The sequence below is a fragment of the Galleria mellonella genome, unplaced genomic scaffold (assembly GCF_026898425.1).
Source record: "Galleria mellonella isolate WM207_F2 unplaced genomic scaffold, CSIRO_AGI_GalMel_v1 utg905, whole genome shotgun sequence".
Lineage (NCBI taxonomy): Eukaryota > Metazoa > Arthropoda > Insecta > Lepidoptera > Pyralidae > Galleria > Galleria mellonella.
In genome coordinates, this window is record NW_026442174.1 from 3,841,667 (window position 1) to 3,913,755 (window position 72,089).

Genomic DNA, 72,089 nt, shown 5'->3' on the forward strand with positions numbered 1-72,089 from the left:
ATTGTAAGACAATGCGATCCGAGTCATAAACGTTTGACGGTGTACTGCGAAGGGTGTAATGAGGTCACTTGTGTGTTCATTATGAGCTCCGGATCTCTGTATATGGAAATGTACTTGTACAATTCATAGTTTGAAACGGTATAGAGTAGAAGAATAATAAACAGAATTAAGAAAAAAATATTTCTTTCAATAATTCAATTGTGGCTCACTGAAACCTCCACCCACGAAATCCTGATCCAAATATATAATTTATAAAGACTTTTTAAATTTTTTTTCTTGTAATTTTTTTCTTGTAATTTGTTTCTCTTCGTTCCCAAAAATACATCATAATTATTGTCATTCCGATTCGAGAGCATTATATTTAGTCAAGTAAAAATGTACAAGCACGCAAGTACTCGAAAGTAATAATTTCAAATAACAAATATAATTCAGCATCGGCAAAACAGGAAGCGAAGAATCCAAAAATGTTTGTACAAGCACTCGTTTCAAGTATCAATTGTAAGGATATTATCGAGACGAAAAATCCAACAATTTCCCAAACAGCCCTCGGAGAAAAAAGTTCAACACAAAAAGCTGGGCTACTCAAACTGAGCGTGAAATATGGAAAAAAAAATACACTGCGCAAGTGAACAACGGGGGCTATTGAATGCGTCATAAAAATATGATTGACATGTTGTTTAATATGACATCTTTTGGACCGGTGATATTTTTTTGTCGCCTGCTCGTGCAGGATACCAAAAATGGTCCTAATAGAAGCTTAAAAACCCATGAATGTGCACAGAAATTAATACTTTAACGCTCGCTTCTTTAAGTCGAAATCTCTTCGCAATTCGAGTCCGTTAAAAGCCCAAATATTTTGCAAAAGCATTAGAAAGGAGATATTAACTGCTCTGTAATCCAATTACATACTCTTTGTGGAACTTGGGATGTGGATTATGTTTCTATTGAACGACCATGTTTGTCCCGATTATGTGCCTACCAAAATAGGGTATCTATTCAATTTTGTCCCTTTGTCGCTCTATATGTACCATCCTACATAACTATAGCGTAATGACATGGTTAAAAGATACCGCTTTTAAAGTAGTCTTTATTAGTTTTTTGAACGGCGGGTCTTACTAATTGTGAAAGTGTGAATAGTTATTAGTAACTAGAAATAAATCAACCTATTTAGATAAAATTTTTACACAAACAAAAATATGTAAAGATTTAATTTATTGGATAGAATTCTTTTCTTTCTGGTAGAGTAATGTCGTGGGATATGGAAAGCCCACTAAAACAAAATCGTAAGCACAGTATCTACCTTTATCTCTACAAAGTACATAAATATCATAAACAATCTTAACAATTCAATAATTGACAATCGATTAAAGATCTAGTTGCAGAAAGCGGTCAAATTATATTAATTACGTCTTGTTACATTGTCTCCAGATTCCTAGAAATCAGTGTTTCTCGACCGATAAACAATCGGAATATGTCAATTTGACAAGAGTCTCATTGTGTCTCTGGGTCGAGCATGACATAGATAAAGGAATATAAGTGCATACAGAAGAAGCTTAGAAAACTGGCTGACTCGGCTAACTAATTCCAATTTTTTTTTTCTTAGGAACGTTAATCCAAACTATCCTATTATTATTATAAATGCAAAACATTGTCTTCCTTTCATTTAAGAGTTTCCTCTTGTCGGTGCAACTAAATCATGCATCTTCCTCCAGCCAGCTCTATCCCAAGCCATATCCTTTATCTCCCTATACGACATGACGCCTAATGTTTCCTTTATCTGTCCCATGTAGTTAATCCTCGGTCTTCCTCTTCCTCTTTTGCCCTCTATCTTTCCTTCTATTATGCTCTTAAAAAAATCGTCATGTCGTATAAGGTGGCCCAGCATTTTGCCTCTTCTACTCTTTATTATTTCAATCAACGCTCTCCTCTCCTTTCCTTTTTTCAGGACTTCCTCGTTCGGCAGGGGCAAAACATTGTAACGATAGATAAATTGTTACTCTTTTATGCATGAACTACGAACTGATTTGAATAAAATTTGGTCTTGAGTACCAATTTTTTTTTTAACAGGTCAGAATGAAATCATAATCCCTCCTGCGCTATCCATTTAAATTTCAACCTCCTACTCGTCTGCTACAACGTCAACTACCTCGTCTGCGTATACCATTTAAATTTCATACTATTAAATACCGCTTTCTGTAGGAAACCTTTCAAACTACCATCTGTAAAGCTGCTCAGTTGCCAATTCCCTAAACTTTTTTTCGACGAACATTCAAAACGAAAATCCAAATTAAATATTGCTAGAGTCAATTAGACGATATCGAATCTAATAAGGCCAAAACTTGACACGTAAAATACATGTAGTCGCGGCATCTATTTAAAATGATATCTATGGGTCGCCGCTCGACAGTTTGGGGGCAGTGCAAGTCAGTATGATGGGGTTATCGCTAATAGTGTCATGTTGTATGAGACATTTGCGATCTGGACACTATTTAGGGCTCTCATTATCTAGTATTTTGTGACGTCATCATTATTATTATTGCTTTAAAACTTGTATAGAAAAGATGAAGGTTCTGAAACGGTATTTAATTTTTAAGTATTTATCACACGATATCTCCATAAACTCCGACTCTTCGATTTGAATATTTATTTTTTACAATTGGTAAAGTTTAGTTCAGTGTTCATCACATATTAATCATTTTACGACTAAAACATAATTTATCTTTTCTTTGAGGTATCTAGTTACTATTAAAAAAATACTTATCATTTTAATTTTTACAGATTAAAAACAATGATATGCCATAGAAATCCAATTCATAATCATATTTCCATTGTTTTTATTCTAAAAATAACTTGTTTAATTCTTTTTTTTTTTTTTACAACACAGGGGGCAAACGAGCATGCGGCTCACCTGATGGTAAGTGACTACCGCCGCCCATGATCACCCACAGCACCAGCGGCATTGCAGGTGTGCTGCCGGCCTTTTAAAAAGGAATATACTCTTTTCTTGAAGGTTATGTTGTCGTATCGGTTCGGAAATACTGCTGCTGGAAGTTGATTCCAAAGAATGGTTGTGCGTGGAAGAAAGTGCCTTGAAAAACGCACGGTGGAAGACCGCCACTCGTCCAGATGATTGGGATGAAACTTTAGTTTGTGGCGGGTTGTACGGTGGTGAAAATCAGCAGCAGGTATCAATCCGAACAATTCCTCAGAACACTCCCCATGATAAATTCGGTAGAAGATGCACAGAGATGCAACATCTCTGCGCAGTTTCAGTGGGTCGAGTCGGACAGTAAGGCGTTGACTATCGATAATTCGAGCCGCCCGACTTTGAATGCGGTCTAATGGAAGGAGTTGGTACTGTGGCGCTCCTGCCCACAGGTGAGAACAGTATTCCATATGCGGCCTGACTTGGGCTTTATATAATTTCAGGCGGTGTTCTGGTATGAAATATCGTCTCACCCTATTGAGCACTCCTAACTTTTTGGAAGCTATCTTAGCCTTCTCCTCCAGATGACCGCAAAACTGGACGTCGCAAGATATATCAACGCCCAGAATTCCTAGACTCGACTTTTTATCAAGGGAAGTGCCCTGAAAGTGAGGAGATACGACAAACGGCGTCTTTTTTGCTGCAAACGCGCAGACTTGTGTCTTTTTGGGGTTAAATTGGACAAGATTTTGTTCACCCCAGATTGAAACTTGATGGAGTGAAGTTTCAATTTCAGACACAAGTCTATTCCGGCACTCATCGGTATGTGCCCGCGAGATCTTTGCATGACCGGTATATAATGTATCTCCTGTACTGTTGTCTGCATAGCAATGAATATTACTTATCTGTAACATATCATTGATATGCAGAAGAAACAGAGTCGGAGATAGTACACAGCCTTGCGGGACACCAGCATTCAAAGGTTTTAAATCAGAGCATGCTACGTTGACTACGACCTTAATGCTACGTTCCTTGAGAAAACTGGCGACCCAAATGCACAGTCTCGCAGGCAACCCAAATGAAGGTAGCTTTGAAAGCAGCGCTCTATGCCACACCCGATCAAAGGCCTTCGCGATATCCAGACTAACTGCTAAGGCCTCTCCCTTACTCTCGATTGCCACTGCCCATCGGTGTGTTAAGTAAGCTAAAAGATCACCGGCCGAACGTCCCTGTCGAAAGCCGTACTGGCGATCACAGATCAGCCGGTGCTCTTCTAGGTACCGGAGCAGTTGACGGTTAATGATGGATTCCATAACCTTCGAGAATAAGGAAGTGATAGCTATGGGCCTATAGTTAGCTGGATCTGAGCGATCTCCCTTTTTAGGGATCGGATGCACCAGAGCAGTCTTCCAAAACTTTGTTGGTAGCTCAACATATATATCATGAAATTTAATAAACCTACATTATACTTGGCACAAGAGCTAATTTTATTATTAACTTTAGACAAAGTCGCTAGCATTGCTGGTATATCTATAAAAAAAATAGCATAAAACAAAGCCGGTGTTTACATCTGTTTGTTTCTCCGCTTACTTCTTTCAAACCACAAAACGCATTTGCACTAACGCATTAAACTAATGTTATAAAGAGGAAACATTTGATTTATTTATTGGACACAAAAAATTATCACCATATCAACCATTAACTGTCCACTGCTGAACATAAGCCTCTCCCATAAGAAGGGTTTTTCACTAATTGCCACGCTTGGCAGGCGAATTGACAAGTAAGCGACATTGACGCAGTTATGTTAAGCGTTTAGTGATGTTTTAATACGCTGCTGCCCATCCATCGGCTATTAAGTTCCCTTAGTTGCCTCTTATAACACCTACAAGAAATAAAGGGGTAGCATGTGGTCCCTGCGTAGAATGGGCCACCACAAATACTTAACCGATTTTAAATAAATATAGATATTAAATAAATAAAAATTCTTTCACCTATCGAAAACTACATTTTCTGAGAGTAAAATGGACTATATTTTATTTAAAGAAAAAAACGTGATAAGCCTAGGCGTATCGCTAGTGACATAATTAATTTAAATTCAAAATATACTAATAGAATTATTGCAACATAATTTATTTAAGCATTCGTGAAATTAATATCAAATATCACTTTACGATAAGTGAACGCGTCGAGATAATTTTTCGCGTGTACCGCCCGAGGGATAATTATACGTTAACACCCCATATTATATAAAATGGTGGACAGGAATAACAAATAAAATTTAAATTAACGATGCACAGGATATGCCAGCGTCGAGGTGTCGCAGTAAGTTTTAATTTATGATTAAATATCACTTTTAACTTTTTTATATTAAAAAGTAGTATATGCCTTTCTTGGTTTCAAATTCTACATTATCAGAATTCCAATCCACTGCTAGATATAGGCTTGCCTCAATGCCTACCAACCAATGCGGTTTACTACCTTTTACATTCACTTTCTTTCCATTGTCTGGTGGAGAATGTCAATCCATCTGGAGTGATGTTGAACCATGGAGCTTTTTCCTGTATTATTTTTAGTATTATAAAATTCTAAAAATAAAAAAAATAAAAACATTTAATTATTACCAACCATATTTGTAAAATAATATTCCAAATTTTAAACAGGACTTCAAGAGGACAATCGTATACAGTTTGATGTCAAAATCATTAGAAATCTTTTAAGGGAGTATTCTAACAGTAAAAATCAGAAAAACTGTTTGAATGTCCCATACTATGCTGATACTGAGCATACTGTATTAGTATGAGAAGTCGAAAAATGAAATAAAAATTTGAAAAAAGAATACTAATTGACTTTTTTTTGTCTTCGAATCACGATTTTTTAAGAAAAATATTTAGTACCAGTATCACAGTACTATCTTAAAAAGATGCTAATGATTTCATCATGATTAAAAGATATCTATATTGAAGGCAGCTAAAAAAATTATCACAATTACAGTGATTATTAAGAACAAAATAAAATGTCATCAATTTCATTGTAACATTAACTTAATAATTAGCTAATTGGTCACAGAGTAGTTTACGACTGCGAATGACTAAAACAAAATTGTAATTAGCCATAAATCGGTCCGCGGCGACCGTCGATCGATTCTCGATTCTCCCGCACGATTATGAGTATCGATTATGTTCCGTGTGTGTTTATGTACGGACGGGGCGTGTACACATGTGTGCACGTATAGGAACAACAGATTTATTGTTAATGGTGTCCCGAACATAATTAAAATGGTTGATGTTATGCCCTGCCCGCTGCGGCCGGCGTCCTTCGCTCGAAATGTAGATTGTTTTTAAAGAGAGACAACACACTAATATTCTATAATTCGAATACAATTAAAATCATGTACCAACAATAACTTCGATATATTATAAACGTAATAACCTCAAAATAATTATAGATTGTGCCCTACAAAAAAACCGAATTCAATTGTGACAAAACCCCTTTTCTTTTATCTAAAAACTCAACTGCTGAACCGATTTTGATAAAATTTCTATGGGACTAATCTGTAAATATGTCTTTTCGATTAAAACAAGAATTTTCAAATTAGTTTGGAATCAATCTATTATCAATCATAAAAAAAAAGAAGAAAATACAACTGAAGTATTTTTTTTTCACAAAAGACTTTACTGTCATGTTCTTTACTAATATTATAAATGTATAAGAAAGTTATTTGTTTGTTTGTAAACGCCTACATGTCTTAACCAATTGCTATAAAATTTGGTATACAAGTACTATTTGGAATGGTGAAGGATGTACGAGTATATTACGATTAATCCCAATCAAAGAGCGTATTTCGGTCTCGCAGATGAAGTTGTAAGTAAAAACTAGTTAATCGTATGTTACCAGACCAAACACTGTTGGAAAGATAAAGTTTATATGTATTTTTCTATTAAAAACTAACGACCCGCCCCGGCTTCGCGCGGATACACATTATATCACGTCACATTAGAAACCTCTAAATTTATCAATGTTTCTCTACAATATTATGCATGTATTATACATATAAACCTACCTCTTGAATCACTTTATCTATTAAAAAAACCGCATCAAAATCCGTTGCGCAGTTTTAAAGATTTAAGCATACATAGGGACGGACAGACAGCGACAGCGACTTTGTTTTATACTATGTAGTGATAATTTATGTCGACATTCCATAAACACATCACATAACATACATATCGACAAAAGTACAGTCAAATTTAGTAACCTCCCTTTTTTGAAGTCGGTAAAAATTGCTCGTCGCCTCTGTGCTACAACACTACTCTACCACTATGGTGTTATAGATGATGGCGAGCGATAGCCACGGCGGAACGATGGGATCTCACCTCGTGCGATACCGTGGCGCCATCTGCCGAGGTGGCGGACAATATCGAAGCTATTGTTGTGTGTCCACCTGCCTTGTATGATGAGGTGGTTGTTTTAGTATTCATACATATAACATTTATGTATGGTCGGTCTATTAAAAAATATATATATTTGTATTACTCCCCGCACTTTATGTATTATTGTTATTATTCAAAGATGGGCTTTTTCAGACAAGAGAACCTGTGACACTGCGACCTTTCCATATTTTTTTGCGCTCACCATTTTTTACAGTTCACACCTAATTCCTGCTAGTGATAGGAATTTTTAGATGTTTTTTGTAGCGATGTTTGTTATCTCCTCAGGATATAGAGTGTGTTTTCCAAAGAAGATATATCGTTTATGTATGAGTGGGCTAGAACCACACATTAAGTGCTGCGGCGTTTCTTCCTCATTGCGACAAAATCTACACAACACTTTTTGGGCTTATGCCCAATCTTACACAATACATGCCGATCTTACAACAAGAAAAAGTTATTTAGTTAAAAAAAATATGGAAAAATCTTACCTATATAGGCATCTAAAAAATATTCCTTACTTTTGACTTTGCCATAATCGAAGAAAAAAATATTTTTCCTCATTAACTGGATGTATATTCCTCTAATAGGTATTTTTCAAATATTGGTAATAATAAAAATTATAATAACTGCTTCACAATTACACCAGTAGTCCGGTCCTCGAGCTAGGATAATCTATATTATGAGGTATCAGACGAACATCTAAAGGCACAACTCAGGACATCCAAGTCCGAGCCAATTCAGAAAAGTTCTTTTCCTAAATTAGCTCTACCGAGAAGCAAACCTCATCTATGCAAAGCAACGTACCCATCACTACACCGCAAAAATCTACATTAAAATTAAACATTTTTAGTGAAAAAATGATTATACGACTCGCTTTATGATAATTTTATCAGTAGAATATGTTACCATACAATTACCAAGTGATTATAAACTTGAAATCTCACAAATTTTTGAAAGAACTACGTTGTAAGACTTGGCATTTTTTTCATCTTATATTTTTGATAAGATTTTCTCTCTCTTTAACATTTATAAATATTAAATCAGAATGCGAATTGTCATCTCCAACGAACATATCATTAGATCATTCGTCGACGCACCCGTACCTATCAACATTAATCAAACCGCGTCCTTCTTAATTATTAGACTCGATTTTAATTTATTTCATAAACGTTACCGTCCGAATGGCGTCCCGTCCCAGAATATATGGTGCCACGCCCTGCCATTACCAACTGGGACGGATCGGTCAGATGGGACGGGTGGGACAAGACTTAGCCCATATATCATGCGGAGGAAATTACTAAAGACTTATTACACGTTTAACGAAACCAAAGGTTAACGTTCACGCTTACCAAGATTTTGGAATGTTAGTAAAGCTAATTTATTTATTTTATATTAAGTATATGTACATTAAGAATTTCTTTTTTTTAGACAGTACTATCCAGGTACATTATAGGTATATTCGTGAAGACGTTAGATTGAAAATACTTATTTTCATTTAGAATATCTGCAAGAGAGTAGTTTTGCTTGGCAGCAAGCAGAATTTTGCTTCAGACAAAAAACAGCTGCTTCAATCATTAGAAAATTAATTAAACAGATAGGTAATTTATTTACAACAACGTACAAAAGGGGGAAAATATATAAAAAAAGGAAAATACATAAAAGAAATAACATACTTTAATATAGTATGGAAATAACATGGGACTAAATTCTCGTTAATTGCATAAAGATTTATCAAAATTAGTTCAGAATCGGCGACGTAAACACATAAATAGCGATAAAAAATAGAGAAAAAATTAAATAGTCCTTCCAGTTGGTATTTGCTTAAAATAAAAAAAAATATCATCACGGTCTCTAATAAGTAGACCCTTAGAATATGAACAACTGTCAAACCAACCCCCAAACATTTAGCGGCTACCATCTCATAAAGGAACTTAACAAATCGTGTAGCGATCGACATTTTTCAATCGGTTTTTATCAAGCCACAATTAATAATACGTAAAATCATTAAAGAGAGAGACAAGAGAACAAAAGTCGCCTTCCTTTGTGGCATGTCGAGAGATGTATAAAAAGGTAGGAGCAAAAAAATAAAGAGCGAGTGAGTACCCCGCGGGGCAGGCTTATATCAAATGCATGGTGAATCGACGCACGCAGTAGTCTCGCTTCATCGCAAAACGCGCCGGCCAGACGACAACAGATATATTATTATTAAAGGTTTCATAAGTACATATATCCCTTTTCTTGTACTCGTATACAAAAATTTGTTTCGTGCGAAAAAAAAAAATTGCCTTATGGGTAAAAACCTTGTACGTTCTCAGGTTGAACTCTACGTGACCCTCCAGGAAATCTTCGTAATTACTGACCAACTGATCTAGCTGCCTTCATACTCACCTCATCATCCTTAACTGGTGCCAAGACAACTTAAAAGGGATTGCCATTCCGTTATTATCTACTATTTTTCTAAGTTTCTCACAGCTTTGCCAGAGTGCATCACTATATAAAATATCCCGTATGTTAAATAAGTTTAGTGCCTACAGTATTCTTTTGCAGAACACAATAAAAAGTATCTATGTATTCATATCTAAGAATATAACCTAACCCCGTAGGGGTGAAAGGTTAGTATATAATAGTTAGTAATGAGTAACTATCTTGGTTAATTTTTGATGAATTCATCACGATGGACCAACTGACATGTTTCATCCTCATCTATCATCTCTCACTAGTGCCTCGCTAGTATATACCAATAGCGTAGGCACGGTTACCATTTCAAGTTCATCCATTGTAACAAAAACCTAACCACGTATCAAATTTCACTGGAATCTGTTTAACCTTTTATACGTAATGGAGTAACAAACGTCCAAATAACAAAGCTGATCAATAATGTTAGTACGAAAAAAATATGGCACTACGTATGTCGTTATCTTTACCACGTCATTACTGTATTGGTTCACAAAACCAACACGGTATGTGTCGACACGGCGTCTCTGTATGGAGTGCCGCTGCGAACATCTCCGTCCCGTGTATACCAATATCACTGTACACATCCTGCAATGGAAGCCAGCCATATCTGTATCCTTACCAATATAATATGTGAAATTAAGTATGTTGATTTGTTCGTTACCTCTTAGCGTTTTAACGGCTCAACGAATCAGTATAAAATTTGGCTTATAAGAAGGTATATTTTTCATCCCATTTTTTGGCATATTTAATAAAAGTAATACTTACAGAGAATCGTCGTGTGGTCCCAGCATAGAATAGGCTACCCTTTCCTTTCCCGTAGGTGTCGTAAGAGACGACTAAGGAAGAGCGAGGGATGGGCAGTAGCGTCCCTTTTAAAACATCTCTAAAAACCTAACTGCGGTTGCCAATCCGCCTGCCAAGCGCGGCAATTACTTGCAAAACTCCTTTTATGGGGAAGGCTTATGTTCAGAAATGCAGAAGATAATGGATGAAATAATAATAAAAAACAAAACTACAGAGAATAAATTAATATACCTATATATTAATATACAAATATACCTACCTGATGAAATCGAAGTAGTTTGTCGCGTTTAAAACTTAGAATCTACCCACACTAAAGGATATACCTATTTATATACATATTAGAATAATTTGGTCAATTTGTAAAAGATACAATTGTAACATATTTACTTCAAATTCAAGATTACATCACTGGTACAGGGTGTTGTACGTCACAATCACTAATATCTACAATTTATCGCTTATCTTGATAAAAACTGAGCAAGATGTGAATAAGTTCTGGTCACATGACAGAAGTCACAAGTACTGCTAATTAATAACAAATGTTTTGGTACAATTTGTAACAGATACAATTCATTACTAATACATCATTAGTACGGAAGGCTATAGACTGTAGAGTTATTACAAGTTTTTATTTACTTCTTATTTACTGGACGCAATCACGAGTTTATATTTTTTTATTTACTTATCTCGACAATATTTTAAAACTTAAAGCGAGATATTTAGAGACCTAAGACTACTTTTGCTCTCTAATAATTAATATTATATGTCCCTTCCACGTTCAATAATTTAAGGGTAGTACTAGTTTTATAAAAAGAACATTGGTATAATTTGTAAAAGATACAATTGTAAAAATACAATTCGAATTCTAATCACATCACTAGCACAGAAGGCCGTACATCACAATCACGAGTTAATATTTTTTTATTTACTTATCTCAGCAATACTTTAAAAGCTTTTAAGTAATTAACGGTTATTAACGAAAGCGTTATTTAATTGTTGTGACGCAACCAATTCAATTGTGGTTTTATCTCGTTCATTGTTGACTATTTGGACTTATCACAATAGGAATTGACGAATTATCTTTTACCAATGACGGTCGTTTCCTTTAATTTGTATTAAAGTTTGCGCAGACGAAGAGTTACTTCAGCTTTAAATTACTTAGTGGGCTATAGAGCGATATGCTCGGAGTACTTTTTTTTTTAATGGATGATAATAGAATGGTAACCCCGCCTGCACTATCGGTATACACTGGCGGGGCACCAGTGAAGGATAATAAGTAAAAATGAAAGAGCAGGTCAGTTAGCCCATCGTGATAAATACATCTGGAATTCAGCACGATGATTTCCAGGGGAGACCACGTGGAGGTCGACCTGACGGAGTATATTGCTAGCAATGGAAATGGTAATCTATATTACTAACAATCTCTCCCCCTCCTTATGCTTGAAGTTTCTTTGCGAAATTGATAGAATACGTAATAAGGATATCCACAACAGTGTAGGACTGTCTGCCACTAGATGGAATGACGACCAAATCAAGTGCACGACAAATATATTGCAAGGAGTTCATGGATGCAGGTTCATGGAGGCCTATGTTAAAAAATAATACATCTTCAGACTTTCAGCTACTTTGAATTTACGATGTTACACTTCGCGTCTCAGCTGGTGAACAAACTCCGACTAGTACCAGATTATCCGTCTCAAGAAATAAACAATGAATTTACTACTTACCTATCTAATAATATACTCGTACATTTACAAGCACTTTTATTACAGTCCAGATATTGCGCTGCCATTCCTAAAGAACTTTTACAAATATAGCACCTTTATAAGAAATGGCTTCTATTTTCATGATATAGACGTATAATACTAACAACAATTAGTTAATTAGTTAATATTTTGTTGTGCCTACTGATGAAATTGGAGTGTTTTACTGTATTAGGTGTTATCTTGAGGAAGTCCATATCACTGGTTATTTGATTACAATTATTTTGTTTAATTCTACTAACATAACCATGATTGACCACCACTATTACTATACTATACAACCGAATTGAAAAACCTCATTATTAAATCCGTTTTAAAAAAAAATACAGTGAGTGTAGAAAGTATTCGTACACCTAGGGTTGTAATAAAAAAATACGAATTTGATAGACTTTCTTTTATTTATCTAATTTAAATCAATACTATTAAATAGTTTAACATTCCCGCACTTTGTTTATAATAATTTTTGTTTTTTAATAAAAAAAATTATACATCATAAAAATATTTTTACATTAACTATGCAAATAATGACAAACAAAAAGTATTCGTACACTTATAAAATTTGTAAGTAAATGAATATTAAAAAAATATTAATACTTTGTTGGACCACCGTTAGCATTGATGATAGCTTGGAGTCTCTGCGGCATCGAATCAACTAGTTTGAAAATTACCTATTCCTTATTTAAAAAGATATTCTTTATTATCTATTCGTTGAATAACACCTTATGTCTAAAATACAATTTCTAATTGTCATACCTTTTTCTATAGTAAAAATTATAGATATTTTATTTTTCAATAAAATGTAAACAATCATTAGTTATACGACATAACAATTTGTATTTATAGAAAACTAAACAATATGCAAATAAGTGTGTCCAACAAGTATTATAAAACATAATCGTTCTACAATAAAAATGTAATTCAATTAACGATATAACATAAACCCGGTCGAAACAAAAGGTGAACGTAAACATTGTCACAGCACGCTCCTACGTTTAGGGATGTACTATATTGATCGATATATCGATACTGCTCCTCCCTTCCTACGTAAATATCAAATGGCTCCATCGATAGTTGTATTGATGAGAAAGAACAACACTAGATGATGTTATTTCTTTCTACTTGGACTCGATAATATTAACCATTTTATCGATGGATTCATTTGTCACTTATCTATGCTAGTATCATGAAAAAACCTTAAATTAGGAAAAATATCGACATATCGATATCCTAGAACAAGGACATTAGTATTCGAAGCGTAATATTTAGTGAACTGGTAACCTTTATATGCAATTTGTGCTAGTTATAATGTGATGCAAAATTATTGTAAATGTATAATACATTTTTTATGAAGACTTATTTGTTGTCAAAAAATATTTAGTGTAACAAATATCAATATTCCGCTTACAATAATGTTGAATAATCGACGTTAAGCTAAGAATCGTAAGCATGAGTGTCGTAAGAGGCGACTAAGACAATTTAATGTTCGAGGGATGGGCAGCAGCGTCCCTTCTAAAACGTCACTAAAGACTATCTGTGATTACCAAACCCGCCTGCCAAGGGCAGCAACTACTGGCAAACACCGGCTTATAGGGGAGGCCTATGTTCAGCAGTAGACAGTTAATAGCTGATATGACGATGATGATGATGATGAAGCTAACGATACCGATATCGATATTTGTACCGATATCGACACTGGTGTTTTGGTAATGTCGCTCATCCCTAGCTCGAATGGATTATTAAAAGGCTGTACATCACCGTGCCCTTATATTAATGTCGTCAGGTTCAGTAAATTATCGGGACATCCAATTGGTCGGTGTCGTGACAAAGGGGCATAAATAAAAGCCTGCATTATGGGTAATGGCACACGCATAGGCTCTAGAAGAGATACTTGCGGGACACCGCGAATCTATCCTTTGTTTCGAGCATTCGCGTATGATTAATTTACTTAAATATTTCAGCAAGTAGTAAATTAAACAACGTGTACTAATCTAGGAACTTACATATTTTGTAAAAACAAATTAAGACAAACTTAATATGCCTATTTCAGATATGATGCATATAAGCAGGTAGGCACGTTTTTTTTTTACTAATTTGTCTCTAGTTTGATTCTCTCTTCTAAATTATCCCAGATTTTATATGCGATTGAAATGACTGTCAACTATTTATTTTATATATCTATATAGGCATGTAATACTAACAATCTGCCCCGACTATGCACGGGTAGATACGATTAGATAGAAAGATAAATTAGTGTTTTATATTTTATATCTTTAATTTTTTGTACTTCGGGTTACATTGTTGTAATTTTCATAGGGTTTTCAATTTTTTTTTTAATAGTATACTAGTATACAATAGTACCTACAGTATATAGGTACATACTGTAGGTACCTATACAGTAGAAGTATAGCCTGTATTACACGCTGATAATGTAATTTTCTACAGGTGAAAGAATTTTTAAAATCAATTGTGTAATTTTTAAGTTTATCTTTTACAAACAAATTAACATAGAAATCTTTCCTCCTTATAATACCAGTACAGATATACAAAAACGTTCTTGTATTTATTTCTTTATTTATAATCTATACTTTTAAACACATTAAAATATGTCTACAGACTTAATATCTGATGGCATACTCTATCAATCAGTTAATCTTTTTATTTTAATTATGGACTTTAATTTCATTAAAATACATTCCAATATTACTTACTAATTGTGGCATGTTTATAACAGATACTTAAAATTGATCAAAATATTTTTTTTGCCCGGCACAATTACACTATTGTATGAACCGTCCCTCCCTGTGGGGATGCTTCTCGGGTCGTTTGTAGCGTGCGCGGTGATGCTGTCACCACGGACGGTGGCCAGCGGGTGGTAACGACCGTCAAGTCTAGTGCGCGACGCCTTTGATGTGGCGCCGTGGTATGCACTTGATTTGTTTCTTGTTGGTTGGATTAATTGAGACTATCGTCACAATTTAAACTATACTCAGAAATGGCAATAACGAAGGGGTATCATGGGGGTCACGGTGTGCTTTATAATATCTGCTTTATGATCTGTCTGTTTGTCAGCTTGTTCAATCAGCCAATTCGACAGATGTAAATGGTAACCCAACCAGCACTGTTGGTATTGACTGGCGGGTAGCAATGAGGAATAACATGATAAAAGATGAAAGCAGAACAGCTCATCCCATTGATGGATTTATCAATAACTAGCGACCCGCCCCGGCTTCCTACGGGTGCACATCACGATAGAAACCTTTAAAATTATCAGTGTTTCTCTACTATATTATGCATGTATTATACATTATACACCTTCCTCGTGAATCACTCTATCTATTTAAAAAAACCGCATCAAAATCCGTTGCGTAGTTTTAAAGATTTAAGCATACATAGGGACGGACAGATAATGACAGCGACTTGGTTTTATACTATGTAGTGATTAACCACGATGGTTTCCTTGAACCACGTGAAGGTATACTTGACTATTGCTAGTACTGGGACCTTTAATCCTAATTGCTACAATACCCTCCCTACCAGCCTACATTAGGGGGAGAAGAGAATTGTTAATAATGGGGATTACTAGCCCCATTGCTAGCAATATATCCTCTCAGGTCCACCTCCTCGCGGTTCCCCCTGGAAATTATCGTGGTAACTTTTTTTATAAATTCATCACGATGGGCCAACTGACCTACTTCATCTTCACCTATCATACCTCACTGGTGCCCCGCCAGCATATTCCGTTAGTGCAGACAGGGTTACCATTCCATTTTCATCCATAAAAAAAACAGCCTACATTAAAAAATACTATTCCATATAGCAGTGCAATGCCCAAAATAATATTTTTTTAAGTATACCAAGGTGGTACACAAGTGTAGATAGGTGATGGTGAACAGTTAATACAGCTAAAGCAAACGCTCACCTGTATCATTACCAGTATCATCACATGTGCATTTCCGACTCTTAAAAAATTTCTTAAATAAGTGTTTTTTATAGACCCTATACTTTAGTCTATATATAAATAAGAAAAACCTCGGCAGAGAATTCATTCCACATCCTGAGCATTGGTGAGAAGAAACTCCTCGAAACCGTAGGTACTGTACGCGACCATTTACATTCCAAATATTGTTCGCATTCGAATTCGTCAGCGATCTATAAAATAAGTTAAAAGATTTTGAAAATTAAAATATAGTGAGTACTTTACATACCTACCGAATAGCTGTAACAGACTAACACATTTTTTCTCTCACTTCTATTCTATTTTTTAGATATCAATTTTCTAAACTCGGAAGGTATCATCAAGAATACAATGGGACATTCTCAAAACCCTATATTATCATACAACAATGCAATGCCATTGTTTAAAAAAAAACACAACTAATGAAGTCGGACCACGGTTTTATTTCGCTAGTAAAGTTTCACATCGTAAATTCTCGTCAGTCAAAACGATTAATGGAAAAAATTGTCCCTTGTAAAGTAAAAACAATAATTTTAATTGCAAACGAGAATATGCTTACCGTTTATAGGAAATAAGAGTCATTTTTCTTTAAACAGTTGCGTTACGTCGCAACGACAAATTGTCATAAGTCCAGTTTTCGGCGATTCGATTTTTTCTAAACTTTGTGTTTTCTTGAAGTTTTTGTTTCTTTTTTTCCTTTGGCGGTATGTTTATTGGAACCAAATGACACGACAGGTGACGGTTTTTTTTTTCCGTTTTTATTATGCGTCGGGTCGGTAGAAAAGAATCGTTATATAGTTTATTGCGTGTCCGTCCGCGTCGTGCGATCTTGAAAACGATAGTCGAGCTAATTTGCTGCGTTTTAATTCGGATCACAGATGTTGTGATAAAGATGTCTTTGTTGTTATTTTTTTTATAACAGACAACTATTTAATTTAAAATAATAAGCCTAACATTATAGTAAATATATTATTCAATTTCAGTAAGTAAATATAGGTACAATTTAAAAAATGCCTAAGTATTTTTTTGCACTTAAGCGTCTATTTTTATGATTTCATTATTATTGATTTTATATTTTGTTTGAGATGTCGTAGTTACAAAAATTAATAAATACATCATTAAGTAATTAATCATTTTTAATATCCCAATAGAGATATAACTTAACCCTTCTTTACATGATTTTTTTATTGGTGAAATCAAAGTCATATAAACAAAGTGATATAATTCATGTTTAAAATTAAAGAAAAAATGGTTAAAACAATAAATTTGACAGCTATGTTTTTTTTTCTGCAATGGACATTAAAAAATTATCCAGACACAATCAACTTAAAGTGAACTTGGTCTTTTATATAAGTTTTAGGCGTGTTATGATGGAATTTTCCACCAGTATGCAAAGAAGGGTTAATAAATATAGGTATAGACTATTTAAAATTACATAATATTTATTATACAATATTTCTTTACAATACATTTTACACTGTGTAAATATAAAATTTATACAAAATATAACCTCAAACGCAATAATAAAAACAACTGTAGATACAAAACAAAAGTCCTAATTTTATAAACACATAATCTTTTTGAACAACCTAAATTATATTGTGATCAAAAGCTATAATCAGAGAGCACACTTAAGCAAATGGCACCCGATAAACTGAAGACATTAGCGTGCATCAGTCAAAATATGAAAACAATAGTAATTGTGTAACAAATGACATGTTCCCAATGTGTGGGCACTTGTGGGCGCGCGCTACTATTATAATCACATTACAGACTTCAAGGTACGGACCGTCCCGTGTGTCTGCCTTGAAGTTGAATGATTCTCGTACATTATCTTGCTAATATAATAAAATTATAACCAGACGACATCTGTACATGAGAGATATTTAAGAAAAAATAATGTACTTAAAATGTTTTAATATGACATATGTCTTAATATGTCTATTTGTGAGTTTGTTAGCCGTGTAGATCTAACATAGAGTAGGCCATTCCTTCCTTTCCTGTATGTGTTGTAAGAAGCAACTAAGGAAGAGCGAGGAATGGGCAGCAGCGTCACTCTTCAAATATCTCTAAAGCCTAACTGCCTAACGCACCTACCAAGCGTGGCAACTACTGGCAAAATCTCCCAAGGGGGAGACTTATGTTCAACAGTGGACAGTTAAAAACTAATAGGATAATGACGTTTGTTCCAGTATCAAGCGAAAACTGCTACACCAAATTGGATACGGTTTTCATAGTTGCTTTCTTGAAGGTCCTATTACCTAAATTTTATCTTAATTGGCCATTCCAAAGTGGACTATTTAATGGGTTTTTCTACTTCTGAAATCTACGCATAGTGTTAGTAGCGGGTAAGAAGCTAGTTTGAAATATATTTAATCACTGACTACTATGTAGGTATTGATAAAACTATTGTCAGGGGTGTCCTTTGATGTCAAGAGTTTTTAGGCCGCCTTCGTTATACATAAAGGCTCCTTACACTATATTCGTATCTATATTTAATTAACTGTTATTTGGGGAAGCCCATGCCACTTGTTAGTGGATTATTAGAATTTTATTCAATTCTACGCGCAGTCCTTTTCCTATTTGAAGTCGGTTCAAAAGAACATAACACTACGTAACCTACGTACCTGTTTTAAAAGGTGCTCAAGTAATGTGTATTTATTTTTCTGCTCACGTTAATACACTCAACAATGTAATTACTGTTGCTATTTCGAAGAGTAATTCTTTAATTGCATTTTTCCCCCTCATTAACAAGAGGAAACACAAACTTCTGACATGAGCTTGTGTGTACTTATTACATAATAACATCCACTTACTGTAAGTAAATATCAATGACTACAACTTTAATTATTTTTAATGGACTTCAAAATGTAGGAGGTTCTCAATTCGGTTGTATTTTTTTTATTACCTTAGTTGTAAACCGATATGGATTTTTTTTATATGAAAGGTTATACTTACAGATTAGTTCGATAGGAATTTTATCAAATCTTTAATATTGCTTCTTAAAATAATTTATTTTTACTAGTAATGAGACTTTTAAACCTCATTACTAATACTCCTTTTCCCCTGTAAATAGTACAATATATTTTGTTATAACAAATAAACACAAACGTATACACTGGCGGGGCACCAGTGAGGGATGATAGGTGAGAACGAAGCAGGCCAGTTAGCCCACCGTGACGAATCTTACAATAAATCAAACACGATGGTTTCCAGGGGGAACCACGAGGAGGTCGATCTGACAGAGTACATTGCTAGCGGTGGGGCTACTAATCCCCATTACTACATATTTACCCCATCACCCCCTACCTATAAGGTAGGTATATGTAGGTAACATACCAAACCAATTATTATTACTTATTCAAAAATAAAATATTTGTAATTACCTATTACGAAGTGTGCCAGTAAAAACGGCATATCTCAAAAAACAAAATAACTGTGTGCATTCATGCAGCAAAACGAAATAAGCAATAATCGGATATCAGTCGCTAATCCTGTAGCTCATTTCACGCACATCTCTATGTGGGTGGCCAGTGACATCGCAAAATAAAAATAAAAAAATAACAAAAAGGATTTTCGGTTTGCGATCAGCCGACAAAGCGCGCCCTGTGGGCTCGGCAGTGACAAATCCGTTGTTACGGTGACATTATTGTAATTGTATGGTGGCGCTACTGCATTGTACCAAAATGGACTAACTCCACTTGTGCACGAAAGTCATTTTTTATATAAAGGGTCTCATTGATGTGATGACAAGTGACAAAGTCGAAATGATTTTCAAATGGATTTTTGAAGGACGCAATAATGGGTTTGCGTTTTTGTGACATTTTTTTGTGTTTTAGATTTACATCTTTCTAGGTCATAACTTGTTGATTGGAAAAAATTTATTTCATATTATTTATTACTTACCTCTTAAATATGATAAGTGTATGTGTAGATATATATGTAAGCATATTAGTATCAGAACTATCTATTTAAAACCTAAATAAATCTACAAGTTTTAATATGTTATATTAAAACTTCTATTATAAAGTTAAAGAGTTAACCTCACAGTTCCCAAAGATAAAAATAAGTTTTTAAAATTAATATTATTAATAGTGTGTTTTGAATATAAATTATATGTAATCAGTATATCTGTATTTCCTAGTATGCCTATAATAAATTAGTAAAACATATATTGCAGTGCCTTCGTTGTAAATCAAATGCCTGTAATATTGTATTTATATTACTACAGAATGTATACAATGGACAGGTATATAAATTATCTACACAATATACCTGTAGACAAATATTTTGCATAAGTGACTTATTTAGTAACGCGCACAGATAACTAGCGCATCACTAAAAAAGCCACATTTGCGCAAATCGCGTCACAAAATTCGCAGCGCCGCGCTGCTGTTTGTGCTTATCCGGCTTAGGACCCTAAAAAGCGCCGTGGTGACACCTCCCTGTCTTCCTCCCACCCCACAACCCACATGCACCCGTCTCGCTCGCACGCCCGCGGCACCGCTCTGCTAGCGACACAATGCGACAAACACTTTTGCCCCCAGACGACCCAAGCGACAAGCCCAACGCGCGCAATACTAGGCCCTATTTAGCGCAGTTTTAAAGCTACCGCTCCAAATTGCGCGACACATTAGAGGACATTTGCTCGCAGCATAAATAATGGCGTAAGTTACAAATACTAGAAACGAATATCAACTCTGAAACAACAACGCCAAGAAATATGTTTCCGTGTCTACTGCAAAGGTGCTGTAAAGACACAGTTTTCAAATGTCACGCAGTGTAGTCGTCTCTTTTCTCCGGAGTCCTGTCGCATCTGCCCGATTCCTTTGGCATCCTTCAACATGCATGTGTCCCCCCGCGTATCTTTCATCCCGCTCTACGGCGCCTGAAGCCCAGTGTCCGGTCTCACAGACTGTTAGGCGGTCGTGTTAACGTTACTCTTTGTGTGTACGCGATATTATCACGAATATATTTATGTGTCGAACGTACAAACTTACATGTATAGAGTGAAGGATTAGATGTGATATGCACTGTGAAGTGACGCTCAGCTAAGTGCCGTTTGATGGTTATTTGTGAGGCAGATAGAGAGAAGCATTCATGATTCAGGTTAGTTACAATTATAAGTTTTATTCGATATTCTGCTTGGTAAATGCAATAAAAGTGTCAAGAGTCAACATTTTTAAGATTTATTATTACCCCATTGTAAATATAAATAATTATGCTTTGTTTGTGAAATATTAGGTATGTTATTAATAAGTGTTTCTGAATTGTAAGAACTTTTTGTTTACTTTCACAAAACGTATCAATTTTTACTTTGTTCTTAAAAAAAAGGTATCCACTGACTTAATTATTTTGTTTAAATTTTATAAGTTATTTAACTGATAGTATAATTATTTCGAATGATTCAAACCTCCTCAGTTAAATTTTGATATAACTGGTAGAATATTCACGTTGTAACAACGTAATCCTACTGTTCATATCATTTCTATGTTTTTATAACGCAAACTATTAAAACCTAATTACCTACTCATACAAACAACATACCTAAACCTAGTAGGTGTAGTTACCCACCTAAATAAATTGTGAAACTTCATTCATTAGATGTAACCATATTAATTGTCCAAATGGTGGGCGTCGATGTGGACAATTGAAATATAAAATAGGCAATCGCGCACAAACGTATTCATTAGCTATTGCGAAGACACAGCTGTAATTATTTTTTACAATCGCAGTTATGTTACTATTAAAGATTGTAATTTTAATTAAGGCGAAGATTTTATAACGATTCGCCAATGCCAAACACTAAATTAAAATATAACGATAAATATGAAGATAACACCCAATTAATCACGAAAAGTATGAAAAATGGAATCTTAATGGATCATTATTTGTAGTTCAGTGTGCTATAGAAATTTAAATTAATTAAAATTTATGTAAATTTAATATATGTAACATTATAATGATATGCCATTATAATGTAGAAACATAATTTATTTGTTATACATACATTCATAATTCAAGGCATTTGAACATTTGTTTTGATGTTTTTATTCAGATTGTTTTATTTATTGTTAATACTTTTTTTAATATTCCACGGATGTAAATAATTAAATTAGCTTCCTAGTATATTTTGTTTATGTTATTTACCTACATGTTTTTTAAAAGTATACTTAAATAAAAAACTAAAATAAATTGGTTACATTGCTTTCATTTGAACGATGCGGCGACGCGGACAGTACGTGATGTAGGGTGTCTATTGTTTAGAGGTAATTTAAACCTATAAAATAATACTTATATATATTTATTATATTTAATGTTATTGTATAAAATAGACGATTATAGTATAAACAATTAATAATATATAGATTTATTACATCCTTTATCTCTCAATTGCGTGAAATACGGTTACAAAATTGACTTTTATATAATAATAATTTCATATCTACATAGGTATCCTGTATTTATGAGGGATAGGTCCTTACTAATAAGTTAAAGTAAGTATTCATAACCTAATTATGTGACACTTGAATCCATATTATAAACTGGCTATTTGCCCGCTCCTTCATGTGTGTCGATTTCAAAAGTAAGAAAAACAATTAAATATATCACTTTTAAATGGCGTATTAAGATAAAACACGCAACAGTTTTTAAGTTTCTTCACAGATAATAAATAAATAAATTTTTTTTTCTTGGTGATAATGGAATGGTAACCCCACCCGCGCTATCGGTATACACCGGCGGGGCACCAGTGAATGATGATAGGTGAGGATGAAGCAGGCCAGTTAGCCCATCGTGACGAATTCAACAAGAATTGTTCACGATGATTTCCAGGGGGAACTACGTGGAGGTCGATTTGATAGTGATATTGCTAGCAATGGGGCTGTCAAACTCCATTGCTAGCAACCCCTCCCCCCCCTCCCCCGATAATATATTATTATACTATACTAGGTTTCTTCTTATCAATGATCGGACTCACAACCGAATCTGCAGTTTTTGAAAGTAAGTAGGTATAAACATAGCTGACTTTTAATAATCATAAATTTAAATGAACAGTGAGCAATAAAAAGGAAACTTTTAGTAAATTCTGCACAAACGGGGTATACAGATTGAAATTTGATTCTCAATTCGGATACATTTTTTTATGTATGTTACCTCAGAAATCCGTCATTTGTAAACTGATTTGATTTTTTTTTTCTTTTAAACGATTATACATTCAAATTAGTTGCATTAGAAATTATAATTGGTTTAGTAGTTTAATTTTGAAATCAAAATAACTGATTTTTACTATGAATGACGTCGGTTTTGTTTCAGAATTTGTTTCACAAAAAACTATTACAATTTCTATTATATTTATTACAATTTATTATACAAAACGACAAAATGTTTTGAACTCTTATCGTTACTTACCTGTTGTACTTTAACTATCAAGTTAGTATAGTACAATATAGTTTTTTCAAACTTATTGAGAAAGAAAATACATCCAATTTCAATTGGGGAAAACTACTTTAAAATAACGCTAATTCTCTCAAGTATATAGAACTAGGGACCCTAGGGATTTTCAAAAACAATACATAGATTTGTTACTCGCTGATAATATTTACAAGTGAAAAATTTTTTAAATTGGTTAAGTAGTTTTTGAATTTATCCCTTTAAAAACAAACAAACAATCAAGTTTTTCCTATTAGTAAGGATAATGGATACAAAGGCATAGTACCATAGTTATTAGGAATAATAACGCATGAAGAACACCATGGGTGTTACAGTGAACTTCGCAATGTCCATTATACTGTTCTTGCATAGGCGACGGGGTTACCACTTCCCATCAGGTGGGCCGTCAGCTTGTTTGCCATTCTAAATTGCATAATAAATATCTGAAAACATAACGTTGTGTTAGGTCTCATGGAGGAAGATTTAAGCTATCTGAGATAGAATACGTTGTAAGCACACAATAGAAAAATAAATAATCATTTTTGTACGAGTATCATTCAGATTTCAGATTATTTTGTACATAGCTATTTTGCTCGGCCGTATGGTTCCGGCATAGAACAGGCCAACCCTTCCTTTCTCGTGGGTACATCAAAGGAAGCGAATAAGGGAGGGCGAGGGATGGGCAGCAACGTCCTTCTTAAAACATCTCTAAAGCTTAATTGCGTTTGCCAAGCGTGGCAACTACTAACAATACCCCCCAAGGGCGATGCTTATGTTCACCAGTGGACAGTGAAGGGCTGATATGATGATGATGATGTTTTTTGCTCTGAAAGTTTGTTAATGCATATGACAGAGAAATGATATATTATGTGTGGGTTTCGAAGACATAATGTCTTAATCCTTAATAACAGCAACTTATGAAATATTTGTACCAATTATGAACGTCACAATTTATATTCTGCCGAGGTTTTCCCTACAGACTATAATATGGGATTTTTCAAAAAGGGTATAAGGTTTAAGGTTTTTTCAGGGTCAATCCCTAGTGTCGCAAGCGTCCATAGGCTATTTATTTGTTTGCCACCTTCGTGGTATAAAGAAAAAATATGCTATGTATAATGTTATTCGTGGCCACAGGCAACGGTTACCACTTACCATCAGACGAACTGTTGGCTTGTTAACAATTCCCAGTCTTATAAAAAAAACAGTACCTTAGAAATTACTCATAAATATTTTTTTTTTTTAAATATGATCACTCAATTGGAACGGATATGGGGAAATCCCGGCACATGGCAACCCTAATAAAAGATGACGGGACAAAAATTAAATATTAACATCAAAGATTATGCAGATACCGAGCAGAAAATGTGTCAAGCTCTCATCGTCTTAGTGGCCACTTCAAAGCACCTAGTGACGTTCCGATGTAAATGTTTTTGTTAACTGAAACAAAACAGATGTGTTGGCCACACAAAAATAACTGACTCACTCGTAGTCTTTGATTTATATTATATTTAGGTATGTTATTTGTAAGTAAAATATTCGCGGACTCAATACATGTATAGACCAACTCGACGATATATGGTTATTATATTGTCAAGCATGCAGGATGACATCTGTACCAATTTACTCATGTATAATCCTATCCTATTGGGGGAAAAGGTATTGTTTGTAATGGAGACTGAGAATCCCATTGCTAACAATATATCCAACCACGTCGACCTCCTCGCGGTTCTCCCTGGAAACTATCATGGTTAATTCCTGATGAATTTATCATGATGGGCTAACTGACCTGTTTTTATTCTCATCTATCACCCCTCATTGGTGCTCCGCCAGCGTATCCCGTTAGCGCAGGTGGGGTTGCCATACCATTTTCACCCATCAAAAATCCTATCCTCTTCTTATTAATATTATAAATATGAATGTAAGTTTGTTTGTTTTTTACCTTATAGTGCTGTATCGATTTAATCAATTACTATGACATTTGATACCTATACACATAATATATGAAATGGAGAAGGTTATAGACTACTTCTTATTCCGATCAGTGAGCATCTCATCCTGCTCACGCGGACGATGTCGGGGGTAAAAACTAGTTAATATAATAAACGCAGAAGTTTGTAATGATGGATGGATGGATAGATGTTTGTTACTCTTTTATACAAAAACTACCGAACGGATTTAAATACAATTTCGTACACGAGTAAGTTAATAGAAAGGATACTTTATGTATCGATTCATGCGGACGAAACCGCGGGATACAGCTAGTATTAAATAAATTTATTTGTAGAGACATGATTCCGTGTTCTAAAATCAAATATTTTTACTCGTAGACTAATGTACGAGTATCTTTTCATTTCGTCGCTCATCAGTGTATTTTATAACGATCAAAGTTTCAAACGAGTTTTCTTGTAGACCAAAATGTACCTACTTATACAATATTAACTTTAGTTTATTTGTTTAGTATTATAAATAATGTTTGACAACCATTATTCGTCCACCGTATCCGTAAAAGGTTAAATTTATCTATATCTAGCTAAAATTAATGAATATTCAGGATATATTAAGAATGAATAAATATCCATTGAAGTATTATTTAAACTCTTTTGGCATTGTTTTCTGTAGTAATACAAAAAAATAATAAAAAGTCCCCCACAATCAGTAGGAGATGAATCAGGTATCAGGCAATGAACATTTGGAAGCATAACCAATCCTCATCATATCAGCCGTTAATTGTCCACATGTTTAGCACATAGGCATCTCACATAGATTACTATAAAGAACAGTCCCGAGTTACCTGCATACGCTGACTCCCTGCAATATATTCTAGGATAGTCGCTCCATCTAGTGAAGTGTCTTACGACACTGTATTTACCTGAACGAAGTCGCCACTCAAGGACATTTCTTCTTTGTCGGTTCATCGAGCTATACAACCAGCCCATTGCTACTTCAGCTTGTTTATCATTGTGCTATGTGAATCACTTTATAGATATATATATATATATATAATTTGTTGACGTTGCTGCTTCTACGAGAACTTTAATAATCCTTTTTCATTATCACGACATTAACTGAAAATTGACAAACCCTTGATATGATAATCGTTATTCTTAAAATCGTCCAATGTCTCATAAATCTGTTTTAGCTATGGAACTGTTTTGTCTCTTTCTTTCACATTCATTTCCCAATTTGAAAGAGGAACTAATGAAACAGTGTAATAGTTAAAGTAGATATTTGGAAGGTTTTAGTTTTTATGAATAAGAGGGTTAACTTATTCACCTGGGGGAAAAGGGTTGTTAGCAATGGAGTTTGACAGCCGCATTGCTAACAATATGCCCTATTAGGTCGACCTCTACGTGTTCCCCCTGGAAACCATCATGAACAATTCTTGTTGAATTCGTCATGATGGGCTAACTGGCCTGCTTCATCCTCATCTATCATCTCTCACTGGTGCCCCGCCAGTGTGTACCGATAGTGCGGGCGGGGTTACCATTCCATTATCACCCATTAAAAGAAACCTGCTCACCTAAATTTATTTAATGTTAGATTTAATTTGTGTTTTTCAAATTCAAATTTAGAACAAAAGAAAAATACACTTCAATAGCTTGACGTTAAATGTTTTATAAATAAAAAAACTTTTGTAAATGATACAGATTATTGAAATGAAATTTAATTCATCCTTATTAATATAAAAGTGAGTTTGTTTGTTCGTTTGTTACCTCGTAGCGCCTTAACGGCTTAACCAATCACTATGATATTTAGCATACACGTACTATATGGGTTGGAAGCAGATATAAGCATATTTTTATGCCGATCAATAAATATAACGCAGTCAGGCGGACGAACTCGCAGTTAAAAGCCGGTTCATTTGTATTGTCTGGTTTCTCGTTGATTTGTTTCTGATCAAAGTCAACCTAAACCTAAAAGCACCGATCGGACAGCAGCACGATCTAAATCACGACATCCTCCTGCCAAGTCTCAGCAGATGTTGTAGGCTGCGCGGGCGCCGCCGCGCCGCGAGCGTGACGCCATTAGTTCCGTGAGTTGCCGCCGACCGCAGCGCCGGCGTCGCCGCAGGCGTTACGGACAGGAAAACGGGCTCTTACAATTATTGTGTAACCGGCTGAATACTGAAAACAAACTTTGTTTTTAATATATTTTAAAGAGACTCCAATAACAAGGTTCTTATTTGGCTTGGATTTATTGTTTATATATTGCTCGATATCGTCGTTAATTCTTTACTGATTTTGATGATTCTTTCTGCAATCGAAAGGGTTTAGTCTCTTATTAGTAATACATTAATTTTATCACTATTGAAGTCGTTGTTTTTGCGTAACAAAATCTCAATTCATTGGATACATCATAACATATTGTAATACTATTTTCATCTGATAGCGAAAAAATATATAAATATTTATAATCTAGATTAAATGATTTTAAATTAAACTGTATTATTAGACACAAGACTATTAAATATGGAAACGCATGGGGGGTATCATGGGCGAAACAGTATACTCTGTTATGTCCATGGTACTGCTCATGTTTATAGGCGAGGGTTACGACTTTCCATCAGGTGGGCCGTCAGCTTGTTTGCCATTCTAAGTTGTATAAAATTATTTATATTCTAAAAATTTAAAATACAGATTTAATGATATTACCAATTTATAATTATCTAAACATCAATTTATGGTTAACATTGCGATACCACAGAGTATTTCATACAACATAAAAAAAATCCAAGAATCATATACATGTATGCATAGAACAAACTGAATTACCTTGAGTTTTATTACGATAGATAAGCACAGATTACTTTCTGCAGTACCATACAGATACAGCATTACCTACAGTGAAATTTTCAAGAATTGCCGCAATGAGCCTAATGTCCGTAATGCCGACATCCCTGCACGGACATTACCGGAACGCGAATTATTGAAATAAATCGAGGGCCATCAACGAAATGCACAGTTTGTGAGTGCCTCTATTAGCCAGATTGAGTTTTGCCGTGGATATTCAAATTTGTTTAGCTCAAGACTTATTTGGATATCTGCGGTATAACTAATTGTCGATTACCAGAAAGAAGCTAGACTTCCTGATTAAAAAGCTAAAGTTATTATAAAAGCTAAAGTCAGGGTAACTACCAGTCCGCTTAGACAAAATACAAACTAATCTACACTAATATTACATTACACTAATATTTACGTACGACACCCTGTAAGTATATTTTTAAAAGAAGACTTTTTAACTATTTGTTGAGTTAACAAAACCAGCTCGTTTTTTTTTTTTTTTATATAACTTAGAATGGCAAACAAGCTGACAGTCCACCTGATGGAAAGTGGTAACCGTCGCCTATAGACATGAGCAGAACCATGGACATAACAGAGTATACTGTTTCACCCATGATACCCCCCATGCGTTGCTATTTCTGAGGACTCAGGTGTTATTCCTCTGTACCCAGTAAATTCACGCTATATCCCACCCTTCAAACCGAAACACAGCCATGCAAACACAGCTGAAACACGAATAGGACAGAGGTACCCAAGCAATCGACTTTGTAGAAAGTCTCCCTCTGGTAAGTTACTCAATAGTTACTATATATCATTTTGTATGTATTATGTATAATTATTTCACTATGTTACTATAATTATGTCACATATTTTTCACCACATCTGCCCTTCATACTCTTTCTATTTTTACCTAATGGTTAGCTCGTAGAAAATGCCGTATGGCATTAAGCTCGCCACTTGTACAAAGTTTTATTGTGCAATAAAAGATAAATAAATATTATAAAGAGGAAAGATTTGTATGTATATATGTAGTGACAAAACTCCCCAACAGACGGTGGCATATATTCAGCAGTAGATAGTTAATAGCAGACATTAATGAATGGCTAACGACTAACAATGTCTTTGCTAGCATATACCTTTTCAAATGGTTTCCACGCAGTTCCAACTGGAAACCATCGTGGTTAATTATCGTTGAATTTATCACGATATCGCAACTGACCTTCTTGCATCCTCACCTATCATTCTTCACTAATGCCCCGCCAGCGTATACCGATAGCACAAGCTAAGTACTGTTCCATTATCTTCAAATGAAAAACAAACCTTCAGAGGCACTTACAAAAGAAGAATGATATATGTTTATATAACTTAAAACAGCAAACAAACGCCACGTTCCACAAACAAGAAATTGTTTACTTACTTCACAAAAACGTCTAAATCTTGACAAAATTTACTGTTTTGATAAAATTTACCGCAAGTAGGTACTTTCCTTAATCTATGGCTGAATAGTAGATACATAATCTAACTATTCTTATTTTAAAACTAATAGGACACATCTATGAATAACATTCTTATATCATTACACATTAGAAATATTTGAATTTAGAAAGCAAAGTCGTGTGAGCACAATTTTGCTACGCTAAGGGCAACAGTGACAGTATCTCCAGTTCTTTAAATATTTGATGTAACCATCATTTTTGTATTCGTCGTCAAGGACTTTAGCTATATAATCTATATTTTTTTCTTACTATTATTTAGACAAAATATTGGATTACAGAGCTACATTTGTATTACAAGGCAGAATTGTAAAATGAGTGAAATAAGAATAAGTATTTTATTTGAAAAAGCTATTTTAAAAAAATGTAGAATACCTATTTTTTTTGCATTTTATATTTAAATATGTTCTTTTAAACCCCTTTTTGTATTTTTCTTTTTACTTTTTTAACTTTTTAACAAAAGAAATAACAAAGCATTTGCGTTTTGAATTAAAATATTTTTAATAAAGTACATTCATCAAAAGTGTCTAATGATCAAGTAGGTACATTTTAAACTATAAAAAAATTATCCACTAATTATTTATCAAACCGAGTTTTCCAGATTGGTTCCTTACTTAAATTTATGTTTAAATTTAAATAGTGAAATTAACTAAAAACAAGTAATGTTCCACAAAAAAATAACATTTAAATTGCAATAATACTTTAATATGTACTTGATCCCTAGACATTTTTGAATGAATGAGCATACTTTGTTTGCATTATACAATATATGGAAAAAGAAAGGCAATTAATTAAGGTAACAAACTAATTTTTATGCAAAATACACGCATCAAATTGTCTCTTCATAGAACGTAGGTTTATTAGTTTTTTGTTTTTTTTTTTATAACGTAGAGGCCAAACAAGCATACGGCTCATCTGATGGTAAATAACTACCGCCGCCCATGATCACCCGCAACACCAGAGGCATTGCAGGTGTGCTGCCGGCCTTTTAAAAAGGAATATGCTCTTTTCTTGGAGGTTATGACATTGTATCGGTTCGGAAATACTGCGGCAGGATGTATTCTCCAAAGAGTGGTTTACGCGTGGAAGAAAGTGCCTTGAAAAACCGCCACTAATCCAGTTGGTTGGGATGGAACTTTAGTTTGTAGCGGTTGGTTGTAGCGGTGGTGAAACTCAGCAGCAAATATCAATCCGATCAATGCCTCAGAGCACTTCTCATAATAAATTCAGTAAAAGATGTAATTAGTAGTTTTTATGAATACAGTTGCTTACGTTACCAAGTGCTTAAACACGCCGATAATTCGATAGCTGAGTATCGGCATTACCTTCATAAGTATTTCGAATGATTACCTTTTTTGGATGAAATAATAGAAAACGTATTTCTATGATAATACTCAATGAAATGACTCCGTGTTTAAAGATATACATATATAGCTTCATACCGAACTATTTCTCAGAACATCCAAATAGCATTTCACCTTCTAAAACCGATTTGTTAATTAAACCATTAGTCTACTTTAGCAAAACTTAATGTTTACTTAACTACGGCTGATAAGAAAATCGATAAAGGTCAAGGTCGACTGTTACTTGAGGTCAGCCAGTCTGTAGTGATAACTTGAATTGTTATCATTCTGTTCTGGACTTGGACGTAACGAAAATAGATCCTTGCGGTCTCGATCTAGTAAGTACGAGTGCCAATTGTGCATATGCATTTCAATTTAAATAGATAGAGGTTATATTGACCATATCAACATCAAGAAGGCAGTGAATATTTTTATTTTTCTATTATTTTCATTTTAAAATAATATACTCTTTAACCGTATATTTGTTTTTTTAAATCAACAATAGGTTATGGGCCCAGGACGCGTTCTTATTGTTATTTTATCAACAATACAGCCTTAGCCAAAAGTATGTGCCACCTTTGTATATTACAATTAATTTAAAAAATACTAAGGTTTGGACGGGAAAAACACTATGTACTTTAAAATACCCCCCAGCGTCTCGCTTAGTTCAGCAGCCAATTCAGAAAACGTTTTCTTACGATTTTTCAAAGAAGTTAGCATTAACTGTTTCTGTCTTTTCTTGCAGATGTAATTCTTCTTCTTCCACTTAATTTCAAGTTTTCGTGTCTTGTGATCATTTTGTACCGATTTAAGGTATACCTTACGGTACTATGAGGACATTTCATAATCTTGACAATTTCACTTTTATTTTTGCCTATTTAAAAAACAACAACTGAGTTTTAAATCGTTCCTCGTTACTTAATTCACGGCGCTTAGGCATTTTTCTAGTTTTATAGACTACCTCACGTAAAACAACAGCCAATTTACAATAATTTGTCGACAACTCTTCACACTATGATAAATTGTAGTAATTTAAAAATTTCCCTACAAATCGACTTACCTGAAAATGAGTCACCTCTATTGTGTTTATAGTTTTATGATATGGTGTGTCATTTAAATTAGCACATTTTCTCCTTTAGACGTGTACTATGCGACAATAAACCCAGTACAGGTCAATAGATAAGAAATTTCTAAGGATTTTTAGAGTGACAAATACTTTTGGGCAAAGCTGTACACTTTTGTTATACCTAAAATAATGTGCATTATAGTTTGTTAATATAAACCCCGTACCCGCGATATATATTTGAAATTATCGCATGTACTTATTATTATTTAAAAGTGCTTGTTATTTATTTAAAAGTCTATTTGAATAAAGATTATTTTTATTCTATTCTATTCCATGACAATACGCTCAAAAATATATGTAATGTTGGCAGATATTTAACTAACTAGGTACTGAGTTTCTTGTATAATAAAATTAATAAAATATATTTCTTGCGTAATAAAAATAATAACTATAATAAAACCGTTAAAATATGACGAATTAAAGAAGGTTTTATAGAATCCTACGTAATTGAAGTTTATTTTGGATAAGTTTTTGTCCGCAACTTGGTCCGAAATATAGGAATATATCTATTGGCCAGGATGTCCTTCTACGTCCTATATATACCTAGTACTTACGCATATAAAACAAAATTTGATGAAAAAAAAATAACAAACAAACAAACTCACGTACACAATCATAAGTAATGATTTGAACAATATGAAGATTCACTATATAACAAATTAAGAAACTAGTCGGTACAACACGGCCTAACGAACCTCAAGCTATAAGTTGATACCTCGCCTACACGTGCATGTTTCTCAATAAATTAAAACCGATTTACGGTTCGTGTCAAATAGCCGGCTAGTAACTTAAATTGTCACCTCTGTCGTTGAAACACTATTTATATTTATTTTAAGTTGTACGATTTCAATTAATATTGTTATTAATTGGTTATTAATTGATTTATCGACTGTATTTTTTGTCGATCGATTTAAAATAGTTAATTACTACTCAATAGTGAAAGTTTTTTTTTAAAGGGTGATAATGGAATGGTAACCCCACCCGCGCTATCGGTATACACCGACGGGGCACCAGTGAAGGATGATAGGTGAGGAGGAAGCAGGTCAGTTAGCCCATCGTGACGAATTCATTAAGAATTGTTCACAATGATTTCCAGGGGGAACCACGTGGAGGTCGACCTAATAGGGCATTTTGCTGGCAATGGGGCTGTCAATCTCCATTGCCAACAATCCCTTTCCCCCCAATAGTAAAAGTTAGATGCATTTGATACGTTCTATTGTTTATGAAATGGCATACACGTAACTATGTACCTAAGTATAAATGTAATGACTTATACAAATAAATTTATCATTAGTTTGCAGTTTCTAATATTGTTTGACTTCAAAAAGAAGAAGGCTCTTAATTCGGTTATGTTTTTTATATTTGTTACCTCACAATTCTGTCATTTGTAAACTGATTTGGAAAAAGGGAGACTTTGTACAAAAGTCGATTGCTTGGATACCTCTGTCCCATTTGTGTTTCTACCGTAAAGCAGTTGTGTTCGCATGGCTGTGTTTCGGTTTGAAGGGTACAGAGGAATAACACCTGAGTCCTCAGGAATGGCAACGCATGGGCGAAACAGTATGTGTGTGTACTATTATGTCCATGATACTGCTCATGTCTATAGGCGACGGTTATCACTTTCCGTCAGAATGTTTGCCATTTATATAGTCGTATAAAAAAAAAGTTTTGCCAACAGTTGAAGGCGGATTGGTAACTGTAAGGCTTTGGAGATATTTTAAAAAGGACGCTGATGTCCATCCCTCACCCTCTCTTAGCCGTCTCTTATCACACCCACGGGATGGGTAGCCTATTCTATGCCGGGACCACACGGCCACACGGCAAATTATAATATATAAAATTTTTGTTAAGTTTTGTACAGATATCAATTAATAAATCTAGCTGTGTTGCAATTGCAACACTGCCTACACAACAAAATGACGAACTGCATTGGCAACACCCAGACGATCCTATCGTACACACATAAATTGTTGTTTTGTAAACGAAATTATAGGGCGCAATTAATTATACACACAGAACAGTTAGGCATGATGACTACGTGATTTACATAGTTTTATACAAACTTCAATAATAAATAATCTGAAAATATATTTTCATAAATTAATATACTTAAATATGGAAAAAGGTATTATTCTTATTTAAATAAACTTATCTATTTTGAATAGCAATCTTTTAAGATTCTACCGCTCCTTCGGAATACAATTTCAGCTAAGAAGAACGTGCAAGAAACTCTACTGATGCTTTTTTAAAAAACTTGAATTTTATGTTATTATTGATTTCATTAATTTAATTTGTAACTTTTTAACAGAAAGCGAGAAATGAAATATTAATGCAATCTAGTAATAAGTCGGCTTTGCCCGCGTATATTAGTAAGTACATAAAATATCCTATATGCTAGGATAGCCTATCCGTGTAACAAATTTATATATATATATATATATATATATATATATATATATATATATATATATATATATACATATATATAATTAATAAAGTAAAAAGCTTGGAAATTAATATCTGAGACCGGATAAAAAAACTATCCACGCTGTACGCGCCCTGTAGCATGAAAACTGTTGCGATGTATGTTGCCTTGTTGCATATTATATGTACTTTGAACATAGCTTTACAAACATTAGTATTACGAAAGTGCAATATTGTCATCTGCATCAATTAATTAAACAACTATCGGAGACATATTTATCTACTCATATTATTATATGTTATACAGAATCCTTATATCACTGCATCCACGATAATAGCTCTGTCACACTATGATTGACTGTAGTTCCGTGGTTTCAAGTATAAGCACAACACAAACCTCTAATTCTTACATCGTTACTAATATTATAAATGTAAAAGTGAGTTTGTTTGTTACCTCTCGGCGTCTTAACGTCTTGATCAATCACTATGGAATTAATATTCACAGTGCTATATGGGATAGAAAAAGAAATAGGCTATTTTTTATCCTGATCAGTGAACACATCCTGATCATGAGAACAAAGTTAATACAAATAAGTATATAAAATCTATTGTAATATAATTAATGCACTAAATACTTTACAGTGCAAGTTGCTAAACTTCGAAATACCCTCCCAAATGATACCAAAGTGGCATAGACAGTTCATGTTTTAAATAGCAGGATGCAGTAATAAAACATATTTGTGATATAAAATAATAAGTTTAGTGAAAAAATACAAGGCATGTCTTATAAAAATCTGACATAGAACAAACATAAAAATAATACATTGTTCAAAAAAAACCTCCGTGTGAACAGCCAGTATTAAAACTCCAACAGTTCATGTCTTCAAAACTCAAATTAAAAGGTTTTACAATACAATTGACAGTTGAATTAGTTGTATGCTACCATATATATTATACTTTATATACAAACTCTATAGACACTTTCTCCTTTCGGATTCTCAAGGTTGACTGGAAGAAATCCCTTTAAACTATATGTAAGTCCGCCTATGTACATTTTTGTTATAACCTCATATTTATACTATAAATTAATATAATACAAAGCATATAAATAAATAAATAAGTGCAAAATAAGATTATTAATGTAAAACATTAGGTGTTTCCTAGACATAACTAAAATTTTTTTATAGAATACTTCATTTAGTGTAAGCATAAGAATAAATAAATTATTATGATGTTAGTCAATTTAAAGAAAAGAAATAAAGGTATATGTAACAGAGAAAGGACAGATTGGCCAGAACTAAGTTTGTTGCTTCTTAATCCTAACCACGTGATAAATACGGTCATTAAATGCATGAGTGACAACTGCATACGAATACATAGTTTATCCTCTCAAACACTCTCTCAAAACCTCTCAAATATTAATGTTGCGGAAAATTATATGTAAAGTTAATTTATTATACGCTTGGTTTATATTGGTCGAACGCGCTCTGAGCGCGTTATCTGATTTGAGTTGTGACTATAGACTATACAGGTCACAGGGTACAGTTAATATAAATACGCGTAGATATGTACGTCAGGATCGATACTTCATGACAGCTAACAGAGAAGACGTAGGAATCTATTTAATCCAATACTCACAATGCATTTTAAAGTTAATTGACCGTTTAGAACCTAGTTAAGATATAGGAATATTTCAACCGTTAACTGCTGGACATGGGGGGGAAAGGGATCGTTAGTAATGGAGACTGAAAATCCAATTGCTAACAATATACCCAACCAGGTCGACCTGTCAGGTTAATTCCTGATGAATTCATCATGATGGGCTAACTGACCTGTTTTCATTTTCATCTATCACCTTTCACTGGTGCTCCGCCAGCGTATCCCGTTAGCGCAGGCGGGGCTACCATACCATTTTCACCCATCAAAAAAAAAAAATAAAAAAAAACTGCTGGATATTAACCTTGCCCATAAAGGGAAATTTTCCAGTAGTTGCCACGCTTGGTAGGCGGGTTGGCAACCGCATATTGGCTTTTAGAGATGTTTTAAGCGGGACGCTGCTGCACATCTCTCGTCTTCCCTTAGTCTCTAAACTCATGGCAAATATGTTTTTAAATATATGTAGCCTATAGCATTCAGAAATACCTTTTTAACAGTGAAAGAGTTCTTAAAATCAGATCAGTAATACCGAAGATGACCCTGAATATCCAAACTCACAAATTCACCTCTTTATAATAATAATATTATAGATTTCTTGAGTCTCAGACAGTAGGCAAGTCAACTTTAGAATTTCGTGCAAATATTATCATCTTTACAAAGACCACCTAGCTCCTTAAAACAGGTAGTTTCTATTGTTTTCCCATACATCTTATCTTATCACTCCCACCCCAACGGCGGTGGCTTTTAAGTAGCATTTTTGTCACAGGGTTAGTTTAGTCCTAAACGTTTGAAGTAGCCGTCGTTCAAACGATGCCGACATTTCATAAAATTGCAAGTGTCAAAATTTAACACTAGTGGTTTAATTTATTTTTTAAGTTTAGAGTCGTATCATTTGCAATATGAACGTGAATCCTCTCAAGAAATTGATAGATTTTGTTCAGAATTGGTGGGAAGATGTTGATTTTAAGGTATATGTCTCTAATATCTAGTTCTCTATATCAATTTATCGCATCATCAGTCCCATACATAGCTGCTTCCCCGTCCTAAATATTACATATACTCCAATTTTTTTTTATATAAAATATGTATACTACAAATACCTATACAATACATATTAAATAAAATTCACAAGATGCGTGAGAATAATCTAGACTTAATAAATATAGTGAAATAATTTGGACTGATTAACGATTCTCGCTCAATGTTTTTTTTTTTTCTGTAATATGTAATTCAAAAGTTTGGAACCTTATGTCGTGTACTCTAATTTTCTAATCTGCGGAATTAAGTATATTTTTCATTTATATAAAAAATTCGAGTTAATATCAAATTAATGATCTGTTAATTGAAACCCCGCTGACTACTACTTTTTTTTACTTTTAGCTTGTATTCGCGTCTTCTTTCACGTGACTATGGTATATTTTACAAATTAACATTTAATTTATTTTATTATTATTTCTCACCACAAACAATTAAGGACTTAATATCTGTAACTTGCAAAACATTTTAACAATATTATTTGTGGGAGCTGGTGCCTGTATTAGGTGTTAAACCTGTATTACAGGTCACCAGGACCCTTACCTCGAATAGTACAAATTATACAGATGAAAACTTTCACAAAAAAGGTGACATTGACATTGATGCAGCCTATAAAATTGGCTCTTATTTTACATTTATGTTTTTGATTAAATTATGTATTACATAATAATTATGTAGTATTTTTTTTAAACATTTCATGATCGTTTGCATGAGTGCTTCTGGGGATAGAGTGGGAACTCTTGATTCTATTATCTAGCAGCTGTGCTTGTATGACAGTTTCCGTTTGAAAGGTAGAATCATCATCATAATCATATCTGCCTTTAACTGTCTATTGCTGATCCTTTACATTTCCATGTAATATGTAAAGGATCCAATGGATATACCAATTTTCATGGTGATTTATTACACCGTTAAGGCTTTATAAAGTAACAAACAAACAAACTCACTTTCACATTTATAATATTAGTGAGGATGAATAAGTTATGATGAGTCATTTACATTATCATCATAACAGTCATTAACGTACAATTGTTAACCACGTGTCCTCTTGAGAAATAGAAGAGTTATACCCTTTTAGCGTTTTATTTTTATTTTTGCTTTTCTTGTATTGGTGTTTATTGATTTGTTACCGCGATCATTGGACTGTTTAAAATTATTTTCCTGGCCTTTTAAAAAAAGGCATATTATATACTATATTATACTCTCATACTAGACTTTGTACGTAGCTAAAAGCTCGAATCCTGGGGCGGGTACTAAACACACTAAATGATTGAATGACAAATGCACATGACGTCATGCATGGCCTTTTTAATGACACATAATTTTAGACATAATACATTTAAATAAATACACATAATAATTTAATTAATAATTATTTAAAATTTAATTTAAATATTTATTATTAAATTACTGTAGAATTTCTTGCGATTTTTTCTCAGGAAATAACAACATTCCGAATTCTGCAGTTGATTTATAAAGATCATATTTCTTTAAAACTGCTTGTAAATAAGTGTATTTGAATAAATATGACTTGAACTTGAATTCGTATTTCTTAACTGAATGCTTGATTTTGTAAATACTCGTAGATAAGCTTGTAGTGACTACGAAATAAGAGATCGGTTATTAATTTTCATTCTGAATTACCTTTTACCCGTAACTTCGTACGCGTGTATTTCGACTCGGAATTAATGTATCTACTACATACAGACGGACTAAAATTCAAAATAATATTACATTAACTTCTGTACCTCTTATTATTGAGATCTTATGAATTGTAACACTAAGAGAATATGGACAAAATTTTATCAAATTTATAATTTAATTTAAACCAAATTGTTTGGTATGAGCAATATTCTAATTTTATCTGCGGGTTTAAACTTTTTATAATATTTTTTTGTATTGTTTATTAATAAAATACCGTAATATGTAGAGCGTGTATTACAAAAATATTTTGTATTAAAATGACCATTGCTTAACCACTTTAAATATCTTCTATGTACAGAAATCGTCTAGTTAAAAATTTAAGTTTATTATTTTGTAAATAGGTAAGCTTGAATTAACAGTGAAACGAGAGATTTGTTATTATTGTTTATACTAGTTCTTACCCGCGACATCGTCCTGGCTATGTGCTATATGTTTACTGACTGAGATAAAATATATCCTATATTCTTCAGCATTACATATAGTCAAAGTACGTACGAATATATACCAGATTTCATAGTGATTGGTTAAACCAAAGTGCTACGGGGTAACAAACAAACTCACTTTCATATTTATAATATTAGTAAAGATTAATTTCAGTTAAATATAAATCGATTTACGTTCTAAACTATATCTTATTAACACAATTCGATTTCCCAAACATATTAATTTCGGCCAGTCATAACATCGTCACAACTCAAAAACTTTTATGTGACCTCCGGTTATCCAATTATTGTTTAATACCCATAACGAGTGGAGGCGTCTAAAGCCGAGATTAAGATAAGCCGGCGACCATATTGTCCATGGTGTATCATTACCTATATTAAATCGATCGCCCAGTGGATAATTTCTTATGAAGTCCAAATTGTATCGAAACATCACCTTTGTGATGAGGACAGATTATGGTGTCTTTGTAATAATGATGTACGGTGTCGATGCCTGTTGTTAAGATTTACTCAATTTAAACAAGCGGTGGGAAAGTTAGTTTATTTGTTGCCTTATAGCGCCTTAATAGCTAAACTACTATGAAATATGATATATACATATGTACTGTATGAGATGTAGAAGGATATAAGCTATTTATTTTGTATCCCGGTCAATAAACATACCTCGGTGGGGGGAGAAGGTATTGTTAATAATGAGAATCAGTAGTCCCATTGCTAGCAACTAGCAATACACCCTGCCAGGTCGACCTCCTTGCGATTCCCCCTGGTAGCTACTGTGTTCTATTCCATGTGAATTCGTCACGATGGGCTGACTGACCTGCCTTTTTATTATCACCTATTATCCCTCACTGCCCCACCAGCATATATCATTAGCGCAGGCGGGGTTACCATTTCATTGTCATCCATTAAAAAAAACATACCTCGGTAACGGTCGAAATCGCGGATAAAGGCTAATGTTTCATAATTGTAACTAACGTGTAATAAAATTATTTTTATAGTTATGTTATTATTATGTAAGTAATTCGTTAACACTCAGATATTCTAAGCACAGTGTCACTGTGTATATATATATATATGTGTGTGTGTGTGTGTGAATATAAACTTAATAGAGAAAGAATAGAGGATAAATATAACTAAATCTCTCTTCCGCAGTTTTGCCCATTTAAGTCACTTTATAGTGTGTCCTATGTGTAATAATACTATTATTATTGAAATGCGAACTTTTTTCATGCAGAAAACCTGTCATTCTGCGACATTCTGTCTTTTTGTCGTTACCTTTAGTACTCACCCTTTTTTTTAAGTCGCTGCTAATTACTATCTAGGTATTCTAGTAATAATATAACCTATCCATAATCCATACAAATTCCAATCAAATCCGTTCAGCATTTAAGCGTGATTGAGTAAAAAATCCTTCCTTTCCCGTGGATGTCATAAGAGACGACAAACGTATCTTAATGGTCGAGAAATGGGCATCAGCATCCCTTTTAAAACATCACCAAAGCTTAACTATGGCAACTTTTCTCAACGCCTCTCAGCAATGGACAGTTAACAGCTAAAATGATGATTTTTTAAACAAAAAATATTTCATGTTTTTTTATTTAATTTAGTCTTATATAACTGAAAATTTTAAGTTAATTAAAATTATTCGTACTTCAAATCGTAACAGTTTCGTGTTTATATTATTTATCGATGTTTTTAACCGACTTCAAAAGCAGGAAGTTCTTAATTCGGTTGTATTTTTTTATTTGTAACCTCATAACTCTGTCAATTGTAAAACGACTTGAAAAATTATTTTTTTATCGAAAGCATATACTTACAGATTGGTCTCAGAGAAATTTTATCAAAATTAGCTCAGTAGATTAGTTTTTAAATCAAAATAAAAGGGTTTTGCCAAAATTGAAGTCGGTTTTTTGTGAAATATTTTGCAACGTTATTGTTTTCCAAAATCTAAAACAATAAATCTGCACAATACTTTCTCTATTACACTGAGTCACTATTGTGTACATAGCAATGATAATTAAATTAATGGAGGCATACAAGCCCACCCACACGGTATGATCGGCCATTGTTAAACGAACGACAAATATTGATACAATGTCCACATGGATCCGTGGCGTTTATTGATGGGAACTATTATAGGTATTACCCAAAATACGATTATAAACGTCTGTACGTCAGATTGTATGCTAATAGTACACGAATATATTAGTATCTGTTATTACTTGACAACAATGCATACGACCCGTCGGATAGTGATTAATTGATTGAGGTCAAGGATATGGCCTGGGATAGAATTGGCTGAAAGATGCATGAATTAGTAGCACCGAGAAAAGAAGTGTTATAGGTCAGCTTAATTTTTGTTTTCATATGGCCACGTTATATTGCTATATTTCTTTATTTATTTATTATTTGCCCCCTTCCCCCTACATTAAGAGGATAAATAATTGGATTATGAGTTGTAGGAGACGTATCTTTTTCAAACTATGATATTATTAATTACTAAGTACAGTACTTGGTTACTAAGAGGAGTTATGGATTAACTACATTTTTGTTTTTATGTGATTGCCCTGTATCTATGCAATATTCCGTTAACTATCAACTGCTGAACGTAGACTTCTCCCATAAGTAGAGGAAGGGGGGGGGTATGATGGGGTAGCTATTTGTGATAACAAAAATACACCATAATAACTATGTTTATTACACTTATTAATTTATGGCACGTTATGTCATTAATCTACTTTGATTTGGTACAATCTTTGGAAAATCAACTTATCACATTTTTTAATAATTAATCATTAATAGAAACATTATGAAAAATCATCTAGCCTAAGGTCTTTGGTGATATTTTAAGAGAGACGCTGCTGCCGATCTTTTAACTATTAAGTTTCTTTAGTCGCCTCTTACCACACCCATGGAAAAGAAAGGTCTCGGCCATTCTATACTAGGACCACACAACAATGTCTTTGCGCGTAGCTAAATGCTCCGCTCGCATCGGACCAGGATCTCTCCCTTTTAAATACACCTACGATTGGTGTACCACATTAAGAATAACCTTCTTATTCCATTTCTTTGAAAACGAAAGGTCATTTATTCTCATCTTATACCTACCTAGGCTCTAAAATGATCACTGTCAAAACAACGTGTAATGAAACTGGTCAGTGACGGAAAATGCCGATAATTACCGAACATAAACTTAAGTTCGCCAATTACTTAGCTCATAATCTACAAATTACAGGACGTTTGTTGGTTCGTTTATCTTGCCCTCTATGACTGTAATTATTAGGTAGAAACTGTCTGTTGTATACGGCAGGTAAATTTGAAAACTACAGCTAGTTCGTACTGACCTGATCAGAAGTGGTTTTTGGAGTGAAAATACTGATAAATATATAATACTAATATACATCTTGTCGATTTATTTCTTTATATATTGACTAATATTATTGCCGTGTGGTCTCAGCATAGAATAGGCCACCCCTTACTTTCCCGTGTGTGTCGTAAGAATCGACAAAGGGAGGGCGAGGAATTGGTAGCAGTATTCCTCTTAAAACATCTCTAAATCCTAACTGCGGTTTCCAGCCCGCCTGCCAAGCATGGCAACTACTGGCAAAACCTTAAAAAGTTAATGAATTAACTGTTTGTTATTTTCCATTCAAATTGTCGATTATAAATTTATAGATATTTATTGGAATCCACATTGTTTTCCGTAAATATTATTTAAAAAAAATAATTAAACGTTGTAAACTATATTTTAAAATACAGCCGCCAGGGAATATTTTCATATATTTTGATCGCGCTGAATTGGAATCTTGTGTATTAAATAAACACTATTTTATATTTACATATGTAATTTATTGAATATTATTCGAATGCAAAATTTCCTGTTTGTATTAAAATATAACTAAGAAAAATTCTCTCGAGTCATTTTCTACTTAATTTCTATGGATTTTTAATCACCAGCAACCACGATGTCTTGGCCAATCGTGAATCTATTTGAATACATTGTATTTTACATTTTACATAGTAGGTAATTTTGCTAAAATAATACTGTTTTTTTTTTATTAAATACGTGTATTAAATTATGTATGTTTTTCAGAAGTATATAAACTCCATACAGCATAAATATTTACATATCATCATTTCACCTTGAGGTTTCCCATAAGGGATTCGTTATTTTTTTCTCGTGCACATGTTTAAAGCAGTCATTACGTGAAATGGCAATGTATTTTGCGCTTTACAGTACCCAAACCTGTTTACTTACTTCATGTATCATGCGCTGAACAATATGGCATGTCACGACAGCGAGCCAACGAAAAACGATCATCGCGAAACGTGCATTTTTTAAAAAAGCAAAGAAAACACATTCACCGGCTGAAATAATACCATACGTCATTGTGATAAGGCGCACATTGTGCTGTTATAGTTTGAAAAAAAAAATACCGTGAAATATGTCCGCCTGTCCATTGCTCCGCCGGTAGGCGTGGGTCAAATACATGTGCAAATTTAACTCGTGCAATCCAGTTATTGGAACACGTACCTTATGTTGTTTGTAATAAGTGTAACTAGATGTGACTTGAAACCGACGGGTCAATCACCCCGGCTTAACATCGCGACTTTGGACGATTTTTTGTGACTTTTTTTGTTATTGACTGTTGACAATTACATTGTACAATTCCCACAGTTAAGAACGCAGACAGATTGCTTTATAGGGACCATTAAAATTACAATGCGACATCACAATGTAAAGGCTCCGCAAGTACTGCAACAACCAAAAAAAATATCTTACCTCGCCGCTAAGCAGTCATAACCGCATTAATTTCACCATTTAACACCAATACACATAAATAAACAATAAATTACAAGATAACCGTTTACGTTTACAGTATAATCCGAATACTTCCAAAACGGCATTATTTATATACATATATAATAAAACTATAAAGGTAGAATGTCTATGCAAAGAAAAAAAAAAACTAAAAACTGGCTCAGAGGGCTGTAAGATGTGAAATAGAACACGTTCAGATGTTTTTCATCTTTTCTGTTTCTTTGTTTACTTGTCTGTTTGTACGGGCTAATCTTCGAAAGTGTTGGACCGATTTAAATGCAGTTTTGCATGGTGGTACCTTACATCCCCGGTCAACACTTTTATTTACAGAAAATTAAAGAGTTCCCGTGGGATAGTTAAAAAACTACAGTAACTTATATATTCGTAGCTTAGTACACAACCTACTTAAGTATAGTCATTTTGACCTAAGGTAAAGAGTGAAAACGACACGTGATTTGTTAATTTTGACCCAGTATTTCCAGACATAATAAATAGGTAGTTATATATATCGATATATACTAAACAGGAATAACAAATACCACGCGGACAAAGTTGCGGGCATCAGCTAGTTTTAAATAATTTTATATCAGCTCTTAACTATCCACAGCTGGACATCATTCATTTATTAGGAGGTTTTGCTAGTAGTTGCCACGCTTAGCTTGGGAAGGGAGTTGGGAACCGCAGTTAGACTTCGATGTTTTAAGATGGACGCAGCTGTGTCGAAAATAATAAGCTCAGTTCGATAAATAATAAAATGTCTGTATTTTGTGAAGTTTTGAAGAGAATAGAAAACTGTCAGATAAATTATTATATTGTTATATTTTTGTATTTGATATTTTTTGATTATAGAACATTAATAAAAATGACTATAGAGTTTTTACAAGTTGCCCATCAATCGATCAATTAGTTCCCTTAGTCGCCACTAACGATACCCACGGGAAAGGAAAAGTTGGCCCATTTTATGCCAGGACCAGATGGCACACAATATACACAGTTCTCTCTGTACCAGTAAAATACAACTAATGCCAGTCTTCCTATTAAAGTTCTTTATAATCCATAATTATACCTGAGTTTAGCCGTATGGTCCGGGCATAGAATAGAAACCATCTTTTCCTTTCCCGCAGGTGTCGTAAGAGGCGTCTAAGGAAGGCCGAGGGATGGGCAGCAGCGTTCCACTTAAAACATTTTTTTAGGTTTTAAAAATGTGGTTGCCAATCCAATGTGGCCTGCCAATCGTGGCAACTACTGACAAATCCCTCCAAGGGGGAGGTTTATGTTCAACAATGGACAGTTAAAGGCTAACACGATGATACCTGAGCTGTTAACAAAACGAATATCATTAAAATAAGCGGCAAAACATTTCATACGACATTTCGAAACACCTTTTAAACGACCCGTATCACAAAATATATAATTTAATTAAAGTATATGAATTTACGTCCAGTAATGATGTGATTGGTTAATGGCGGGTTATGATCCTTAAACGGCCCGTCGCCACAAGGTAATGAGAGCTCGGAAAAATTTAATTCAGTCACAATGTAAAGGGCTATACGCGAGCATAACAAAAGTCCCACCCAATCGATTTATTGGCTAATTTAAAACTAAATTAAAAGTTGCTCTCCCATCTGTAATTTGATAGACGCTATTAATCGACATGTGCCTCAGTTTGTTATAAATTCCATCGTATACAATGTATAAAGGTAGATATACTTACTCGTCAGTCGTAAAAACAAGTAAATGGTTGTGACGAGTCCAAAAGAAAGTAGACTATAAAATTTTCTAAAGTAAGGTATATTTTAGCAAAATTTATTTAAAAAAAGATGTATTATGTTTAAGTTTTTTTTTTCATCTTTAATAAAAATAAATTTGAGAATATTTCTTTCTCATTAAAATAATAACTTAATACAAACATTCTGGCTTTATTTATCTATAAATTTATACTAAAACTCTATTAAAAAAATAAATAAATATGTTTTCTTTTATTTTGACAGTTCACGGAAACCAATTTTTTTTTTTCTTATCATCTTCAACACTCATCTAGTTACCAAAACGATGTCCCATTTCTATCTACCACCCATCACATCACTACCATAATAATTCGATAACGTCCCACTGTTGGGCATGGATCTTCCTAAAACATTACCTCTTCCTTTGTAAGTCGGGTAATGACGCTATAATCAGAGCATCGGATAAAAACCGTCACAGAGCGGGGATAAATCCACTTGCACTTACGGTCGAAATTGCTTTCGTAACACCCTGTAATTTGGCCCAGTCGAGCGATTGCAGACGTATATTTTTCTTAAACGACACTTTATTATCCGACGTTTATCCGTTTTGTGGCATTAGAAAACGGATCCTTTTTCTGGTAATTGTCGTTTGGGGTAAAATTGCCGTTTGGGGCAGGGACAATTTAATTTTCCTTGGAAACGGTAATGATACACAGCTGTTAGTCGCTTATACGCTATAATAAAGTGATAAATGTTTTTAAAGCGCGGAATATAGGAACAGTTGCACGACTTGTGAAACAACTATAAATGGCTAAAATAAGCCGTAATTAAATATGCATATGCGTTGATGCTCCACATTGCTGACGCTGGGTGGAGTTTGGAATTTATCTTTATAAGTCAGAACACACTTGTACTACTTCCACAGATTTTTATTTATCTATAATATAATATATTTTTATTGCCTAACCGGTTTCACCTTAGTAAAACACTATCATAATATCTTTACTATAATCATATGTTTATAAAACAAACTTCACTGCTTAATATAGGCCTCCCCCATAAAGGAGCCTATGCCAGTAATTGCCTCGTGTGGTCCCAGAATAGAATAGGCCACCCCTTCCTTTCCCGTGGGTGTAACAGGCGACTAAGGGAAGGCGAAAGATGGGCAGCAGTGTCCCTCTTAAAACACCTCTAAAGCCTAACTGCGGTGGTAACTACTGGCAAAACTCACCAAGGGGGAGGCATATGTTCAGCAGTGGACAGTTAAGGGCTGATGTAATGATGGTGGTACCCTAGTTAGGCATATGTATATCATTAACATCAATCAATTAAGTCCTAAAACAACCGCCATCTAAGAAACAATTATGGAAATTGCTAGTTATAAAATTAAAAGTTTTTCTACAATGCTTTGTCAGCATAACCCGAATGTATTGTCTGACCGTGATGAACAATATCCTATGTCCTTCGCCATCCTGAACATATACTACAATATCAAATTTTGTGACAATTAGTTAAGATTCAAAATTTAACAAAAAAAAGTTTATTTTCTTTCTTTTATACATTATTGAATAAATAAATTACTGTAGATAGCATCAAATAAGCTAAACACGACGATAATAACACATGACCTGTTTAATAATTATTTTACGTATTTTTATATGTGCTGAATAAATTTAATTTGTTTTGTTCAATTTTCTTTTTTTCAATTGACTTAAAAAAAGAAAAAAAAATTTAAATTAAGTTTTTTTTTTTATAATTATTACCTCAGAACTCATCTCACTGGTCATTTACACACCGATTTGGATTTTTTTTTATCTGAAAGGTTGTTGAGAGCGACACTATCGTATTTATATATTTATTGTTTATATGCTTGTTTATATATTTATATTTGTACATTACAAAAGGTTTAATTAGGTTTACGCAATAATTTGCGCGGAGATACAAATATTGTAGTTCTTTTAATTCTAACGTTAATACTAGATGGCGCTGTTTTTTAAAACACGCAATAATTTAATTCCTTTGAAGTCAGGTTCTAGCATTGTACATTTAAAATGTTTCTTAATATAACAACATTTTTTGTTTACATTGTACTCATTATTTCGTAAGTGGTATTTCATTTCGGGGATTTTTGAGCTGTCTGATGCCGCGGTGCGTACCCAATTAAAGGTTATATTTTCAGATTGATCCCATATAATGGGAATGACATAATAAACTGAAACTGGATGTGTAATTTTGTAAATTATGAATAAATTCTCTGTACCTATAAATTATTCCAAAATCAGTCCAGTAGTTGAGTTTCTATATCAAAATAATCAGTGTTTTTTGTGAAACAAAATCTTAAATTATCGTTTGTACAGTTTGCGTTTAGTACCAACTAAAAGTGAAAAAGGAAAAGAGGTCTCTTAAATTATTTCCTACAATGTAAAAACAATATAAAGTGGGTCGTTATAGACCCAGTTTAAATGCTCTAATTATAAAAATATTCTAAAAGGATAAAACTTCTATAATGACATCAAAACACAGCTGATAATATTTGATGTTGTCTCTAATTTGAAACGACCCATCCTTGTGGTTGAAATTAAAATAAATTTATGACGATTTAAACCGAGTTTTAACTTTGACAACGCGAGCCGGCTCGAATGCTTACCAAATGAATAGTAATTTAGTTTTCGGATTAAATCGTTCCAAACACGCGACACAAACCACTTTTCTATTCTCAAGTCGACTCGAAACCGTCATTTTACACAATTTTACCCAATTGCTCTCAGTTCTCGGAATTAATTTGATATTAGCCTTTGAAAACGCAAGGTGTGGTTTTGTGTTGGTCTGATAGTTATTTTGAAGAGCCGTTTGTATAACCAGTGTTTAGGTTTGCTTAGACTTGATAATCATTTAGAATTAACCGTATTCATTCATGATAATTTGTGACTGTATCTGGCTTTTATTATATATTATTTGATGAATAGTCTGCCTAAGTGGAAATACTCCAGAATTGCGAAATTACTAAAGTTTAATAGATTGATGAAATAATGCTTTCGTAAAAAAACTTTATTTACAAACATTTATAAATAAGTCTATATTAGTTTTATGCACGTAACCGAAATAGGTGCTTTGACAGAGTTAATAAATAACTTATATCATTTTACATTTCTTAGAGTATGTGTATACCATATTTAATAGTAAATGCTAAAGCCGTTAAGGGGCCAAGAGATAACAAACAATTTCATATTAACATTTTCAATATTAGTAACAATACTTAATTGTTTAACTATAAATACATTATTGATTGTTTTTTTTTTTTTTTTGTTACAGGAATCACATACGAGTAGTGCAGATAGATGGAATGGGCGGGGGCCAGAGCACAACATGGCGCTCCAGCAAATTCTCAAGCTTCAGGAAGCGAGGGCATTACACAAAACATCTCTTCTTCCAATCTACAAAAAGAACGGATTACCTTCACCCTCTGATGCCAGACAAGATTACGAAAACAGTAGATCAGAGAAAAAGTCTGAAACTTCAGACACTCGAGCACTAGACCAATTAAAATTAGATGCCGAATTCAGAAAACTGATGGAACAAACGGGCAGAGATCTTCGTAATGAAGAATCATTAAAATATATCCAGCACATGATGGAAGCAAAACAACATTTTGAGTATTTAAAATTAATTCAAGATAAAGATAGTAAAAGTCCTGTCGAAGAAGATAAAGTCGAAAGCAAGAAGGAAGTTATGTCACCTACAAATAAATCACCTATACATAGACAGTCACCACAAGATAAAATGTCTTCAGCCGAAGCATCACCCAGTCGTAGCGTTCACCTATCTACCTCATCCAGCCCTCTTTCGACCACTAGTCCTGTACACTCATCCCCATTAAGTCATCTTCAAAACATGCAACCATTTGATTTTCGTAAAAATAAAACTACAGAAGATATTGGAAAAGAAGATATTAGAAAAAGTAGTTACGAAATGAGCTCAACGGAAAAAGTTACTATGGATTTAATGCGCAGTCAATTTTTTAATTTTTCTCTACCGACAAATCTACCAATACCGCCGATATCAATGCCTTCTACCTTTAACCACCCCGCCGCTATGGTAGCTGCTTTAAGTCAAAATCCAATGGGATTAGCATCATTGCAAGCGTTATTACCTCAAATGTCAGGAAAACAGGTGGAAAATCTTGAAAACAATCATTCGATAAACTCTAATAACATTAGAACAGAGAACTTAAAACCAAATGAAGAAAATGCGCTTAATTTAACTAAAGATTCATATAGTGAAACTGCTACTGCCCAAAATTCACGAAACCTGTTACTAGGTAAATGTATAAGCCCACCCAAAAGACAATGGGGTACATCGCAAATACCTCTAAACTTAGGCACTCATTTCATAAATCCCGCTACCGGTAAGAAGAGAGTTCAATGTAATGTATGTTTGAAAACTTTCTGTGATAAAGGTGCTTTGAAAATACATTTTTCAGCAGTTCACCTTCGAGAAATGCATAAATGCACTGTAGAAGGCTGTAGTATGATGTTTAGTTCTAGAAGATCTAGAAATCGACATAGCGCTAATCCTAATCCGAAACTGCATTCTCCACACTTAAGAAGAAAGATTTCTCCGCATGACGGAAGAAGTGCGCAAGTTCATTCAGTGCTTCTTTCACCACATGGCACTAGACTAGGTATACCACCAGTTATGAATCCGATGCATCCATTTGGATCATATCCACTTTTAAATGCACCTCATAATGTAAGACAATTTGCTCCCAATGTATCTTTAGAGTACAAAAATAATTTGGGAATTAATTTTTCGCCATCGACTGACCGTACACATACAATGAATCAAACGTCAGATACAGGAGAGAATAAGGACCAAGACGGTCAAACTGAATCCGATGAAGATGATGGAATTGTTGTCGTAACTGGAGATGATGATGATGAAGATCCTGACCATATTGATACTAGTGATTATTCTTCAAATCTCAATAAATCAAATGGCTCTGTAGAGGATTCTGAGACAGACTATGATCAAAGAAGTGTTAGTGATAACAATGAATGTACAGATAATAGGAAAGAAACAGCTAGTCCAGAAATTATGAAACGAAAACGTAAGAATTTAAATCCCACTCGACTTCAAAATGTTCCAGAGGACACTACTAACGAGGAACTAAAGGAACACAACGATAAAGCAAATGAAAATTTAGCAGACATTAAAAGAGTTAAACTTGAAAATTGTATAATAAATGAAAACACGGAAAAGCATTCACAAGATAAATGTAGTGAAATAAAAGTGAAGCAAGAATTCTCAGAAATAAAAGATGAAACAGAGCCAAGATACAATCCACAAGACTTACGAGTGAAACAAGAACCAAATGAAAATTCTGATATTTATAAACAACACGAAGAAAAGAAATCAAACGATGAACAATACTCCTCTGAAAATGCATTGAAGCGATTAGAAAGTTTATCAAGGGGTGACTTTCCGAATATCGCTAGAAAACCTGATTCACATCCTTTAGGACCTTATAACTTATCTATAAATGATTCTGTTGATTATTCTGACAGATCTCCAACTTCATCAGTATCAAGTTTTGATTACACGTCAGAAGATTCTCAAGGTCAAATATATGGGCATTTGGATAATGGGTTCTTTATTAGCTCAACTGATATCCCAATGGATCACGAAAATCCACGGAAATGTACTGTCTGTGGCAGAATATTTCAAAATATATATATATTAAAAACACATTACCAAAATGCGCATTTAAAACTTATGTATAAATGTAATATTGAAGGCTGCAGAGCTGCTTTTCCCTCAAAACGAGGTAGAGATCGTCATAGCGCAAATGATAGTCTACACAGGAAGATAATGTCATCAGAAGAAATGAGAATTCATGACGATACTCCATTAAGAATAATGGAGAAAGCTCGTGAGCAAATGGATTTGATCGCCAGGTATAATGAAGATGAACGTGCAATCCCGTACATTGAATCGCATAAGTATTACGGAGCAAAAGAGTCCGATAAACTAAAAAATCAACTTAATCATCATATACCTTTTAGTCCTCCGTATCCACCTTTACAATTACCTGATGCTTACTTGGCTAACAGAGATATGTTTGCGCAGCATCCTTTTCTTTTTACACCTTTTAGCATGTTACCAAACTTTCCACCAATACCTCTGGGTTTCTTTCCTCCAAATTTAAGCGCTTTTGGGTATCATAATCAAAATTATTCTCCTTCGTCAACGAGAAAACTAAGTTACTGCGTAGAGGATGAGGCACCAAGGCCGAATAAAGATGGAAGTTATCCGTGTAGAGGTTGCCGAGAGTGTTTTAAAGATTTATCCAGTTTGAAGATTCATTGCGAAACCGTCCACTCGCAATCTTTGTACCGGTGTACACTGAATGGGTGCAACGCGGCATTTTTCTCAAGAACTAAAAGAAGCATTCATTATGAGTCTCACATTAATTCTAGGAGACAAAACGGTAGACGGATTCACGACTCTTCGTGACCTATATAGACTAATCGTGACTGAACTAAGTCGAATCTCGTAATGCATTTGTGATGTTATATAAAACAACCAAATAGTATGTAACTAGTTACTTTGTTACACGCCAGTACCTTTTAATTCTCATAGAAACTTTAAGATTGGCGCCGTGTATGCATTTCGTGTAATGTTATTTAGATAGTGACGTCTGAATTAGAGTCGAGTTAGTTATAATTTTTTTTTTTTTGTAATTTGTAGAAATCTATCCAACTCTATTAATTGACGATCGATTATTATTAAATAAATATAAACTATTGATTAAACGTGATTTATTCCACCTAATAGTTATTATTTATGAATAGAATTTCATTTTAATTGGAGCTAGTTATTCAGAAAAAAGTTGTTTCTTGCTTACATTTTTTAATAACATAAAGGCCAACGAACATGTAGCTCACCTAAGTACCTAAGTAAGTGACTATCGTCGCCAATGATCACCTACAACACAAAAGGCATTGCAGGTGTGCTGCCAGCCTTTTAAAAACGAAAATGCTTTTTTCTTGGTTACGATGTCGTATCGGTTCGAAAGTACTGCTGCTGGAAGTTGATTCCAAAGAGTGGTTGTGCGTGGAAGAAAGTGCCTTGAAAAACGCACGGTCGAAGACCGCCACTATTCCAAATGTTAAAGATGAAACTTTAGTTTGTGACGGGTTATACGGTGGTGAAAATCAGCAATAGGTATAAATCCAAACAATTCCTCAGAGCACTCCTCATGATAAATTCGGTATAAGATGTACAGAAATGCAACATTTAACCCAAGTAATGACTGTTTCCTGCGTAACTACATAGCTCCAATTATTCGCTGGTATAGTGTGCTCGTACGTATTTATTAGACAAATATTTTAATTTACTACAACAAAACACTGCGTCCTATGTACATATAGTAATATTTAGTTGAACGTTCTTCACATAAGAAAATATAAATAGTTTTCAGTGTTTGTATTAGTAAATTATTATGTAAAGTTCAACATTCCATAGTAATAACGGTGCAATAACTATGTAAATATTAAAATAATGTACAAAATTATGGCTAAATTGTTCAACAGTTGCTTATAGTATAAGATATTCTCAAGTATTGATTTGAGAATTACAAATAAGTGTAAATATAATTTTCTCCGCTTTGAATCTGAATTTTTTCATAATACTATTTGTTTCAATACATATATGCACTCCAGAGTGTACTTACAGAATATATAGGTACCAATGTTTTAGTTTTTTATTACAAAAATAAACAAATTATTCAACATAAAGTATATTGAAATATCTATCGTAATAATAATATATATGAAAATCATTATTAATATTAAACCATATCTCTTACTATTTTGGTGCTAAAATATTTTATAATTGTAAATGTAAATTTTCCGGCGTCCCTTTTTATAAACCAAAAAGTATTAAATTGTAATTATCTATTATAAACTAGATATAAATCTGTATTATATTAATGAAGCATGTTATTCTTCCTTTTGCCAAACAAAACGTATAATAAAATGTTTTAAAACTATTATTTCTATCTTTTTTTTTTCTCTTAAATTGTACGACTCCTACTATTATAGGTAAGTATATTTATAAACCTGAAGGTTTATAAAGCAGTTTGTTTGATAATCTATACTAGAACGGCTGAATGGATTTGAATGAAATCTAGTAAGTGCACGGTGATGTTATAGGTAGCCTAGTTTAACATACAATGATTTATGTAGGCACAGAGCGGAAAACAGCTCATGGAGGAGCTAAAGAGTTCATGCCTATAACACTAGGATCTAAATACTCGCAGATAGCCAATTTAATAGGAAATTTCTCTCAAGATCGCTCTAGTTATGGCAAGAGCTCCTCACAGAGATTTTCTTAAAAGACTACAGCTTGAGGTTTCTTCATATATTAGGACTATAACCGCCTGTAAATAATTACTTTACGTCAGACAAGCCTTGTACTTATTCAGTAGTATGAAAAAAAACAAGAAAATAGTACTCGCTACCTACCATCATTTAAGCAGTTTATTGTATAATTAACAACTGAAAAGTAAAGTCCATAAAGTATAATAAGACAAATATAAGTCCAAATCTCGTCGCCATTTTACACTACTAGGCCTATATACTTATAATTTTCTTTCAAATATTTTATAATTGATAAAGAAAGATCCCTTTTTGATAAGGCCAAACCGCTATTAAATTGTAATTATCTACGTTAGATATGACTGTATTATATTAAACTTTTTCTTCAATGTGTTGGACCATATAAAACGTGGTAATCTGTTTTGAAAACATTTTCTATGTTTTTTTTTTCTTAAATGTTCCGACCAGAGGAGTATTACATACTTTGGTCGAAATCTTGTGAACATAATTTTTAATTCTTTGGATTTTGGATGGACGTGCCATTTTATCGTAGGGAATCTATACCTATGTTAAATCTTCTTGATGTGTACAAAAAATAAATTGGCTACCTATTTGAAAAATCACTAGTTTAGGAACGCTGAATCGCCTGTAACTTGCAGCAACTGACTTCTGTAACCTTACATTTGAAATACATAAATTGGTAATATAAAAGAGAAATATTACAGATATATTACAGCAAAACAAGGAAGTGCGTGTATTGTATTTCCAGTTATTTTTATGAGATGAAAATGGAATGAAAATCCTATTTGCAATATCGGTATAGGTACATACGCTGGCGGGGCACCAGTTATCGGTGATAGGTGAGGATGAAGTTAGGTCAGTCGGCCTATCATGACAAATTTATCAAGACTAAACTACTATCGTTTCTAGGAGAGTCACAAGGAGGTCGACCTAGTAAGTTGCTAGCAATGGGGCCCTTAATCCCCATTATATATATTTTATTAAGAATCCCTTCCGCTCTGAACTTTCAGTATGTCTTTTTTTAATAGGTGATAATGGAATGGTAACCTTACCTGCACTATCGGTATATGCTGGCAGGTCACCAGAGAGATGACAGTTTAAGATGAAAGCAAGTTAGTTAGCTCATCACGATGAATTCAAGAACAATTAATCATGATGGTTTCCAAAAGGGTTCCCCTTGAAGGTCGACCTGATAGGGTATTGCTAATAATGGTAGTTTTAGATCCATCACTAGCAATCCGTTTTTCCCCCCACTTTCAGAACTTATATAGGTATTGTGTACGTTATACTCATACTAAATCTATGTCTGTAATACCTTTAAGGTCATTACTTAGGAACTGACTTACTCGTGAAAATTTCTTCCCCATTATTTAACAATTCTTCTAAATATTAAACCAGGTATATCATGGTTTTGTTTGTGGATATTTACAAACTACATTTCATTAACATTCCTGGTTTTAATATTTCCATTAAATGTTATAATAAGTTATCAAAGGATGTTCTGAGTTTACCTTTTAATAAATTTAAAATTATTAAAACACTTATTGAACAAAGCCTATTATATATTAAATGCTTACTTGCATAACAAATGTGCACGGTGTTAGTAGATCATGTACGGACTTTTTAATGACAATGTGACTTTAGATACAGTACATAACAATACATAATAAGGGGCATAACACCTTGCTCCTCTGGAATGGCGACACGATATACTCTGTTATGTTCATAATACTGTTCATATCGGGGGGAAAGGGATTGTTAGTTTATTTGTGATGTTTTAACGAGAGACGCTGCTGTAAAGAATTGTAGAGGTACAAACCAGACATTTTTTTTATACAACTTAGAATGGCAAACAAGCGGACGGCCACCTGATGGAAAGTGGTAACCGTCGCCTATAGACATGAGCAATACCATGGACATAACAGAGTATACAGTTTCGCCCATGATACCCCCCATGCGTTGCCATTCCTGAGGACTCAGATGTTATTCCTTTAGTACCTAGTAAATTCACGCCATATCCCACCCTTAAAACGGAAACACAGCCATGCAAACACAACTACTTCACGGTTGAAACACGAATGAGACAGAGGTACCCAAGCAATCGACTTTTTTACATACAGTCTCCCTCTGATATAAAAAAATAAATAGAGGAAGCCCTAATATGACCTGTTAAATTGGGAGACGACCATATCGATCTCATATGCCTCGTGGTGAAAGCCCCACTCGACGCGCTCCGTGTTTCACTGGCATTTGCTTGTCACCCGTCGCACCGTGACATTTAACTTGACACCTCATGTCAGCGACATTTCGCTGTCACGCGCCGTGACATCGCGTGCCGTGCACACTCGTTAATTTTTCAATTTTCAATTATCGAATGTTATTCTACTCAACACTATAGAACTTGTTCGATGCTATATCTATATATATGTACATATATATTGTTCCGCAAAAAAGGTACTTTAATCGTAATCAGGTGGTCTACCATGAAATGAAATTTCGAATTTTCGGGCTCAATTTCGTGTTTTTGTTTGTATCAAAATCGACCCAGTAAATGGAGCTTAACATTTCGTTTATCATAAATTCTATCCTAATAGTCCAGAGGAATGATATTTTAACATTTTTAATAATTTTAAACGGCATGTATTATGTAATTTTAACATCAAATTTCTGTTTCGGGGACGAACCCAGACCATACTTATGAACGACTAACGATCCGACTATGGTTTCGTATTTAGATAGAAAAAAAATTATTAGTATTTTATAGTCGTATTAGCTTTAATAGACCAATTTTTGACATCTACTTTCAATTAAATTTATAGCCGCCATGTGTGCCACTCCATAGAATGGGCTACCCCCTATTCCGTAAGAGGCGACTAAGGCAAGGCGAGAGACGGGCAGTGTCTCTCTTAAAACATCTTTAAAAGCCTAATTACAGTTGCTAACCCGCCTGTCAAGCGTGGCAACTACTGGCAAAACTCCCTTATGGGGAAGACTTATGTCCAGCAGTGGACAGTTAACGGCTGAAATAATACAATAATATAATATAATACAATAATATAATACAATATTATATTTATAGATATCTCTATTTATTTTTTAAGTAATAGGGTAGTCTATATTATTCTTTGATAATATATGGTAGGTAATATGTAAAAGAATTTTTCTTAAACATGCTTGGAAATGTGAGCATTATTTTGACAATTTTCTTCGAGATAAATCAAAATTGCCGTACTGGCCAAGATTGCTAACCCGGCAAAAGTTGTATGAAAATCCATATCTGTCGTATTTTGCGGCCAGATAAATTACTATGTAAACTCATATCTGTCCTGTAATTTAAAAATGGAATGACCTTTTACTTCGAAACATGGCTACCAAGGATGTAACTAATACAAGGTTTTATTTAAATTTCGAACTGGTTTGCAAATAAAAAGCTATTTATTGAAAAAAAAAAACAAAGGAACATTATGGCGCGTAAAATTATTAATGTTCGTTATTCGTCATTGAACTTAAAAAGTAAAATTGTGTTTTTGATTTCCACGCATTGTTTCTATATTATTCAGTGATGGTCGATAATATATGCACCTCGGCGCACATTTGTACGTTCGTCCATCAATGTCTCAGTTGCTGGCCGATGCAGTATTGTAATATTAAAAATCGATTAAGTTTGTATTTACACATTGCTAATAAAAATAATAATAAAAAAAAAAACAATTATTTTCTCTTTATAAAATTAGCATAGATAAGATACAATACCTATTGTAAACACATTCTACTGAAAAAATTGAATTTGAAACACAGAATCGTGTGTCTATGCTAACGTAGATTTTGGTTGGTAACAAACAAATATTTACAACGATAAACAAAAACGGCAGCTTCAGTCGTCACAGACTTTATATTGAACTAACGCAGGATAAAACCAACCCATTGCAAATTATCTTAATCGATTCAGAATTAGTGACACAATCGCGTAACATAACTACAAAAAACAGACGAATTAAGACCTACGTTTATTTGAAAGTAGCCTAAAAAACAAATCCAAGTAAATACAGTATGTAGTTGAAATTATTAACGTGCCAAAATATAGGTGATTGATGAAATTTGCATAAACAAAACGTGAGCTACCTTTCACAGTACCTACAAAACAATACGCACATCTCGAAAAGTCGCACACAAAGCGCTAGTCTGTTCTCATTTACATAATCAACTCTCATCAGCAGCATTTGCATCCGAAACGCACAACGAATTAAATTCAAAATACTGTAATACAAACATACGTGTGCATTCACAATCAACCGTATTCTGTTCATACTAAAATTTAAAATCTAATAAATAAAGACATTTGCAAATAAATTGGCTGCGGTTGGTTTATTCAAAATAAAAATTCGAACGTCCCGGCTTGTCAGCAATTTGTTTTGAAGAGAGAACACTTCTAATTCGCAAAAAGAACGAGCCTTCTATTTTAAAAAGTACCGTCACGCAAGCGACCTTAGTCCGTGTTCACATAAACGACATGAATAATAAATACAACATCGTTGTTTGTGGATATTAGTGTAACGAGTCGAACAAGTATAGATAAAATAGGTATTATATAGGTAAATATAGTAATTAAAAATTCATAAATAAAACACCTACTGTACTTTATAAATAGTTGTAACAACCAATTAAAATCTCACTACATATTATTATGTACATAAATCTCTCCAAAATAATTAAGAACTCGACGCGTTCTCGTTTATTATTTATAACATTATTTTCTTAGCAATAGTTTAGCAATATATTCAATTTAAATTCATATATTGTAATATCCTATTCTATATTCATATATAAATTCAAATAATATCCTTTATCAGCACATTTGTTTCGGAATATTCCAACTATTGGTTGGTACCAAGAATTGGTATTTTATTTAAATATTTATGTGCATAAAAGTTGTACAAGTGGTTTGAAACAATATTTTTCAGTTTTCCTTTTCTTATACTAGTTAATACATCGTGGTTCTCGAATTTCATTAATTTGAATTAATACTTATTCTTTATTAGCTGTTCCCCGTGGCCTTGCCCGCACGCATCTAAAAGTATATACTAAGGTGTCCTCTGTATAACTAACCCGTGTATCAAATTGCATTTAAAGTCATTTGAATCTGATTTAAAAACATACAATTGCCTCTGTAAATTTGCACATTTATAAAGTTAGTAGAACTTCTTATATAGGTATATTCATTTGTTTAAAAAAAAATTATAGACCATATGTAGACACAACCTTACACGAAGTTCAGAATTTGAATTTGAAAAGTTCCAAATGAGCCTTTCTAGAACGTTATTTCTTTTGCCATTAATAAGCGTGTGGCTTCTTCGGAAGCCGTGATTGTTATTATGGCCAGACAATCGGGAACTTAGGGCTGCCCAATATTGAGACTTAGTTACTCCATAAACTGTATGTATAAAGTATTTAATACTACTTAGGTACCTACTCTATTGCAAATTGCAATACCTAATCCTCCGCCTATAGATATGTTTATGGTATATTTTTCAAATACATAAAAACTTTGCCTACGTTGTTAGTTTATGCTGATAAGGTAGTGAAAAATGAGAAATGATGATGAAGTCAAGACATTCACTACGATAACCTAACGTAACCACGCTGATTTCCATGATTATAATAATATGGTAACTCCGGATGCACTATTGCCAGTGCATATACTGGGGTGCAGTACATAGTGGGGTTCTGGGTCATAGATGAGGATAAAATCAAATTAGTAAGTCCATCGTGATAATTATCATCAGTGAGATCATCCTAATAGAATAGAACCTGTAATATCTTCATGTGTCAATGGGGAGTAACGTTTCATTACTAACAATACCTTTCTCATCCCTCGTCACCAACAAAGAAGAAGAGGGACCGAACGAAACATATATTTGATGTTAAAATTACATAATAAGTACATACCGTTTAAAAATATAAAAAATGTTAAAATATCGTTCCTTTGGACTATTATAGTAGGATTTATGACGAACGAAATATTTACTTTTTTGGGCCGATTTCGGTATGAACAAAAATATGAAATTGCGTCCGAATTTTAGAATTTCATTTCATAGTACGTAGTCCTGCAGATATGTTTTTTTTTTATACAACTTAGAATGGCAAACAAGCTGACGACGGTCCACCTGATGGAAAGTGGTAACCGTCGCCTATAGACATGAGCAGTAACATGGACATAACAGAGTATACTGTTTCGCTCATGATACCCCCCATGCGTTGCCTTTCAGGTGTTATAGCTCTGTACCCTGTAAATTCACGCCATATCCCACACTTCAAACCGCAACACAGCCATGCAAACACAACTGCTTCACGGTTGAAACACAAATGGGACAGAGGTACCCAAGCAATCGACTTTTGTACAAAGTCTCCCTCTGGTAAGGTACTATACACACATGCATAAATTTTTCATTGGTTAAATACCGATAGTGTATTTAAAATATGTGTAATCAACGTGAAGTTTTAAAATTAACAATATTAATTATATTTCTAATAGACTTAAGTCAAAATTATTGTAAATTTTATTTTTGATAGTCTCATAAAACAGTAATAGGTATCATAGTAAACCTCGAAACAGTCAAATTAAAATATTAGGTTAAAAGGTAAATTTAGAGAAATGGCACCTTAGAAACGACCCCATTGCCAACGTATGAGAACCGTGGGCGTCACAGTAGGTACTTATATACATGGTGTTCTCGCACGTTCGTAGGCGACAGCTAGCACTTTCCATATGGCGGGTAACCAAGCTAACGGTAGCTTGTTTACTATTCCAAATGTAATTTGGAAAGTCGTTTGCCAAATATTATTTTTTTACAAATACGTCTTTGTGTTCGCTTTCGAAGGATGTTAAATGTACGAAAACATATGTGTATAATAGGTAAAAAACAGACAACGAATACCTGATTTATTATTATTATTTTATTTTACATTTATTTCCTTTTTTATATAATTTTACATACATTTTACACGCTTAAATATAATGTGATTTAATTAATTGACTGTTGTAATTTACATATAGTATTATTAATAAATGAATATGTTGACACATATATGACAACATAAGTAAATATAGGACATTAGGTTTTGTTTTTTATTCATATGTCAAATAAATGAATTTTGTACGACATATTCTGGTGAAAAGTGTGAACAATATTGAAATATTAAACAATATTTAAATATTATCTACCATACTTTTTACCACATTTTAAACAAAATAAAGTTATTTGTATTTCCTATCGGTAAGAACGAAGCAGATCAGTTAGCCCACACTGATGAATTAAATATATTGGAATTAAAGCACAAACATGCTGACAAAAGAGTTTAACAGCCAGAATAGGTTTATGAGACGTTGCACATTTTTATAAATAAGGGCATTAGTTTATAAAACAATGATTATGCAAAATTATGTAATAAAAATATTAAGTAAAGAGATAGGTTTAGTAAAATAGCATCTCAGTATTGGCACCAGTATTTTATTTTATTTTATCTTTATTTGGTCTCCTAGCAATTGTTATACTGATAAGATTTAATATTAAAATTACTGTCTATTTATACTTAGTGTACAATCATTTGATACGTACTAATTTATCAGTTGGATGCGTCGTCTTAGATTTTCTTTATACCACGAAGGTATCAAACAAGCATACAGCCCGTCTGATAGTAAACGGTTACTGTAGTCTATGGACGCATGCAGCACTAAAGATGTCACGTGCGCGTTGTCAAACCTTAGTATAGGAGAAACAAAGTTTTTATCGTTTATTCACATAAGTTCACTTTGAAAAAAATATTTAATTTCACTATTAAAAGACCTCTTTAAAAAGACACTAATGATTTCGATTTATAACTGTATATACATTTAAATAAACGAGAAAAATATTAGATACTTAATACATTCGCTTATAGAAATAACTAGTTTTTATGTGTAAACAAATTAAAATAATGAAGGCCCAAAAAATAGCAGTGGCCAGTGTTATTTTTTGCCCGTTAACATACCTAATAAGGACCATAAAGCACGTCGCATATTTTGGATAGCTGCAACCTCCCCATTGTCTGTGGATTGATCACGCGAGCCCCCGCCTCGGGGCTTGGTGGTTCGACTCAGAACAATGGATTCAGACGTTCCAAATTCGAATTCTTACAAATTTTGAATATGGAAGCCGCCATGCGCCATTGCCATATTGCACGCGATGCGCCCGCGCTGTTTAACGGACTTTTTGTAGGCACAAATATAAGAAATGGAATTTATATAGGTAGACTGGACCTGCATTCATGTTCACAAAACATATTGTAATACCATAATATTATTAGCAGGTCGTTATTTATTTATTTACTATACATATCCATAGATAAAAATGACAAACAAACAAACAGCCGCCTTGATAATATTCATACTATATTCTAGGGAGAGTTGCTTACGTAGCCAGTGCTACCTATATGTACACAATAGGTAGGTACGTTCAATACAAACGAAATAGCTTTCTGTGACGCGTCATACGTTTTTCAGTTTGTCTACCTACGTAACCTGCAGGTACCGAAGGGAGAAGGAATTGGTAAAAACGGGGATTAGCAACTCCGTTAATAGCAATATACTCTATCGACCAGGTTAACCTCCACGCAATTCCCCTGGAAGCCGTCTTGATTGATTTATTATTGAATTTGTCACAATGACCCAACTGACCTGCTTCGTCATCATCTATTCCCTCACTGGTACTCCACCAGTGTATACCGATAGCGCAGACTAAGTATCTATTACATTATCATCCATTAAAAGAAATTAAGTACCTAACTAATTAAAAAAAAAAGAATTATGGATGAAAAGAATGACAACTTCACATATCAGACAGAACCCGCTAACTGCCAGACTGAAGACCCTCTTTTATACCAGTAACAGTTAATATACCACAAGTTTTTGGTCAATAATTTTTCCTCCAGATACCTTTAAAACATGTCAAGACACTTATATATGAAAATAAAGTCAGAAAATCCGAACATCCTTTTAAAACTATTTTTATAGGCACCTATATCTACCTATACCTATACGTAGGCGACGGCTAAACTTGTATATTTTAGTTATTTCCATAGCATAATGTCTTATGGCATACTGCTGTGGGGTAAAGCAGCCGATATAAATACTATATTTGTTTTACAAAAGAGAGCCATACGTTCTATTTATGGTATGGGTTCAGAATTTTCGTCAGTGCTTTAAAGTCTCAAATATCTCACAGTTACTTCACAATACATTTATGAAAATATTATGTATACACGGAAGAACTTAGCGAGTTTTAAAAAACTCAAAGACTGTACAAGTAGAAACTTACGCAATATAAATAAGCTTACTAAATGCCGTCTGCACAAAATCAGTAATTCATTCTATGGTAATTGCATAAGATTTTATAATAAACTGCCGGAATCTGCATTAAATCTGACAGAGAGGCAATTCAAATCTTATATTAAACAATTTTTATGTAAGAAAGCCTATTACAGGATAGACGAATTCATAGATGACAACATATCAAGTAAATAATTAGTTTATTAGCATACAACGTTATAATTTTATTTTCTCATTGCTTTCTTGATTTAATTGATTAATTTTAGAAATATGAAAGCGTAGCGGTTTTTTGTATTAACGCATGCATTCTTATGTAAAATGTGAATACTATAACTATCAGATGGCAATAGCTTTGACGTGGTCTAGTGTTTTGATAGTCATGCTCAATAAAATGTCCAAACTTGTGGCGGAATGGTGAATGGGCTCCCTAAAATATGGTCGACAGTGATGGCTGGCTCATCCGTCATACTCGTGAACGGGTGACTGCTTGTAAACTGGTCTGCTCTAATCACTATGACTGATTTCCTCTTATTAATTGTTTAACCAGTTGGTTATGTATTAATTATTTTTTTTTTTTGAGTTAATTGAATTAGTGCTAATTGGTGGTTTGTATTCACACAATATAACTTAAAAATGTAAAATAATAATAAAATTATTTAAAAAATAGAAGTTTCTTGCTCGTTCTTCTTGTGATGAGACAGCTTTCCGAAGGAGAGTTAAATTAAAAAAAATGTAATTACTTTTGATAAGTTCTTCAATTTAAGTTTATTTGAATAAATGATTTTCTATTCTATTCTATTCTATATTTAACTAAGAATTAAAGACAATATCTCCAAACATTGTTTGATATACTTGCATGATACACGCGCTACAAATTTAAAAAAAGAACATGACATTATTTTGAAATTTTCATTTTATAATGTTTTCTTTTTGGGAGGTTGGACACACTGTGAGAACTTTCTTTCGTGATTCCAAATTTAAATAAGGACATAATAACTATTCGATATGACCAGCAGCAATGAAATTTAAAAGATTCGATTTGAAATGCTAAACTAAAAGAATGTGAAAAATTTTATGATTGGTAAAAAACTCATACCATATTCTTAAAGGACCTGTGGGCAAATTATTATAATTTAAATGCATTTATATATGACTCAGAGAATAAAGATAATTTTTTTAGAAAAAAATCTTTATACTGGACTTTTACTAAACGATAGGGAAAAACCTAAAAAGATATGAATGGATGACAGATATTTAAAGCTCGAAAGAAAGTTACTGAATATTAATATAACTGCAAATAGAGAGAGAAAGAGAAACAGGCACACCTTAAATAGATAGACTTACATGTCTTTTTTAATGGGTGAAAATGAAATGGTATTCCTGCTTACGTTATCAGTATACGCTGGCAGGGCACCAGTGAGAAATGACAGATATGTAAGGACGAAAGTAGCCCAATTGGTCATAGCATCAAATTCAACAAGAATTAACCACGATGGTTTCCAAAGAGAATTAATAGGGTTGAACCCATTAATAACAAACCCTTACAATATTAATATATTACTTTTATTATAATCTAAAATAACAGTAAATTCCGTTGACCCCAAAATATTAAATAGTAGAATAGTAGAATAAAAGGCAGACGTAAATAATAAGGGTCCTATATCAAATTACCCTCAACATATAAAAAATACCCAAATATTATTTATCTATCTACCAGCTACGCATTGAATTGAAATTTCAAAGTAGGTATTGTAAAATAAAAAAAATATAAGATAAACAGGTACAATAAGAATTGAGTAAATATCCACCTACATATGACAATTAATAAAAATGAGTAGGTAGGTAAGTATGTAAAATTCTACCTAAAAATGAGGCCATTTCGCTGTTTTGCCATAAATCTTGTGAAATATCATATAGAGTCAAGTCTCACGTTTTAGTGTTTTGTTTGTGTATCTACATACCTACGTCTAATGATGTCTACCTACCTGTTAAGGTACGTGAGATCTCACAAATCTTACCAGGAAATGAACAACGAAACTTGAATGTCTATTAATAATGTCAACAATGGTGAACACCGTACGAAAGTTACATTATGAATCAATATGTAGATAGATATTTATCAATTCCTATTACCTGCCATTCGCTTAATCACATTCGATTCATTCAAAATTGCTATAAATCTGACTTACATTCAGTAGCAATCAAATGCAAAATTATCAGAGAAAAAAATCACGTTACATATTTTAAATTCTCACACGGAAGCCGATAGGAAAATTTGTCTGCATTTTATTCCAATTAGGAATAAGTTACCTGCCCAAAATTTAAATTTGTAATTCGACAGAAGCTCGTGCACACATCTCTCGTATTCTCAATTTTGTACTTAACTAATTTATGGCACGCTTCAAGACACGCAACTCTATGGTATCTTTATAAAAAAGTTGCTACCGACCGACCTATTATTTTCACAATTCGCTATTAAATTCGAATTTTAAAAATAGAACACAATTTAAGAGGAATATATGAACACCCTCTATCCCGGTTACTCCTACTACTAAATGTATGTAACTATCCTATTCTCAGGCGACATGCGACAAACGGTGACATCCGTTTGTCAGCCAATGACATCGGGTTACGTTCTCATTGGCTAGAAATGTCACTTTATGAGATGTCGTCTGTATGTAACGGGCGACTTTCTAATTAGGTTTCTACTTATTTAAAATAACTAGGTACTAATTATAATTACTTATCTATTAAAAATATTGATAGGTAATAAATATAATAAAAGACATAGATTGTAGATATGAATCAAAATTGAAAAATATTTTTTTAATAGGTTATCTATCTATATTTTATATCTATATTTATATACTTAGGTTAAATAGGCAGCTATTCCATAAAATTAGCATTCAACTGGAAAAGAAAGTAAAATCGTAGTGACTCTTAGTAGGTGAATTCTATTCAATTTAAGTTACATAGTATAATTTTTTCATTTCTATAATTAAGTAACCCAAAAACTATCGAAGAACGAATCTAGTTATTATTAACAAAAATAGGATAAGCAATACGTATTTTACAAAATACTAAAAGCAATTTTTATTACGTGGGCGGATAAATCCGGTTGGTTTAAAATGTCATTGACTCCCACGCGTACTATGCCGCTATTGGTAGAAAGTGTCACCGTGTCGCAGCGAGTGACATTTCTTATTGGTGAGACCACGCCCAGTCGAAGTATGCAGCGTGTTCTATATTTAAATTTCATTTTCAGAATTTTCTTTACGCTTTCGCGCAATTTCTATTAAAAAAAGTTTTGTCTATTGTTTATTCGAAATTTGAAAATGTTTCTAATAGCGTAATGTCGTGGAATGTGTCGTATGGGGCTCGTAGAGCGGGGCTTGCGCGGAACTATTGATTGAGACGCGGGTTTGTCGACGCCCGTACTCGGCTCGCACTCAAGTGACAAATGACTTCCCACGACTGAATCGAATGCTTGGAAAACAATTTGCGTATATGTGACAATGCATTAGCGTAGCAAACAAAGTTGTAATGACTTTGCAAATGCAGTTATAATTGATTTTAAACAAATAAGCAATGGCTTATGGTACATACCTATACCTAAATACTTAGTGTATATTATATATATCTACCTAAGTAATTTACATATCCAACAGTAAGTACCTATATCTACATATGTTAAATTATATAGGATCACCTTTTTCATTCAAGTATGTATGACCTGTCTGGAAAATTTTTAATCCAATTACTTGCAATACTAAGTGTTCTTTAGCTAGTCAAACTTAATATTAGCGGATTAAATTTTGACCCATTTTCAACTTTATCTATAGGTATATGTAATCTGAAATACATATATAGTAATAGGTATGAATGAATAAATAAATAAATTTTATTGTCATTTTATTGGTAATTTATATAGGGCATCGGTATTAGTAATAACTTAAGTGGTGATTTTACTTAATATTTTCTAAGTATGGTATTAGGAGAAATATATTGCTAGTAAGCCAGTCTAACAACCCCCATTGCTAATAATATACTCTAGTAGATCCACCTCGATGCGATTCCCTCTAGAAATCATCACAGTTATTTTTTTATGGAATTCGTGACGATGGGCTGACTTGTTTGCATCCTCACTTGTTATCACACACAGGTGACTCGCCAGCGTATACCAATAGCGCAGGCGGGATTACCGTTCCATTTTCACCCACTAAAAAAACCATATCAAATAAAAAACCTAATCGGTTCGGAATCGGCTGACATAATATCATGTAACTTATTTTAGACGCAATATAGAGAAAATGTTTATTAGAAAAGGATGGACTATTTCTCTCTTGACAACTTAAAACAAAAAAATATGATAACTTAGGAATATCTAAATAATAAGCAAAGTACCTAATAAAATAACACCTACAGTACCTAAGTGTATTTATTGTTACATAGTAGATCAGTAGGTATATCTACTATACTGTATTATATATAGATACTTATTGTTTTGATAAACATATAAATTTTATATATTTATATATATTTTATAATCATAATAAAAAAAACATGTGATTAATCTACATAGAGACAATTTTTTTTAATTAAAATGAGTGTCAATAATAAAATGGCTAAAGGCCACACTTCCAAGCCAAAACATTTAAAAAAAAGTAAGGTCATTACTGTCAGTGTCAAAAAGAGTTAATAAAAAATAAAATAGATACATTCCAGACAAAATATCATATCTACTGAAAACTAGGCAGCACGGTCTCCGACCTTAGCCTGTTCCATAACGGAACAAACGTACTAAAAAAAAAGCGATACACACTAACTCGAATTTCATTAATTTATTACCTCACCAGAAACCAGTGTGGTAGATATTCACACAATATCTATATAGGTACGATAAGTACACCATGAAATTCCATTACCGGAGTGACCCTTCGCAACAAAGTAAGAGAGCACCTCTCTAACTCAACTACTTACCGGAGAGCTCATAAACCCAAAAAACAAACTACGCAACCCTTACTCGCTACCCCACAATAAAAATAAAACGACAGTAAAAAAAGGTATAAAAGTGTCCGCCAACTCCAAATGAAATGGAATGCAAATGTAAGTGAATAAAGTGAAATAAACAAATGGCACGCGTAAAGAGTTTTAGGGCCAACCCTAGATCGGCTAAGTGATGAAGGATTCTATTCAGGTGCTGCTTAGTTAATTTTATTGGATAGACGGCACCTAATGAGACAGGGTTGTCTTCTTTATTATTATTTTTTTTTCTAAGACCTCAACTTTTCGATTAGAAAGATCGCCATGACGATTATAAAGATAAAAACAGTAAATTCTATGATAGCTGGTGACAAACATTAGACAATTTTGTTTTTTCATAAACATTATTTCTAACTATATTTACGTAAATATCTTTAAAAAAGAACTTAAATCCTTTATCCTTGCTTCATCTCTAGTTCCATTCACTTTAATAATTTTAACTCCGTATTATTATGATATTATTTGATCTTTTTATACAACTTAGAATGGCAAACAAGCTGACGGTCCACCTGATGGAAAGTGGTAACTGTCGCCTATAGACATAAGCAGTAACATGGACATAACAGAGTATACTGTTTCGCCCATGATACCCCTCACGCGTTGCCATTCTTGAGGACTCAGGTGTTATTCCTTTGTACCCTGTAAATTCACTGCCATATCCCACCATTGAAACCGAAACACAGCCATGCAATCACAGTTGCTTCACGGTAGAAACACGATAGATATATGTTTCATAGAGTTTGTCTATGAAGATGATAACAGTAATAATGCATGAAAGAGAAAGAAAGGTTTTGCTTGCAGGTTTTATAACCACAATATCCGTTTATTTGAAATTTTTCAATAACAATAAATGATTAATAATCGAGATACAATGGTTATTTTTTTATTTCGAGACCATTGTTTTTTTATATTTTTTTATATATATATATATATATATATATATATATATATATATATATATATATATATATATATATATATGGTTATAAAATCTTATATATTATATTTTTTCATCGTGTTTATTGTTTTTTTTTTAATATTATAATCTTCAATATTGTTAATTCTGGATACATAAACGCATAGTACTAGTTCTTGTAGGTATGTTGGAAGGCTTACAAGACACAGGCACAGATAATATAATAGTACATATTGTACACAGGCTACCCTGTATGTAAGTTTCAATGGTAAAAAAAATGTAACATTGCAACCCCATATGTGTTAATAAACGTTTTTACTTATGAGGACGAGGGATGGGCATCAGCTGAGTCCTCAAGAATCGTCAAAGCTAACTGCGGTTGACAACTCTCATGGGCGTGGAAACTGACAAAACTCCCTTATGTCCAAGGCTTATGTCCAGCTATGGACAGTTAACTGAAATAATAATAATAAAATTGTAAGGAATCGAAACATTTAATCAAATAATATATATATATATATATATATATATATATATATATATATATATATATATATATAGACTACAATATATATATATATATATATATATATATATTGTGTCTAAAATCTAGTTTCTAAATAGATTTGGGTCTAGATATTTGGGTGGACTGTGCTTGGAGATGATCATTTTACAGTTTAGGATCTAGAATGGTACATTAAAAATGATGTTTTAGATTTGTTACGTATTCCTAGAGATATATATATATATATATATATATATATATGATTATTTGCATATTTTTTAATTAACATTAGCGTTTTTTTTTATTCATTACACTTCTAGCGCCAAATAGCTATCGTCTCTTTCTCTTTTCTTCACTACCCAAAGATTGTTTGGATTGCTTTAACAATAAGACAGCCTTTTGTACTCCATAAGTGTAATATATATGTATATACCTAGATATATATGTCTTTGTATTACTTTTGAAGTGGTGCAATAAAGAGTAAATAAATAAAATATATTCTTAGTTGCACGAAAGAGTATAAGTTTTAAAACGCTTGTAATTCATGCTAATAATGTATAAGAGTAAGTAGCAAGGATAAAATGTATTTTATTCCTTCCTCGTTCACCTGTACCTACATGTAGGTACCTAATGTTCATTGGAGAAGTGGCTTTCAGCTCCAACTGTTTACTGCGTCCATAAACTTTTATTTGTTAAGTCCCGGTAGCATTCAGGTAACAGTGCGGCATAGAACTCTTCATGAGATTAGATGGGATATTGAGGAATTTTCAGTCAAAAAAGCATTCATCAAAATTTAAAAAAAAAAACTACATATTTTAATATTTTTAAAGACACAATCGAGACTTAACGCGATGAAAAAGCTCTTACAGGTAAATAGATTTTAATTAAATAAACTTTAAATAAAAAAAAATAATGAAAAATATGTGTAAACAACACGAAAATTTAAAATTAAATATTTTAAAATTAATTTATTTTAATAGTATTTATATCGATTTATCTAGATGAATAGTAACCAATATCCTTATCGATCCTATATGGGTTAAGTACTTTCCACAGGGGGGAGGGAGGGATTGTTAGAAATACAGACTATCAGCCCCATTGCAGCTGTATGCTCCGTCAGGTTGACCTCCAAGTGGTTCCCCCTGGAAACCACCGACCTTAATTCCAGGTATATTCATCAAGATGGGCTAACTGACCTGCCTTTACATTCTCACATATCATCCCTCACTGGTGCCTCGCCAGTATATACCTACCGTTGGTGCAGACGGGGTTACCATTCCATTATCATCTATTATATCGTAATCAGTCGATTAGATAGATGTTTTTTTTTTTTAATAGATGTATGTATGTTTGTATGAAATCATATCGAATATATATATCAGACGTTATCTTACCTTAAATTTAATGCCAATTTGTGTTTAATTCTAATTCGTTTATTTTAATAGGCACCTTGATATTTTTGTTTATTTTTTTTTTATTTTTTAGTTCCATCACTTTTTTTTATTTTATTTAATTGTAATCAAATCTATGAGGTTTAAATTC

At 33.3% G+C, this 72,089-nt stretch overlaps 1 protein-coding gene across 1 annotated transcript; it reads left to right on the plus strand.

Annotated features, from left to right (window-relative positions):
- Positions 1-21,242: 21,242 nt before the first annotated feature.
- Positions 21,243-54,079, plus strand: LOC113522170 (uncharacterized). Its single transcript, XM_031907236.2, has 2 exons — positions 21,243-21,444; positions 49,633-54,079. The coding sequence occupies exons 1-2, from the start codon at positions 21,436-21,438 to the stop codon at positions 52,831-52,833; spliced, it is 3,210 nt and encodes a 1,069-aa protein (XP_031763096.2). The 5' UTR covers positions 21,243-21,435; the 3' UTR covers positions 52,834-54,079.
- Positions 54,080-72,089: the final 18,010 nt, after the last annotated feature.